This window comes from Lampetra planeri, chromosome 52 (assembly GCF_965212315.1).
Source record: "Lampetra planeri chromosome 52, kcLamPlan1.2.h2, whole genome shotgun sequence".
Lineage (NCBI taxonomy): Eukaryota > Metazoa > Chordata > Hyperoartia > Petromyzontiformes > Petromyzontidae > Lampetra > Lampetra planeri.
The window spans coordinates 3,773,051-3,845,139 of NC_136158.1; the positions used below are offsets into that span (position 1 = coordinate 3,773,051).

At 49.5% G+C, this 72,089-nt stretch overlaps 1 protein-coding gene across 1 annotated transcript; it reads left to right on the plus strand.

Annotated features, from left to right (window-relative positions):
• Positions 1 to 26,360: 26,360 nt before the first annotated feature.
• On the plus strand, positions 26,361 to 60,232 carry LOC144734648 (protein c-Fos-like). The gene is made up of 4 exons (XM_078616923.1): positions 26,361 to 26,655; positions 51,304 to 51,582; positions 58,331 to 58,438; positions 59,392 to 60,232. The coding sequence occupies exons 1-4, from the start codon at positions 26,539 to 26,541 to the stop codon at positions 60,196 to 60,198; spliced, it is 1,311 nt and encodes a 436-aa protein (XP_078473049.1). The 5' UTR covers positions 26,361 to 26,538; the 3' UTR covers positions 60,199 to 60,232.
• The last annotated feature ends 11,857 nt before the right edge of the window (positions 60,233 to 72,089 follow it).

Genomic DNA, 72,089 nt, shown 5'->3' on the forward strand with positions numbered 1-72,089 from the left:
GAGCCCTCCCCAACACAATCCCAACGGACGCCACGCACATCCTTCCCCGTCCGAGCCGTAATAATCATCACTATTATTGCCGTATTAATCATACCCAAGAGAAAAATTCCTCGTCGATGACTTACAGCGCCGTCCGCTGTGGGGGGTGAGGTAGGGTGGGGTGGGGGGGTGGAGGAGGAGGAGCGGGCACGAAGCGGAGGTGGTGCAGGGGACGTGGAGAGGGAGGAGGGGGACACTCATGGACACCACAAATCCTGGGGTTCCGTACGCGGGCAGCGCGTAGACCGGTGGTTCTTAACTTAACCAGGTTAAGAACCACTGCTCTAAAGCTTCACCAGGTTAAGAACCACTGCTTCAGAGCTTAACCAGGTTAAGAACCACTGCTTTAGAGCTTAACCAGATTAAGAACCACTTCTCTAGAGCTTAAACAGGCCAAGAACCACTGCTTTGGGGCCTCCTCTAAACCAGTGGTTCTTCACCTGGGGTGCACGCCCCAGGGTGAGGGAGTTAACATCCTACCATTGCGTCACGGCGTGCGTGTGAGTCTTATGGGAGCGTTAGCATCGTGTTTAGCGGCCCGCACGACGAACAAAGCAACCGGTGTGAGATTCCTGAATTCGAAACCACTCCTGGGCTTCCCCTCTGCCAACTCAACCTTTAGTGATGAGTACGAGGTGTAATGTGTGCGCGTGTCAACATCAGCACTGGGGAGACGAAGTTGCCAACGCTTGCTACTTGCACCACCACCACCACCACGTACACGTGCTCCACACCGGAATTCAGAGGCGCTCACTAAAGAGCACTTGCCCCAACAGCCCGCGTTGTCTACACGGGGAATCTTTGTCTCGTTGTGTGTGTCGGGCGAGCGGCGGTGTAAGTAATGTACATCGCGCCGCGACATTCCTGTCAACGTGCGTTCCATGGCTAGCCCTGTGGCCTGTGCTAAGTTGGCACTGGGTGACTGAACTTCGCCTGGGGCTTCGACGAAGTTTACTCGGCCTGCAACTTTCACATGCTCCTGTGTGTGTCTGTGTGTCTTTGTGTCTGTGTGTGTGTGTCTGTGTGTGTGTGTCTGTGTGTGTATGTGTAGCGGTTAGCGCGCTGCGCTATGAACCTGGTGACCCGGGTTCGATTCCCGCTCACGGCCAACACCAGTGACGATTATCTGAACCGGTCCTGGGCCTCCCCTAGGTCGACTCAGCCTGAAATGAGTACCTGGTGCGGTGTGTAAACATCACCACTGGGGAGACAAAGGCGGTCGGGCGTGGTGCTGGCCACCCACCCCCTCGTGTAACGTTCCGGCCTTCATAGGTGCTCGCTAACAGCACTTGCCCCTACAGTCTGTTAAGGCTATACGGGGATCTTTGTCTTTGTGTCTGTGTGTGTCTGTGTGAGTCTGTGTGTGTGTGTCTGTGTGTGTCTGTGTGAGTCTCTGTGTGTGTGTGTGTCTGTGTGTGTCTGTGTGTGTCTGTGTGTCTGTGTGTCTGTGTGTGTCTGTGTGTCTGTGTGTGTCTGTGTGTGTCTGTGTGTCTGTGTGTGTCTGTGTGTCTGTGTGTGTCTGTGTGTGTCTGTGTGTGTCTGTGTGTGTCTGTGTGTGTCTGTGTGTCTGTGTGTGTCTGTGTGTGTCTGTGTGTCTGTGTGTGTCTGTGTGTCTTTGTGTCTGTGTGTGTCTGTGTGAGTCTGTGTGTGTGTTGTCAACTTGAGTACCCTGGCGACAAGGGTGGCCAGCCAAGGGTGGAACTTTGAGCGCACAACTTGCTAACAGAAATTCCCAACAACGGTCTATAATACTCACTGGTACGATTTACAATAGCGATGATGATGATGGTGATAATGCCCTTGTTTCACTGAGCCTCAAGAGCATTTTCATTTCAGGAGGGCCTTCTCCAGGTTGCCTAAATCAATTCGGCGGAGATTGGATGTTTGGCCTGTGGGAGGAAACTTTAAGGACCCGGACAAAATCCGTTCAAGCGAGCGCGGTGACTCCCAACATTGGCATCTCCCGTCGACACTTCAAACTCGCGGCAATCACTGATGGTCGCCCATCGAGAGTGCCAATGATGCCCCACCCGAGTTGGCTTCCGACCTCTGACAAAGGATTGCTGCGTTCAGCGTAGTTGGGTGCGATATTGACACGAGCAGCTGTCAGCTGTCACTTACGGAGCTGAGGAGCATTCCATGGGCAGAGAGAGTGGAATGGCATTTTTAAAGTGTGACTGTGCGTGCACGTGTGTGTGGCACGTGTGTGTGTGGCACGTGTGTGTGTGTGTGGGTAGCGTTGGCGTGGTGGTCCTTACACCGCGCTACGAACCCGGAGGGTTTCGAGTTCAATTCCCCGGACATGGCTAACACGAGTGTGAAGTGGTGTGTCACAATTAGCTCTCCGTCAGCCTCACACGCGCGTCTGGGCGGTTTGTAAATGTCAACGATGGTGAAACAATAGGCGGCCGTGAGGCTGCACTCCGAGTCTCACGGCACGGGTCCAACTCCTGGCCGGTATACAACTATAGCAGTTGCACAAGTGCCGGATAATCCTCATAGAAAAAGTAGCTACATATGTAGTAGTAGCTACAGGCCCCGCACTTTCAATGGCCCTGCGCTAAATGCTTTCAAGCTATAGATTCTGGTTCAGTGATTTTGCACTTGCTCTAGTACTATAGTACTATACCGCCTTAAACTTTTATGAAAGACTGGGTGTTTAAGGTTAGCGATTTGTCGTATTATCTGGCTGTATAGCTAATGAAAAAATACAATTAATTTACTATGCAAGTTAATAAATTTGTGTTTTAATATTTCCGTGTTTTTTTTATTTAGGGCCCCTTTATAACATATGCTACAGGCCCCACACTCGCTTTATCCGGCACTGAGTTGCACCTGACCTAAACCCCACTATGGTGACCCAGCCACGACAGGAAAGGCTTCCGTGTGCACGACGGCTTTTTATTAGCTGTGCGCCACAATGGATCACGCGTCCATTTCAACGTCCTGATCCAGTGGTGGGAATTCCACATTTTTGTATGATGGGGACCGGGCCCTCTGCAATGGACAACCGCCGGTCATTGGCTCACGCCGACAGCCCACGCGCAACTGTTTTAAACATTTTTTTATTTTTACCAGGTAAGGCCCACTGAGCTGTACAGATCTTTTTCAAATGCGACCTGTCCACAAAGGATAGCTCAACGAATCGGCTGATCACGTGGAAACTTTGTAGCAGACAAATTACTCAAAACGCATATTTCTAAATGTGGGAGTGGAAAAACGGAGGACCCTGGAGAAAAATCCACGCGACCACGGGGAGAGAGAGAGACACGCAAACTCGAAATATACAGCTGGCGTCAGGGTCGGGATCTAACCCACGACCTCTTGTATACCAAGCGAGGTAGTTGACATCTCGCCCGCCCTCCCCCCCGGACACAGTCTGAAAGAACGTGGAATCTCGTCTACCTTTGTTCTCTGTGAATTGATCGTGAGTGTGTCTGCGTGAGTGTGTCTGCGTGTGTGTGTCTGTGTGTGTCTGCGTGCGTGTGTCTGCGTGTGTGTGTGAGAGAGAGACAGAGAGAGAGAAAAGTTAGACTCTCCGGAATTTGACCACGAAGCCATTCGCCAACGATTATGGGACCCATTTATGTGGAGGTACGACTTTCGTTTTGAAGATGCGTGTGGCCATGCGTGTCCGTGTGTTCGTCCGGGTGCGTCTGCGTGTGTGTGTGTGTATGCGCGGTTGCACTGGTATGTGTTGGGCAAATGCCTTTTCTCTTGTGCTCTGTGCGGCTGTGATAATGTCTGCGGAACTTCAAGGGTTTGGTTGTAGGGCCAAGGGGACATTGTTGACCAACTGTACTCGTGTTTGTGTTTGACACAGCCTGGCGATCAGAGCATTTGGCCACAAGCCCTAGCAACCGAGGTTCGCACACACACGTCCTTTGCGCAGTGGTTATTTTCAAGTTCAGCAAAGTCTCAGAGTTCCTCGGGGGGTATGGATCCGTGTACCCCCGCGTAAGCGCGGATTCACGTAAGTCGGGGTTCGCCTCTACGAGTGCAATGACCGAAAATGACCCCAAGCCATGTGCACCCCAAACGGCTATTTAAAATTAAACAACGGCCTCCGATTGGAGGAAACAGGCCTCCACGCTGATTGGTCCGGAGGGCAGACTTTTAAAGGGGATTGGAGAATCAGGGGGTTGAACGGGAAAACAAAAGGATCCGTTAAAGGGGCCGTCCATAAATGACGTCACGCACCTAGAGGGGGGGTGTCAGACATTTGTGACGATGTGTGACGAGGGGGTGGGGGTTTGAGAAATGTGACGTCACATCAGAATGCGCAACATTAAATAAATATAGACAACACGTTCTACTTAATTAAATAGACTTTTTGATAAATGTTTTCTCCTACATCATCAGAGTACAGCGCCACATTAAATACGCACTACAATGACAATAGTTTAAAGCGATTTGAAGCATGTTTTATTTTTTTTGGACGGGGTGGGGGGCAGATCTTTGTGACGTCAAATTTGAGGGGGGGGGGTCTGACTTTTTGTGACGCCGTGTGACGAGGAGAGGGGGGGGTCAAAAATCGTCCAAAAACGCGTGACGTCATTTATGGACGGCCCCAAAGGGAAAGGGCGGGGATTGGCTAGAGATAAAAACAAGGACGAGAAGGTTCGAGAAAGGGGGGCTGAGGGAGATATAAAGGGGGAGTGGAGAGGGTCGGAGACAAGCTGGAAGACAGTCACCAAGCCAAGGGTCCCTGATTGTGTAACCCATAGCAGGGTTCCTTGTGGTGTAAACTAATTAAAGTGGATTTCGATTTGAAGCTTTCGTGACTGCAGGGATTCATCGTCTTGGTTCTTTCGGTAAAGTCACGTAGAAGGGAAATAATAAAATAATAAAAAGTGCCTCTTCTTATAGCCTTGTCGTCGGAGTCATTACACCAATGTAATAAATAAAATGAAAATGAAAAAACTGAAAAAAAAATACGGCATTTTCTTCCTGTGGTTGTTCCACCTGTTGAAGGTTGCTTGTGTTGCGATCGAAACGTCGTGAATTGTTTTATTTTATTTCTAACTACGTGACTTTACCGAAAGAACCAAAGAGTATGCTTATTCCTACTCGCGCTCCGACGTATCTCCGTTCACTCGATCACGTTAAATCAAATTCGCATCCGCCTTTAAAAAACAAAAACGCATTCCCTAATACACTCATCGCTTTATATAAAATTCGCGTCGTGAAAAAACACGCCACCTGATAGCAGGACGGGCTGTACATCATTGCAGCATGCACAAATATACACTCGTGTATACAATATGCAAATTAGGCATTGAACACTGAAAATTCTAGATTTGAAGTTTTCGTGACTGCAAGGATCCATACTTTTTGGGGTTTTTCAGTAAAGTCACGTAGGTGAAACACAAAATAAATTAAAATGAAAACAACTAAATTAAATCACACTTAGCTGTTTTAATTTTAACTTATTTAGTTTTTTACCTACGTGACTTTACCGAAAAAAACTAAAAGTAACACTGAAAATGTTCAGTTTTCTTGAGAAAATCAACCGCCACAATGTCGTCGTCGTCGTTTGTGATATCAACGTTGGTGGCAACATGTGACGAAGTTGTTGGTTTTGTGAGAAACGGAACGATGCAGATTTATTTAAAAAAATCGTGATTCATATTTAGGCGCATTCCATCCCATTCCAAACCCGTGGTGGTTTGAGGTCGGCGGCTGAACTAAAAGTCACACAACGACGATGATATCTCGTGCGGCAAAAGCGCGTTCTGTGTAATAATCAAGGAAGTATTTTTTTATTTCGTTTTCTCCCACAAGGAAGTATTAATAAGTCTGTCGCACGTGTGTACAAATGTATCTGGATCTTGATAGAGGCGGATCACATAACAGTCAAACACGCTACCTGGTTGATTACGTTCTTCCTGAGAATGCTAAATTTGAGAAAGAGATAAAACACAGAACCAGAGACATATAGACAGACATATAAGTAGAGACAGATATCACAGAGATACATAGAAAGAGACACATACATAGGCACACAGAGAAACCACGCCTATGTGTCGAGGCCTTAAATCTAGAGAGGGGGCGAGGGCGGAGAGAGAGGGAGGGGTTAGAGAAATTAGCATGTCAATGAGTGGCACGCTGCAAAAGCTTGGAAAAAATTAGGAGACAGGGAGAGCGACACACTGAATTAAATAACCTAGCAAAATTTCGAAATGTAATGCAACACAGAGAGTCGGTCAACACACAATTAACGCATAGACTGATTGATTACGATTTTCCAAAGATTGTTAAGTTAGAAGTTAAGTGTGAAAGTTTAAAGAGAGACAAGACGCAAACACGAAGAACAGACACAAGCAGAGAGGGAGAGGGACAACAGCCGAGACACACAGAGAGAGCAGAACATAAGAACGACAAAACGAGTAGAGACAGCTCCAAATTAAGCTTGATAGAGGCCATACATATAAGTCACAACGATATACACGTGACAACAACAACAACAAAAATCCCCAGCCCACAGGGGATTATTGTGTCCGTCGTGCAGGGAGGGGCTGGGTGGGGAGGGAGGGCTACTACATATGTAGCTACTTGTGCTACTACGATAATTCGGCACTGGACGTGCTCGATAACAGTGGGTGGTGGCGTGAAATAAAAGGAGAGTGATCTGTTGGTGACTGCACGGCGTTTCACAGCCACCACAGCTCGCGATGCAAATCCAATCTCGCAGAAGAGTAACGGTGTGTGGCATCTGGCAACGTCGTCTAAACGACGCAGCCCCGTTTAAAGCTTTCGTGACTGCAGGGATTCATCTTCTTGGTTCTTTCGGTAAAGTCACGTAGAAGGGAAATAATAAAATAGTACTAATCACATATCTGCATTTCCCATAAATATGCTAAATTCCTCTTGATATGCACATTCTTTTGTCAAGGCGCCCTTCCCCCCTTCCAACCCAGCTTAAATATACGCTCCAAGCGTGGTGGTGTTTCATTCAGACTCTGTCTCCCCGACAGACCTGGTCTTAACCTGAGGACGGCTGCTTGCGTTGTGGCCGAAACGTCGTGAGAATTATTTTATAATATTTTATTTAAATTATTATTTTATTATTTCCCTTCTACGTGACTTTACCGAAAGAACCAAGAAGATGACGCAGCCCCGGTCGCGAAGCCTCTCAATGCGAATCCTTGCTTCAACGATTTGAGAAATCCCAAGCGTGTGATTGGTCGTAGAACCCGGGTTACGCCCGCAAGGAAGGCGACGCCGCGTGGCGGGATGAACGAGTGAGAATGTGCGCCAACCCTCACTCAGCACGTGCCGGCAAAAGCACTTTAGGGGCCGTCCATAAATGACGTCACGCGATTTTGGACGATTTTTGACCTCCCCCCCCCTCCTCGTCACACGGCGTCACAAAAAGTCAGCCCCCCCCCTCTCAAATATGACGTCACAAAGCTCTGCCCCCACCCCCCCAAAAATAAAACATGCTTCAGATCGCTTTAAACTATTGTCATTGTAGTGCGTATTTAATGTGGCGCTGCACTCTGATGTTGTAGGAGAAAACATTTATTACAAAGTATATTTAATTAAGTAGAACGTGTTGTCTATATTTATTCAAACTTGCGCCTTTTGATGTGACGTCACATTTCTCACCCCCCCCCCCCTCTCGTCGCACATCCTCACAAATGTCTGACCCCCCCCCCCCCCCAGGTGTGTGACGTCATTTATGGACGGCCCCTTATAACAAAAGTGCTTTATTCTGCTTTATTCTAAACCACCCTCTTGCCCGATGCGGCACCCCTCCCCCCGCCTCTCGTGGTCAACTCAATGCCTTGTCCACAGCAGTCTGATTCTCTCACATGAAAACGGTTGCTTGTGTTGCGATCGAAACGTCGTGATCTATTATTGTTTCTACCCACGTGACTTTACCGAAAGAACCCAAGAGTATGGATCGATTTGGTGTTTGAACATCAGAAAAGGTAAAACCCTACTCTTATTCTTCATACTTTGATCCTGGCAACAACAAAAATGTCCCGTGATATTCCCAACGCTCTTGCTAACAATGGCAGGAAAGGTGCCCTGGCGCTGGGAAGATGGGACTGTGTGTGTGTGTGTTGGAGGTCTGTGTGTGTGACTGGTTAAGCGTGCACCTAGCCTGGCACAAGAGCCGTGGCGAATGGCGGTTGTTGTTGTTGGGTAAGAGCGTGGTGGCACAAAACGCGCGTTTTCCCTTTCGCCTCCACCGTGGACGGAAGTCGGATTAAATATTTTTTTTTGTTCTGGAGCGGCTTTGGGGCCACTCCAAATACCACCCCGATCGGTCGAACTTCTCTGTGGCTCGCACGGCTTGCGGCGTGAGTCAACCTGGGGGTGGGGGGTTGCATTGCCCACGGCTGAGTCATTCGCCGGAAGAGAAAATCGTTGCCTTCGCTGGGGGGACAGAGGGGGGAGGGAGACGCAGGGGAGTGTGGGTGCAAGGGATGTGTGACACATTTCACAGGCATGCCATGTTGGTCACCGTGCCGTGGTTGGCTGGTGGTGATGGTGGTTGGTGGTGGTTGGTGGTGGTGGCCCTCCTTTCTCTTCATTAACTCATCACATCACAATGTCGACCGGCATCGCGTACAACGATAAAGATCCCCCGTGTAGCCTGTAACAGACTGTTGGGGCAAGGGCTGTTTGCGAGTAGCACCTGTGATGGTAGGCACGGCACACGTGGTGCTGGGTGGCCAGCACCACGCCCGGCCGACCGTATTACAGTCGCAACAAACAAAGATTCAGGCCCGCAATCGCTTGCTCTTGCCACTGGTCTGGTTAGTAAGTGTTCTTTTCTAATTGCTTATGCCTCAAAAGTATAGAAAATGGCTATTATTCCCCACAAACTTTGCTTTTGTGACCAGGACTTTATGTGAAGGAATGACACAAATGCACACATTTTCTAATTGAAAATAGATACATTTCAAAATATCAACGTCCTGGTCACAAAAGCAAAGTTTGTGGGGATTATTAGACATTTTCTATACTCTTGAGGCATAAGCAATTAGAAAATAACACTTACTACACAGGAACAAAAATCGTGTTACATAGTGAATTTTCAGTGGCAGTGTCACTGCCCTCCAGCCTGGTCCAGCAGCTGGGACTGCTGCCCCTATCACTGATCCACTCAGGGGCAGTGCCACAGTTATCATCAATGATCTCTAAATGGCAAGAAACCCCATCATCATCATCATCATAACAACAACGCGGGTAGCAAAGCCACAAGTTTCAAGCAGCGCTGAAAAAAAACCACATGGACAGAAATCACTCGGCCGAGTGAATTTAGTACGAACCATCAGCAGTTCCTGAAGAACTACATTGTGGGCTCCTCTTGTCTTTGATGAACATAAAATAAACTTGAACAAATGGCGGTCACACTTGATGACATTTTACTCGACGGCGACTGACTAGAGGACCACAATGCAGTTCTTCCTCTGCACATTTTTGCGTGCAATTTTCAAACGGTTCCATCCCCACGTATGATCATCCCCAATTTATTTGTAAACAGAATTGTGAATTTTAAAAAATATATACTCGTGCGCAGGGGGGATGGGGGGTTCTTGTTTCCAAAGATCACATAACTCTGAGGATTCTCACCTGGTTTTAATTTTTTTGGCAAAGCTTCTTAGAACGCACAGCGATGGCATTGCGCACGCAAGCGCTTGTGATGCGGGTGACACAAACACACGTGCGGACACAAGCTGAGCCAGACAAGCGCCCACTCGCACAAATATGCTCCTACAGCGATGAATGCACCTTCAAGTAAATTGGCAGACAATGCACGCCTCCTTCGCATAGCTGTTCGTCTACACGTGGAAAAAAAGAACAATCCCGTCCATCGGCCACGCCGCCTTCTGGGAGCGCACAATTTCAGCGACATTTGGTTCGACGCAAGAAAAATCTGGACCGTTTCGACCTCCAGTGGCTCATCAGCAGGCACGCTTTTCTTGAACCAGTGCTGGTAAACATCAGCAAGTTTATAGGCAAGGAACCTCTGTTAGTTGTGGGTCCTAGTTATTGGCCCGAGTTATGGGTCAAACGTATGTATGGATTCATCATCGTCAGCGTCACCCGTGGTCAATCAACTACGCTGGGAGACTGGAGGTGACTCACTATGGCTGTGGCTACTAATCACATGCCTTCTACTCCAGTTTTACCATTGACTCGTAAAGTAAATACGTCCAGTATTCTTCTCATTTATGGCTGTGGCTACAAGAGGTAAACTGGATGTGGCATGCCGAGCGCGGAAACATTATCCGGGTCACCGACCCAAATTAAGCCCCGAGTCTCATTATTCAAATGATTAGCGTCCGACTGCGAATCGTAGCGCAGTGCGCGCGCGTTGTGTCTCTGCCACCACACCCCACCAATAACACCACGAATTCCATGCGGGCACCCACCAACCCACCCACACGCACGTAATGTGCATCCGCGGCGGTGGATGCCAGCCCAGCGTGATTCCACTTGCGTCACTGTGCCCAAGCCGGCCGGAGCTCCCCACTTCTCCAAAATGCCAGCGGCTAAAAATAGCACGGAGCATGGCTCGCTCCAAGCTCGGGGCGTCTGTTCCACCCTCCATGGTAGAGGCGCGCACACTCCGGCCAACACGCGCTATCAGCAGCATTCACAAAGGCCGCAGCCGCGTGATTTCCTGTGGAATTGCACTGATTTATTGATAGCGTTTCTCAATTCGTACGTTTTTTTGGCTCGGTTTGTTATTTTGAAGGCTTATTTTTGAAGGGATGGGTTGGGGGGTGGGGTGTTTTTTTTTCTTGCTTACGACAGCGGTTCTCACACAGTGCGGGGCCTGTAGCATATGGTATACATATGTAGCTACTTGTGCTACTTAGAATAATCCGGTATGAAGGGGCCCTCAATAAAAAAAAAACACTTAAATATTAAAACACATAAAAATTTTACTTGCATTGTAAAGTAATTTTATTTTTCCATCTGCTCTACAGCCAGATGACACGACAAATCGCTAACCTTAAAAACCCAGTCGTTCATCAACGTTGAAGGCGGTATAGTACTATAATAATAGAGCAAGTGCAGAATCACTGGACCGGAATTGATAGCTTGAAAGCATTTAGCGCGGGGCCCTTGAAAGTGCGGCGCCCGTAGCTACTACACGTGTAGCTACTACACGTGTAGTTACTACACGTGCAGCTACTACACTTGCAGCTACTACACGTGTAGCTACTACACGTGTAGCTACTACACGTGTAGCTACTACATATGTAGCTACTACACATGTAGCTACTACACATGTAGCTACTTGTGCAACTTAGGATAATGCGGCACTGTTTCTCACCCCGCGAAAGATTTCCTTTGGCCGCGACACGAATACCGTGCGGGAGAAATTTCAAATGTCCGCGTGGGGAACGTCAGCGCGACGTTGCGGAGACGAAACGGGCTCGTGGGTCACGTTCAAAGACAACAACAACATGCCTCACTACTACAACACATGCACTGATATACAGACCCGTAATAGACTCGCATAGAGATCCCCAGACTTACACTGACTGCCTCCTTATCTTGTTTCCAACGCATCCTGCCATCTCGCCCTCGGTTTGGTGTCGTTGGCAATAAAAAAAAACGTGTAAAACTCCCTTTGCAGTTTGGGATGTCTCTGCGGATACATTCAGTGGCAGAATGTTCGGCAGAATGTGGGAGCCAGGGAACTGGTGTCCCGGTGATTTAACAGAATTCTCGCCGTCGCCTCGTGAGGCTGGTTACAATTACCGACGACACCTCGTACTCGAATAGTAAACGTTGTGAGTGGATCAGTGATAGGGGCAGCAGTGCCAGCTACTGGGCCAGGCTGGAGGGCAGTGACCCTGCCCCTGAGTGGATCAGTGATCGGGGCAGCAGTCCCAGCTGCTGGGCCAGGCTGGAGGGCAGTGACACTGAGTGTATCAGTGATAGGGGCAGCAGTGCCAGCTACTGGACCAGGCTGCAGGGCAGTGGCCCTGCCCCTGAGTGAATCAGTGATCGGGGCAGCAGTCCCAGCTGCTGGACCAGGCTGGAGGGCAGTGACCCTGCCCCTGAGTGGATCAGTGATAGGGGCAGCAGTCCCAGCTACTGGACCAGGCTAGAGGGCAGCGACCCTGCCCCTGAGTGGATCAGTGATAGGGGCAGCAGTTTTGGAGCACATCTGCTGAGGTGTGCCCCTAGGTAGTTCATGCAAAGTGTCGGTAGCAGGGCCGATTCCCGATTTGATGTAAAGAAGAGGATATTCAACTATGTTTCAGAACGATACCATCCATAATAGAGGTATTTGGGTTAGATCACGTAAATAAAAACGTGTCGTTAAACCCGCTACCACCCGACACAGCCAATTTGTTAAGGTGTGTCACGTAAACAGAACATTCCAAAACATTCCGATTGTTTACGTGACAAACCTTACTAATTGGCTGTGTCGGGTGGTGGCGGGTTCAACGACACATTTATATATTTACGCGATCTAACCCAAAAAACCTCTGTTACGGATAATATTTGGTCGCAAAAGCCTACTACCACCAGTACGTGTTAACCCTGAATCTCCCTCGTGGTGACAGCCAACTGATACAGCCAACTGATACAGCGCATCGGAGAGTTGGGGAGAGATGCAGTGATTCGATGAGCACGTGTGCATGCGCCAGGTGAATGATTCAACATCGCCGGCCTGCGAGAGATGTCCACGGAGTGGAGTGGCCTTCGTCCAGCGGTGGACTGGCCGAGGGGCTGATTATGACGCTCATCTAACCTATATAATTCATTTTTTGTCTGTCCGTCCGTCCGTCCGTCCATCCGTCTGCGTACGCTCCCTACCGGGGGATTTAGCTCTCGGACCGTGGGGTTCGGCGAGATTAAATTTTGCAGGTGGGCACGCCCCCGGCCCCGCGGTAAACTTAGGCATTTCCGATTTTTCGTCTCTAAACTTTAAATCGGACCGCTTATCGATTTAGTGCGATTTATCTGTATTTATTTATTTAACGCTTTATTTATTTATTTACTCTTGCCGGCAGGCGCGGACCACGGCGGTTGCCCCTGGCAACGGATAGCAACGCGTTCGCTGCGTGGTGGACGCCATTTTGAATTACAATTAAAAAATATGTGCACGCATTAACACGCGACTCTGAGGTAAATTCATCAAAGTTTCACGTCCTCTTCACTCCCCCCCCACCCCAATGTGTGCAATTACTATTATAGGGTCGGTAGATAATACAAATATAGCGATTAGACAGTATTATTGTAACGCGGGGGGGGGGGGTTAATGGCCCCAGCACCCAGCCTCAGCCAAGTGGGCAATCTAGGCGAGGCCGGAGGCTCTGCACGGTACTAGGCCTCGACACGCAACTCTGTCAGGCGACGAATTTGTGGTATAAACTCGATATACCCAGCGTTGCCCGGGGGAAAAATACATTTAAATCTTCTGAAAACTTTAAAACATAACATTCCAATGAAAATACAACTGTGTAATTAAAATTATAAACCCGACCGCGCCAAGAATCGATTCTTTGAATCGCGAACAGGAATCGACGGTTGTAGATTCATTTAGAATCGCCTTATTTCCGTTTAATATTAGTTGGTTATAGAGTTGATATAAACTGCTACGAATGGGAAATATCCGGCGTTGACCGGGGCTAAAATATAATTAAAAACTCCTGAAAACTTTAAAACATAACATACGAATGCAAATAAAACTCTGTAATTAAAAATAGAAACCTCCTATGCACCAGGAATCGATTCTTTGAAACGCGCAAAGGAATCATCGAAGGTTGTAGATTCCTTTAGGATCGCCCTTAACATGTGGTGAGGGGGGGAGTGGTGAGGGGGAGAGTGGTGAGGGGGAGAGTGGTGAGGGGGAGAGTGGTGAGGGAGAGAGTGGTGAGGGGGAGAGTGGTGGTGGTGTGGGTGAGTGGTGGTGGTGAGTGGTGAGGGTGAGGTTGAGTGGTGAGGGTGAGTGGTGATTGGTGAGGGTGAGTGGGGAGGGTGAGTGGCGGTTGTTAGTGGTGATTAGTGAGGGGTGAGTGGTGAGGGTTAGTGGTGAGCATGAGTGGTGAGGGTGAGTGTTGAGCGTGAGTGGTGAGGGTGAGTGGTGATTGTTGAGGGTGTGATTGGTGAGGATGAGTGGTGAGTAGTGAGGGTGAGTGGTGAGGGTGAGTGGTGAGTGGTGAGGGTGAGTGGCGGTTGTGAGTGGTGATTAGTGAGGGGTGAGTGGTGAGGGTGAGCGTGAGTGGTTAGGGTGAGTGGTGAGGGTGAGCAGTGAGGGTGAGCAGTGAGGGTGAGTGGTGATTGGTGAGGGTGTGATTGGTGAGGATGAGTGGTGAGTGGTCAGGGTGAGTGGTGAGGGTGAGTGGTGAGCGGTGAGGGTGAGTGTTGAGGGTGAGTGGTTAGGGTGAGTAGTGAGGGTGAGTGGTGACCGTGAGTGGTGAGCGTGACTGGTGAGGGAGAGTGGTGAGGGAGAGTGGTGAGGGAGAGTGGTGAGAGAGAGTGGTGAGGGTGAGTAGTGAGTGGTGAGGGTGAGTGGTGATTGGTGAGGGTGAGTGGTGAGGGTGAGTGGGGAGGGTGAGTGGCGGTTGTTAGTGGTGATTAGTGAGGGGTGAGTGGTGAGGATGAGCGTGATTGGTGAGGTTGAGTGGTGAGCAGTGAGGGTGAGTGGTGATTGGTGAGGGTGTGATTGGTGAGGATGAGTGGTGAGGGTGAGTAGTGAGGGTAAGTGGTTGTTGTGAGGGTGAGTGGTTGTTGTGAGGGTGCGTGGTGAGGGTGAGTGGTAAGAGTGAGTGGTGAGGGTGAGTGACGGTTGTGAGAGGTGATTAGTGAGTGGTGAGGGTGAGTGGTGAGGGTTAGTGGTGAGGGTGAGTGGCGGTTGTGAGTGGTGATTAGTGAGGGGTGAGTGGTGAGGGTGAGCGTGAGTGGTGAGGGTGAGTGGTGAGGGTGAGCAGTGAGGGTGAGCAGTGAGGGTGAGTGGTGATTGGTGAGGATGTGATTGGTGAGGATGAGTGGTGAGTGGTCAGGGTGAGTGGTGAGCGGTGAGGGTGAGTGTTGAGGGTGAGTGGTGAGCGCCGAGCGGTGAGGGTGAGTGTTGAGGGTGAGTGGTGAGTAGTGAGAGTGAGTGGTGAGCGTGACTGGTGAGTGGTGAGGGTGAGTGGTGAGGGAGAGTGGTGAGGGAAAGTGGTGAAGGTGAATGGTGAGGGTGAGTGGTGAGGGTGAGTGGTGATTGGTGAGGGTGAGTGGTGAGGGTGAGTGGGGAGGGTGAGTGGCAGTTGTGAGTGGTGATTAGTGAGAGGTGAGTGGTGAGGGTGAGCGTGAGTGGTGAGGGTGAGGTTGAGTGGTGAGCGGTGAGGGTGAGCAGTGAGGGTGAGTGGTGATTGGTGAGGGTGCGATTGGTGAGGATGAGTAGTGAGGGTGAATGGTTGTTGTGAGGGTGAGTGGTGAGGGTGAGTGATGAGGGTGAGTGGTAAGAGTGAGTGGTGAGGGTGAGTGACGGTTGTGAGAGGTGATTAGTGAGTGGTGAGGGTGAGTGGTGAGGGTTAGTGGTGAGCATGAGCGGTGAGGGTGAGTGTTGAGCGTGAGTGGTGAGGGTGAGTGGTGATTGTTGAGGGTGTGATTGGTGATAATGAGTGGTGAGTGATCAGGGTGAGTGGTGAGGGTGAGTGGTGAGGGTGAGTGGTGAGAGGTGAGGGTGAGTGTTGAGGGTGAGTGGTGAGTAGTGAGGGTGAGTGGTGAGCGTGACTGGTGAGTGGTGAGGGAGAGTGGTGAGGGAGAGTGGTGAGGGTGAATGGTGAGGGTGAGTGGTGAGTGGTGAGGGTGAGTGGCAAGTGGTGAGGGTGAGTGGTGATTGGTGAGGGTGTGATTGGTGAGGATTAGTGGTGAGGGTGAGTAGTGAGGGTGAGTGCTGAGCGGTGAGGGTGAGTGGTTGTTGTGAGGGTGAGTGGTGAGTGGTGAGAGTGAGTGGTGAGGGTGAGTTGTGAGGGTGAGTGGTGATTGTTGAGGGTGTGATTGGTGAGGATGAGTGGTGAGTAGTGAGGGTGAGTGGTGACGGTGAGTGGTGAGGGTGAGTGGTGAGGGTGAGTGGCGGTTATGAGTGGTGATTAGTGAGGGGTGAGTGGTGAGGGTGAGCGTGAGTGGTGAGGGTGAGCAGTGTGGGTGAGTGGTGATTGGTGAGGGTGTGATTGGTGAGGATGAGTGGTGAGTGGTCAGGGTGAGTGGTGAGGGTGAGTGGTTGTTGTGAGGGTGAGTGGTGAGGATGAGTGGTTAGGGTGAGTGGCGGTTGTGAGTGGTGATGGGTGAGTGGTGAGCGGTGAGGGGTGAGTGGTGAGGGTGAGTGGTGAGGGTGAGTGGTGAGGGTGAGTGCTGAGTGGTGAGGGTGAGTGGTGAGAGAGTGTTAGTTTTGAGGGTGAGTGGTGAGGTTGAGTGGTGAGGGTTAGTGGAGAGTGGTGAGTGGTGATTGGTCAGTGGTGATTTGTGAGGATGAATGGTGAGTAGTGAGGGTGAAGTTGAGTGGTGAGGGTGAGTGGTGGTTGTGACGGTGAGTGGTGAGGGTGAGTGGTGAGGGTGAGTGGTGAGGCTGAATGGTGAGGGTGAATGGTGAGAGTGAGTGGTGAGTGGTGAGGGAGAGTGGTGAGTGAGAGTGGTGAGGGTTAGTGGTGAGGGTTGTGGTGAGAGTGAGTGGTGAGGGTGAGTGGTGATTGGTGAGTGGTGTGGGTGAGTGGTGAGGGTGAGTGGTGAGGGTGAGTGGTGAGGGAGATTGGTGAGGGAGGTTGGTGAGTGGTGAGTTGTGAGGGTGAATGGTGAATAGTGAGTGGGAGTGGTGAGTGGTGAGGATGAGTGGTAAGGGTGAGTTGTGAGTGGTGAATGGTGAGGGTGAATGATGAGTACAGTCAATATGCACTGCTGTTATCATACCAGGTACCACCACCACAATATGTACTCCTCTCATCATAGCAGATACCACCACAGCAGTATGCACTGCTGTAATCATAGCAGGTTCCACCACAATATGCACTGCTGTCATCATAACAGGTACCAACACAGCAGTATGCACTGCTGTAGTGATAGCAGGTACGACCTCAGTCGGTATACACTGCTGTAGCGATAGTAGATACTGCTATCGAGTTGGTAGATACCGCTATAGTAAATACTAAAACAGTCAGTATATACCGCTACAGTCAGTCAATACTGCTACAGTCAGTATATACTACTATACAGTCAGTACATACTACCACGGTGAGTAGCTACTAGAGTCAGTAGATACTATTATAGAGTGAGTAGATACTGCTATAGATTTTGTAGTTACTACTATAGTCAGTGGATACAACTATAGAGTCAGCAGATACTATACAGTTAGTCGTTACGAGTATATAGTCGGTAGATACTACTGTAGGCCTAGTAAATACTACTATGGTCAGTAGTTATTACAGTCACTAAATACTACTACACAGTCAGTAGCTACTACTGGCTCAGTAGATACTACAGTACAGTCAGTAGATACTACTACAGAGTCAATAGATACCACTTCCTCTGTTGTATGTAAGGTGTTGTTAGTATATATACCTACGAGGGGTAAAGATATTTTTTGAGGGGGGGGGGAGACCGCAATTTTCGGAAACCTTTTGACATCAACTATTTACCTCGCACTTTCTACAACTTTTTTGACTTGTGAAAGCCTCTTATATATTTGTTGGTGGAGAAATGTACAAACAGCCAAACCGGGCTTTGACAATACCTTAGTATCTGTGTATATACATGTAAGGTTTTTAAGAAATATATTTTTCACCCGGGCAAAGCCGGGTACTTCCGCTAGTGATGATATAAATGGCTCATTTGCCGAACGCGTTTCCCTTTCGAAGCGGTCAACGCGTGGGTCGAAGGGGAGAGGTGTCGCAACTGGATTCCCGGAAATTGAACTTTGGGATGAGAAAACAACTCCGCCCTTGCACGGAGTACTCCAAACCAATCACAAAACCACCCCGCTTCCTATTTCCGTCAGCGTGGCCTACGAAGGGCGATGAAATAACGTTTGTGGGTTTGAATAGGTCATGGTGTGGGCGCTGAATTAATCGAAGCATTTGCATCGTCGTCATCATCAGCCACTGCTGTAATGACGGCCTCCCCAAGACGCCACCATCCCTCATTCACACGGCGATGTAATCATCCACCGAACAACCTCACGTGGAGGTGTTTCCATCGCTCCGTCTCCCCTGTGCACGTGCTCTCGGGACGCGTTCCAAACTTTGGCTGCCACTCCGTTACCACTCTTGACCCGTAGGTCATCCTGGGTCCCTTGTGCCCGTGACCCGCCCTGCCCAAGCTCCCCGCTTCACTTTTCTTCACAGTTCGGATGATGCAATTAACCCGACGCGTCTTCTCCCTTCCGTGCGCGACGCCTTTTCTCGCTTCTCCGTTTGAATCTCAAAGCAGACATCTCTCCGGCGGCATCCGATGGTGGGTCGACCTTTGTCAGAAAGCGTCGACGTTGCTTCGGGCGCTCGGTTCGAGGCAGACGGCTGACAACTTCGTGTACCGCCTCGCCCCGTCTTTATGGGCAGACTCCTGCAGCAAATGTCCCACTTCAGTTGGCGGTCGGTCGACGTTGCGAAGCGAAGACTGCGACCCTCGAACGAAGCGGTGCTTAACCTTTACTGCAGCCACTTCTGGAAACAAAAGTCACAACCACCGAGCAGCGAAGGTGAAAAGCTGAAACGAAGTAACGTAGAACGCTGAAACCACGACGATCAATGTGGCTTACGACAAAGGGCCTACGTAGCACGGTGAGACTTATCTCGTGCAGTAATAAAACAAAATAGTGCAGTCACTACACTCTACGGCAGTGGGCCTTAACTTTCACTGCAGCCGTGCACCCCCTTGGTTCTAAATCGTTTTAAAAAATTATAATGTTACTAAATACATAGGGTACCATGAAACAAAGTAGTTTTAACTTACGCGCCCTTGATAAATTTGTGCTTTCGATTATTTATCTTATTTTAAATAATCTGTCCATGTCCCCCACCCCCACCCCCCAGAAAGGGCATCTCGCACATCCCAGGGGGTACAGCGTGCACCCAGGGTTCCACTGCTGGATGATATTTTTTCCACCTGAGAGACGACCGCTTGTGCTGCGATCGAAACGTCGTGATATATTTTATTTCATACCTACGTGACTTGACCTAAAGAACCAAAGAGGATGCATTCCTGCAGTCACGAGAGCTTCAAATCAAGAAAGAAGAAGAACCACCGCTCTAAAGAATGGGGCCACCTCCGTGGTCACTGCCACCCCCACGATCCGCGGATCAAACAAATCACTCGAGGCACGGTGCTGAGTGGCAACCCAAGAGCAGCTGGATGCGAACGCTGTCCCAAGAAGGTCACCCAACGACGCGTTCGGGGCGCAAGGGGTCCATCGTCGCTGACCGCGCGTGACGAGCGAATGGAGCCGCTTCTTTGCTTGACACTTTTCAATTTTCTCGGTTCTTTCGGTAAAGTCACGTAGAATGGAAACAATAAAAATAATAAAATAAAACATAATGAAATAATTCTCACGACGTTTCGGCCACAACGCAAGCAGCCGTCCTCAGGCGAAGAACAGGTCTGTCGGGAAGACAGCGTCGTGAGAATAATTTTATTAAGTTTTATTTTATTATTATTTTTGTTTCCATTCTACGTGACTTTACCGAAAGAACCAAGAAGATGAATCCCTGCAGTCACGAAAGCTTTAAATCAAACATTTTCAATTTCTGTTCTCGTTTTTGTTGTTGTTGATGTTGTTGTTGCTTATTGCTGTGGCCGTGTTTTCTGAACGCACGTGGCTTAGTCGGCAGGACACGCTGTCTCATCGACTTCTCTTTAGTAATCGTCAAGTCTCGCTTTCCATAAGCAGCTGTGACTTGCGTAATGAATTTTCGTTCACGATTGCTGTGTCGCAAACCCCGGTGGTACTTCCTCAGTCACCGTGACCTCTGGTCGAGCGAGACAATTCCCCTCCAGAAGGGCACACCACGCAGCTGTCTTCGTGGCCGGCACACGTGCACACAAGACGTCTATATAAACGGGCCTCCGTTCCGTGTCTCCGCGTATGGGGCCGTCCATAAATGAGGTCACGCGATTTTGGAGGATTTTTGACCCCCCCCCCACCTCGTCACACGGCGTCACAAAAAGTCAGATCCCCCCCCCCCCTCAAATATGACGCCACAAAGCTCTGCCCCCCCCCCCCCCCCCCCAAAATGAAATATGCTTCAAATCGCTTTAAACTATTGTCATTGTAGTGCGTATTTAATGTGGCGCTGCACTCTGATGTTGTGCATTTTGATGTGACGTCACATTTCTCAAACCCCCCCCCCCCCTTCGTCAATCATCGTCACAAACGTCTGACCCCCCCGCCCCCCTAGGTGCGTGACGTCATTTATGGACGGCCCCTATGAATAAAATATTCCTTCGAGTCAAAATAGCCTCGAAACTCTGAACCGTGGCGAATGAGAAATGGTGGGAACACAACATCGGTTTTTGATCATCGTTACCGCGGTGCGATCTCCTTCGGTGATGCGCTTTGAATAACGGCAGTTGTTCCTTTATGAGATTTAAATTGTTTTTAACCAGCTAAGGAGGCAACTTAAGACGCGTTCTACAAATGAAACCAGACGGAGGGCATCATAAAGAACCGGTATTTAATTTGTAGCAAACCGTCCACAGAGATGCAACGTTGGGCTAATAAGTCATATTAAGAAATAAATGTTTTTCAAGTATATATAGTTTGAAGTTTTCGTGACTGCAAGGATCCATATTCTTTGGTTCTTTCGGTAAAGTCACGTAGGTGAAAATGACAGAAAAAATAAAAAAGAACTAAATCACGACGTTTCGGAGGCAACACAAGCTTCCGTCATCAGGTGGAACAACCACAGCAAATTAGTATTTTTTTTTCTGCCCACTACAGTAAAACAATTTTGCTGTGGTTGTCCCACCTGATGACGGAAGCTTGTGTTGCCTCCGAAACGTCGTGATTTAGTTATTTTATATTTTATTTTCACCTACGTGACTTTACCGAAAGAACTAAAGAGTAACTATATATCTTATAATAATAATTTGCTGGCTGAAGCTATCATCCACACACTTCACAGAGGCAATAATCTGTGTCGCCGCTAGTACAGCACACCGGTGTGTTGGAGAGCATTGTAAATGTTGTGGATTTGCTCTCCAACACACCGGTGTGCTATCATAGTGACGAATTGGCACGACATTCTATTTACGTGACAACCCTTACTAGTTAGTCGTGTCGGGTGGTGGCGGGTTTTCGCGACGCATTTATATATTTACGCGATCTAACCCGAGTAAAAACTCTACTACGGACTATTTCATCTTGGCAAGACGTCGTGGCAAGAGGTGGAAAACATCCCCACGTTTTTACCCCACCGCACACGTGACCTGCCCATCCACTCAACTGCGAAGTTCCCATTGGACGCTGCTGGGTGAACGAGGGCTGTGGCAAGAGGGGGAATCAAGAAACTTTGCTCCATTGTTTCAAATGCTGCCAGGAGGATCGATCCACTACGCTAACCATTACACGGCAGCAGCAGCACCGCCCACAGCGTTCGTACGACGCGTTAATCCTCAAATTGTCTTTCTGTCAGTCTAGCTTATGATGGAAACGTTGAGTCAACACCACTGATCGCCCTGGGTGCAAATCCCTGGCTGTCAACCAAGATGAAAGTAGGCTTCTCGTTGTTTTTTTTTATATATTGCGAGCGAGTTTGATCCTCGTCCGAGCTTGATGGCCAGACTTGAGGCCATCAACTCGCTGCACTTGAGCACCTGCGTTGACTGAAACCGAGGATGTGTGAGCCCTGTCATCGAATCTCGATTCCCAGGCCGTGCCGAATTCGTCACATCGCTGGGTTCTAGATTTGAAGCTTTCGTGACTGCAAGGATTCATATTCTTAGGTTTTTTTCGGTAAAGTCACGTAGGTAAAAAATTAAAATTAATAAAAGTAAAATAAAATAAAAAATAAAAATCACGACGTTTCGGAGGCAACACAAGCTTCCGTCTTCAGGTGGAACCGTCACAGCACGACAGCTGTATCAAGTAAATGAGAGATTACAAGAGATACCACTCCGTATATATAATGGTTGAGGGGGGAAGAGCCAGGAACGGCCCACTTTTTATTATTATGGTAAGGTGCGGCTTGAGACTACGGCTAGACTGTATAACAAATGACTGAGCCTTTATTATGGTGAGGTGCGGCTTGAGACTACGGCTAGCCTACATAACAAAATGCTGCAAATGAGACCGAGCCTCTGCCATGTAGATGGTAAAAGCACAAAAGCAGGTCAGGAAGAAACAGCCTCCTGCTATGTTGTTTGGTGGGTAAAACTTATAGCAGGAAACCAGTGTGTGAAAAAAGAAGCTAAAACTGGTAAAACACATCGCTGGGTGACAGCTGCATTGTCCAATTGCCCATCCGCATCACGCATCGATCCCGCTGGACCACGAATACCTTGTTATTATTACACGCTTTCTATTAACTCATTCTGTCTGTTGTTGTTGTTGTTGTCGTTGTTGTTGTATCCTCAAATCTTGTAACTCAATTTTAACCCACTTCCCAATGTGGTATCGACTGCAAACTTGGTATACTTATGTCGTACTGATGACAATACTATATTCCATCATAAAAAATTAAAGAAAAATATGTTTAAACAATATTTTTTTTATATGTTATGTTTCGGCTCGGGTCTAATTGTCCACGGTAAACTGACGTTGGCTGAAATTAGCCACGGTCCCTGACGTTATGGCAAGCTTCGGGGCCACTTCCTGGAGTCGTGGAGTTCTTCCATTATTAGTACGGTGCATTTCATTCATTTCATTCATGTTTAAAAAAAAGTTTTTTTATATTACTGATGTCAAACTGTTCCCAGTTTTCGAAGCCGCGTTCACGAGACGATGTTCAACGTCAAGCCACAAGGTGGCGCGTCTCACGGAAAACACCGCGCGATGTTTTGTCACTGTCGGATCACGTGGCAGGCGGGGATCGTGTGGAACGTGTGTCACGAAGCAAAGCAATTAAATAGGCACACAGTAATTACATTTCCTTCCCATATCTGTCCCCTCCACGTAAAACAAATAAGCGAATGTGTGCGTGTTTTTTTTACACACCCATCATCCACACGACGTGCTGAGGAGTGTGTAATGTCAGCAGGCGTTGGTTCAAGGCATGGCTAAAAAACACCGCACCGGTTTTGACATTCATCGCCTTATATGCAGAGTAGTGGCTGTCTTGAAACAATGCTGGTGAACTGCCAGATGGCATGGGCATGGACCATCTCTGTTAGAGAAATGTGCCCCAGTACAGCTGTCTAATGAGTTACTCGTACGATTGTTATTATTGCAAATCAACTGGTGGATGAAGTCCAACCCAGTGCCGTGTTGGCCATGGGAGTTGTTTGACCATACTTCACCAGGCTGGTCAGTGCGAGTCGGTGAAGTAGTACTGGGGTTGTTGGGAGACAGGACCCCTTGAGATTTGTTTGGCAACTCGTGTTAGCCGTGGCCGGGAATCGAGCTCAGGTGACACCAGGTTCATAGTGCAATGAGCTGTTATCCACTCCACTCCTACAGCTTTAAACCAAACAAATATATAAAACCTGCATATTTATCTGTATACATGTTGCCGCTGAAATAATTACAATCAACTCAAGAACAATACTTCAGTAAATCAGTAAAAGTATATATATCAACTTGTCCCTTTGATCATAACAGCATAGGGCAATGCTCTTATCCGTTAATTTCACTGAGCCAGCGATGAATATTAAAAATAATTTTATAGAAGGAGACAATCTGCCCAAAACTTGGTATTTGATTTAATTTAATTGAAAGCGATCTGCTTTTCTTGTTTGTTAATTAGGTGTGGACCTCTTTACAGCTGTCTCAAGTTAAGGACCTTCCGCCAGCAGAGAGACGAGAAAGTAATTGCATGTGCTGCCCCTTTAACTTTCAGTTGGGCGCCAGCTATCGTAGTTGTGGCGGTCGTGTCGCTACGGTTCTCTGCGGTGAGAACAACGTCTTTTAAACACAACGACGCTACGCCTCTCTTAATAAAATTAACGCTAACCGCTTGTGCGTTCCGAGATTCAGCGGTGAATGTGACACCCCTACCCTGCAACTTGCAGACGTCTTGGAACGGCAAAGGGTGAACAAGGCAATTTGTAGTCCACTTTCAAGGTCTCATCAGCACACGTGCTGATGTGCGCATGAGCATGCAGCTTCGTGCTCATCGTGGGGCCTATTTGTGGATTTGTGTGGAGTGCCTTTGCCTATAATACCAGGCAAACCCAGCGTCATCTGCTGTAACAGGCCTGGCTGTGCTGATGAAACCAGCCCATAGTGTTGGGCATTTGAAATGAATACTGATGGGAAACATTGGTTCAAAAGGCCAATCTCCAAAGGACTGAAATGTCATTTTGTTTTCATGTCGTGACACAGATTCTTACCTCTGTAATAACAAAACATATCCTGTCCCACACTCCACCACAAAAGCACTTAACGACCTTCGTACACTCTTTGCGGGACCTTAAACCGAGAGCGGTTACCTCAATTTAGTTTTAAGTTGCCAGACAGACAGCCGTCTGTTGATTATGTAAAGTGTGATTCGCAGACTGTAGGTTCATTGGTATATTTAAACATTTGAGCCTCGAGGTTGAATAGAGGACAACGTTTTAAAATGGTACGTAACTTTTTTTTTTATTCCGTACAAGCACCGGACAACACGTGGTTTAATCCCTCCCTTCATATATTTTCGCAAATAATGTTTTGTGTAATTTAAACACGTACGCTTTTCGCGACCCATATTATGTTTTGGTTGTTGTTTATTTGCATTTACTACGACGCTCGTTTACCCATGAAAGCCTCGCTGAGTCCCAGGACTCTCTGTCAGGAGGGTCCTGCCAAGTTTATTTTTTCCCGAAGGAGGGAGTTGATGTCCCCTATGTTTCCCAATTGAGTAATTTGCAGGTCATGTTTCGTGCATTGGGATATTGACCCAATACCCACAACCTCCGAACTTCTTTCGCACCGTACGTAGCCAATCGCGCCAATCGGTGGTGCGGGGGAGAAAGACAACACACTAAACACAAGTTCTAAACAGCTGCTTATTCAATTTATATCGAACAAACATTCAGGGTATCCCTCTAACCGTGGACCAGCCAGCTGGCTCAGCGGTAAAACGAGCGACTCGTGGTACGAAAATCCAACCCCCAAAAAAAGCCTCTATTATGGATGATATTGTTCGCGAAAGCCTCCCACGTGTTAAACCGTTCAAATCCTAGTTGGCGGCAGAGGGGAGGGGGTTGACTCAGCCCATCATCCCTCTGGGGTCAATGACATGAGTACCTCCTCTGCGGGGAAGTCAACAATCGGTGGTCCTGTGCAATTAGACTCGCCCCCCGCCCCCCCATCATAGACACGTGCAGAATTTCTCGAGCGGGCAATGAAAAATCACCGTGACACCTCTGACTTTGAACTCCGAATTTGAATGTTTCTTAGCAACAACAACAAACAAGCAAATAAAAAGGAAACAACCAGCCCCGTGATAATGCCCCGCCGTAAAGTGTAGGACGAACTAGGCGAACTCGCCCGCCCCACTCAAAAAGAGGATGAAAAGATCATTGCACCTACCCACCCCCGTGTTGGCCAATAAAGGAGGAACGCCCCACTGACTCCGGAGAGGGTGACTCAGAGATGTGTGTGTGTGTGACAGCAGAAAAGGCGTGTGCGTGTGTGTGTGTGACAGCATAGGAGGAGGGAGTTGAGGCGGGGCGTGCTGTAAGCTCGCTAACAAGTCTCGCTGCTCATTCATTGAGACACCCATCGCGCTCCGGGAGTTCATTCATTTATTTTGAACCTGCCAGAAAGGGAAAAAGGTAGAGAGGGTGAGTGGGTGGGTGGCTGGCTGGGGGAGTGGTGGGTGGGGGGTAGTGGCGCGTGTGTGCTGTGCGTGGTGCCACTCGCGGCCAACAGCAACCGGTCCTGGGACTCGCCGAGATTAACGCGGCCTCCGAATGAGTAATCTGGTGCGGTGTGTGGTAGACACCGCCGCTGGGGAGACAAAGGCGGTTGGGCGTGGTTGCTTCCGTGCGGGCCGTCATAGGTGCTACTCGCGAACAGCACTTGCCCCAGCGGTCTGGTACAGGCTACACGGGGGATCTTTGTCTTTGTGTATCAGTTCAGTTGTGCCGGGCACTGTCAGTAAGTGACTCATCCGCGTTACTGTGGTGGTCGCCAGTTCGAGTCCTTCGCATTCTTCTTGTAGGTTTTCTTTGGGTCAGTCTCGTCTCGGCTCAATTAGCGGTGAGTAATCAAAAGTGGCGGGCGGAGGGCGGGGGGTGGGGAGTGCGTTCCGTGGACCTTTTGAATTTCACTCGAAAGTTAGCCGGGGTCGGAGGAGAGAGACACACACACACACAAATATACCGAAACGAGAAACCCACCAATAGGTCGATTTCGTGAACACCAAGCTGCCATCGTTCGCGGCACGAGAAATGCTTCGGGATTTTGACGTGGAGACCAAGTCCCAATGCAGCACGTCCTCCGCCGAGTCTCGCTTCTCGTCGGCTGAACAGTTCCCTGCTCTCGAGGGATCAGCTCCACATGTCCAGGTACCGTTCTTACCACTGCTCTTACTCTCCGCGCGTGCGTGTGTCTGTCTGTGTGTGTGTGTGTGCGTTGTGCGGGGAGCGGTGGTGTAGCGGTTAGCGCGCTGCGCTATGAACCTGGCGACACGGGTTCGATTCCCGCTCACGGCAAAACACCAGTGACGATTATCTGAACCGGTCCTGGGCCTCCCCTAGGTCGACTCAGCCTCAGATGAGTACCTGGTGTGATGTGTAAACATCGCCACTAGGGAGACAAAGGAGGCCGGGTGCGGTGTTGGCCACCCACTCCCTCGTGTGCCGTGCCGGCCTTTATAGGTGCTCGCTAACAGCACTTGCCCCTACAGTCTGTTAAGGCTATACGGGGGATCTTTGTCTTTGTGCGGGGAGCCGTGGGGGCAGCCGGTCAGCGTGCTACCAAACCGGGCCCCCCTCAGAGTTCGATTCCCGCTCGCGGCCAACACCGGTGACGACAATCGTCTGAACCGGTCCTCTCCTAGGTCGCCTCGGCGCTCAAATGAGCGCCCGGATGCGGTGTGTAAACATCGCCACCGGGGGGAGACAAAGGCGGTCGGGCGTGGTGCCGGCCACCCAACCCCCTCGTGTGGCGTGCCGGCCTTCGTACGTGCTACTCGCTGACAGCACTTGCCTCTACAGTCTGTTGGAGGCTATACGGGGGATCTTTGTCTTTGTGTGCGCTGTGCGTGTTGTGGGGGGCAGCCTCAGAGCTGCGTTGAGCGTTCCCGACACGGCCACCCGCATGGCAGACATCGGTGACGATTAGCGCTGAACCGGTCCTTGGCCTCCCCCTGGGTCGACTCGGCCTCAAATGAGTATACCCTGGCGTAACGTGTAAATATCAGAACAAGGGAGACAAAGACGGACGGGCGTGGTGCTGGCCACATCACCCCCTCGTGCGCCGTGCCAGCCTTCTTAGGCGCTCGCTAACAGCACTTGCCCCAACAGCATGAGAATTTATATAAATGAAACTAATTTCAGTTAGTGATCGTTTAACAGTGGTTGTCTTTCATTTACATGTTGAGAAAAAAAAGCCCCTTTCTGACTCATAAGACTTATTCAGAAGAGGAATTTTTTGTTGGATAATTTCTGAGCGAGTATTCTTGGGTATACGATTATACCGGACTGCCTGGGGAAACTTCACGATGTTTCTGTTGAAGAGTTAACGACAAACAAATCTATACAGGTTGACCACAATCTACTTGCTGTACCCGCTTTTAGGGCCGAACTTTTGACGCTGATGCCGGGTGTCGCTCATTCGTCGATATTTGCACGATTCAACAACTTTGACATCCTTATTTTGTACCACGTGCATAGATATTGCCTCAATGCGTTCTATATACTTTCACAGACCCGAGAAGCCATAGGAAAATAATATATATAGAGACGACCGTGGCCTGAGTGAGTGGCTGGTGCTATAATTCTCATTGTAGAAGGAGCGGGAAGCTAACATGTTGAAGACCATAGTTGAGTCTGTGAGTTAACAACAACAAAAAACCTGAAACCATTTTTTTACGCATTCGCAGCAGTGGTTAGCACACTGCGCTATGAATCCAGAGACCCGAGTTGGATTCCCAGCCACAAGTAACATCAGTGGCGAGCGCTAGTCCCTACCCTCATATTTCACAAGCCCGCATTGACCAGAGTGGTGAGGTATGGTCACAACACCCCCTTGACCCACGTGGTGTGTGGAGGCCTTCACCAAGGTGTGAAAGTGACAAAAGCGCTGTAAATTATTATGAATGACCGATAATTCAGGACAAAATGTTTTCAACTTTTGCCTTTTTGAACCTAGATGTGCAACAATTTGATATTTGTAGTTTTTGAAAGGATCTTGAATTCAATGATACAAATTAAATTTTTTTATAAGTTATTTGGTACTTTTTGTAAGAGTTTCAAAGCTGTCGTGCATATCACCTGAGCAATACCTAGTACCAATCGCTGATATAGGGATAGTTATCGCTGCTGTAATATCAGCATCGTCATCATCATCATCATCAGCCATGGTCAATCCACTGCTGGATGAAGGCCTCCCCAATCCGCCAACATTTCCCTCTGCCCGACGTGAATGTAAGAATCCACCTACTTTCGATTTAAAGCTTCTTTCGTGACTGCAGGGATTCATCTTCTTGGTTCTTTCGGTAAAGTCACGTAGAAGGGAAATAATAAAATAATAAAAATGAAACATCATAAAATTTCGATTTAAAGCTTCTTTCGTGACTGCAGGGATTCATCTTCTTGGTTCTTTCGGTAAAGTCACGTAGAAGGGAAATAATAAAATAATAAAACATAATAAAATTTCGATTTAAAGCTTTCGTGACTGCAGGGATTCATCTTCTTGGTTCTTTCGGTAAAGTCACGTAGAAGGGAAATAATAAAAATAAAACATAATAAACTTTCGATTTAAAGCTTCTTTCGTGACTGCAGGGATTCATCTTCTTGGTTCTTTCGGTAAAGTCACGTAGAAGGGAAATAATAAAAATAAAACATAATAAACTTTCGATTTAAAGCTTCTTTCGTGACTGCAGGGATTCATCTTCTTGGTTCTTTCGGTAAAGTCACGTAGAAGGGAAATAATAAAAATAAAACATAATAAACTTTCGATTTAAAGCTTCTTTCGTGACTGCAGGGATTCATCTTCTTGGTTCTTTCGGTAAAGTCACGTAGAAGGGAAATAATAAAAATAAAACATAATAAACTTTCGATTTAAAGCTTCTTTCGTGACTGCAGGGATTCATCTTCTTGGTTCTTTCGGTAAAGTCACGTAGAAGGGAAATAATAAAAATAAAACATAATAAACTTTCGATTTAAAGCTTCTTTCGTGACTGCAGGGATTCATCTTCTTGGTTCTTTCGGTAAAGTCACGTAGAAGGGAAATAATAAAAATAAAACATAATAAACTTTCGATTTAAAGCTTCTTTCGTGACTGCAGGGATTCATCTTCTTGGTTCTTTCGGTAAAGTCACGTAGAAGGGAAATAATAAAATAATAAAAATAAAACATAATAAAATTTCGATTTAAAGCTTTCGTGACTGCAGGGATTCATCTTCTTGGTTCTTTCGGTAAAGTCACGTGGAAGGGAAATAATAAAATAATACAAATAAAACAATAAAATAATTTTAGATTTAAAGCTTTCGTGACTGCAGGGATTCATCTTCTTGGTTCTTTCGGTAAAGTCACGTAGAATGGAAATAATAAAATAATAAAAATAAAACATAATAAAATCATTCTCACGACGTTTCGGCCACAACGCAAGCAGCCGTCCTCAGGTGAAGAAACGTCGTGAGAATAATTTTATTATGTTTTATTTTTATTATTTTATTATTTCCATTCTACGTGACTTTACCGAAAGAACCAAGAAGATGAATCCACCTACGCTCTGCGTTCCGTTGCTTGGCTGCCACTCGGTTATTATTTTTGAACCAGTGGCCACCGTCCCCTCTGGCCCAGGAAGCGTCCTGCCCAATCCCAGTTTGTCTCTCGTTAACAATGTGAACTAATGTCTTTAACCCCGTACGTGATGCACAAATGGTAAATTAAAAACCTCACCCATATCTGTCAACTCCTTATCAGTGCCCTACCTTATTACAGACCCAATTCACACCGTATTGGTCACTCTGTGCCCCCTATGAATCTCAACGTTCATCCTACAAAGACCCATCACAAGGGGAGAAACACAAACAAATAGACAACAACACATTTTGTTGCCCCTATTGAAACGGCTGTACGCCGTATGGACGTGAAAACTCAATTTCCCTGCTGTACAACAAGAATACGGGGTAAAGCGTGTGGGTTGACATCTGTGAGTATTCTCCCAGCCTAAGCCTCATTCGCCTTCCAAGATCTCAAACGGGCCCTGGGGTTGAGTGAAGACAGATTAAGGGGTGATTTGGTAAAAGGGGGTTTATTGTATTTAGTGGAATAAAAACTGAATACAGTCCAGTTTTAAAAACATTTCTTGCAGACAGCAATGATTGACTGAAGCAATATGAATGAAATGAACTCAAGGGTCACGTGAACTTGATGGTGCCAATTGCGGTTTTTCAAACAAACCGATTGACTGTAAGTTTCCCCGTACAAGAATACGGTGGTAACCCGTCTGGGTTGACACGGTTTGCCCACCACGAGTGCGCGACCGTGTGTCGCTCAGAACAGAGCGCGCAACAAACAACGACGCAATGCCCCGATCCACAAATACGAAGGGGACATCGCAGCCACGACACAACTCCGCTTACTCCAGCTGACGCGGTCATCTGGCTGGGCTAGACCACCTGGATGTGAAATTGCAGTCGCTGCTCTGCATCTACATCAGCAGCCGTGCGAAATCCCGTGTCATTCTATCTTTGCGTACCCCCCTCCCATGCATCACCGCACTAGTTCCAGTGTGCCTCGGTAAGAACGTTTTAAATCCGCGATTACTAAAACCCCCCCGCTGACATCCGGTTCAGCAGCGGCGTCGTTCACAAACACACACAATTGAACGAAAGCAAAAAAGTGCGATATCGTGATCTGCGTTGTAATGTATTCACGCGGCGTCTGATAATGCGCCTTGAATATAGTCCAACTCCGGTTTGACCGTGGTCTCGTTATCCGCGGGTCGACGGATTACGGATCTCTCTTCCAGTTAACCGGCTGCTGCTGCTGCTGAAATCCAGTTATGCGGTGTTCATGGCCCGGATAACTCAAAGTTAATTTCAAAGTTCAAAGTTTATTTATTAGGTATAGCCATGTGAGCCATTCGGCTCTTGAATCGGGTGCAACCGCAACAAACAAAACAACATGAACAAGAAAACATCTTAAAGTGACTATGTGCAAACAGAAAATCCAAGAAAAGACAGCAAAATATTGCAAGACAGCTAAATATTGCAACTGGCGCTTACCGAGTGAGAACGCCAGTTTACCCGGGTTCATCCGGGAGGAGGGCCCGTGTTGAGTCACGCAGCGTGGAGCGATCGCTCTCTGCTCTCCATCCTCTCGCACAAAGACAAAGATGCCCCGCGTAGCTTTGACAGACTGTTGGGGCAAGTGCTGTTAGCGAACACCCATCGATGCAGCCTCTCTGCGTGTTGCTAATTTTACCTACCTCGCATGATGATGATGATGATGCTGTTGACCTTGGTGTTCGTAACTAACATTTTTAATTCGCCGTTGGGAATTTAATTTCGGGAGCCAATGAGCCGTCGCTCAACGCTCTTTGAATGTTTCGATTTGGCTTTTTTCCAACATCACAATGTAAATTTACAAACAATCTTAATACGTCATTATCCTATCCGATCAAAGCTTCCCAGAATCGAACGGTCACACGTTTCACATCGACGCAGGAGCCACTCTTTATATTGCGATTATGATTTTGCTATTTCTCGTTTCCCTTGTCTGTAATTGTTTATTGTGAGCTCATTTTACCGTGACTTGTTGCGTGTGTCGGGGAAGTAGTATTGTTGTTTTTTTTGTTGATGAAACCCGCTTTAAGAGATTATTGGCTCACATGGTAATTCAAAATAAACTACAGATCATACGCAGTACTTTGTTCTTAACATTCTCCCGAACGGAGCTTCGTGATTATTTTGTCAGCTGTACAATATCGATGTGTGACCCATTTGTTACCGAAAGGGTCCTTGCCTAATAAACATTAGGCAGTTCACACCAGCATTGGCCAAACTTGACTGCTGACTCGACACGAAATGTTTGAAACCAGTCCCGAGCGTTCTTACATGGCGCTCAAGAGATGAATGGCTCACAACACGCGCTGTAAACCAACATTCGTATTGTCTAGAACCAACGCTGTTGATGAGATGTACTCCTATGAGGTCTGTGCGGCTAATGAGTGGTGTAAAACATATATTTTGTTTTCAGTGGAGACGCAAATAAAGGGGATGAGTGATTATTTATTTTGTTATTCCACATCCTTGGCTCATTGAGAGGCGAGCCATGTTGTAACACGCGCACGGCATTTCAAAGACAGTGTCTCATGCGTAATCGCAATTAAAGTGTCAGAACGCTTTACAGTCATCATCATAGTCTGTGGAGAGAGAAAAAAAAATCAGCAGAGGAGGTTGTTGAACGAAGGAGACACTGGCGTCCACTGTGGGTGGATAACAATTAGAATAATAATTTAGGACAATTTATAGTCACAGTATTTTTATAGCGTGAGGCTATCAGAAAGGTGCCTTGTTTCACAGGTGCAGTAGTTTCAGAGGTGGGAGTCGGGGGTGATTATTCTGCTGTGTGTTTCATCCCAGTTGAAAAACTTGCAGGTGATTGCTTTTTTTCTTCTAGATTTGAAGTTTTCGTGACTGCAAAGGTCCATACTCTTTGGTTTTTTCGGTAAAGTCACGTAGGTAAAAAATAAAATAAAAATGAATTAAATCACGACGTTTCGGAGGCAACACAAGCTTCCGTCTTCAGGTGGCACCGTCACAGCAAAATTACTGTATCAAGTGGAGAAACTCTTAAGAGACACGAGACTATATACAGGTTAGGGGGGGGGGTTTCTTCCAAGGTCATCAAATTATGACCGTGATCTGTCCGGCACACAACTGGGCTACGGTATTCGAAAGAGGTCAGGGATATTTTTTTTTACGTGCGTAAACTGAACTTCTTTCGCACCGTACGTAGCCAACCGCGCTAATCGAATGTGCGGCGGAAGGACAATAAATTAAAACACAACAACAACAAGAAGCAGCTTCTTGGTTCTTTCGGTAAAGTCACGTAGAAGGTAAATAATAAAATACAAAAAATAAAACATAATAAAATAATTCTCACGACGTTTCGGCCACAACGCAAGCAGCCGTCTTCAGGTGGAGAACAGGTCTGTCGAGAAGGCAGAGTCTGTCGAGAAGACAGAGTCTGAATGTTCAGACTCTGCCTTCTCGACAGACCTGTTCTCCACCTGAAGACGGCTGCTTGCGTTGTGGCCGAAACGTCGTGAGGATTATTCTATTATGTTTTATTTTTATTATTTTATTATTTCCCTTCTACGTGACTTTACCGAAAGAACCAAGAAGATGAATCCCTGCAGTCACGAAAGCTTTAAATCGAAACAAGAAGCAGTTCTAAACAAATGAGCTTTCAGCCTAGATGTACAAGTGTGTACTGATGTGGAATTTCCACTGCTGGCTTGGAGCCTCAAACGGATGCACCCACAACCCCCGGCTCATTTGTGCGTAGTGACACTTCATTTGACTATCGAGTCAAAAGGCAAAGTAAATACATGCTCAAATGATACCGGAGTAGAAAATCCACATTCCTATGGTGAGGGTGAGTTGGTCCATAGTACAGCCATTGTTTGACTTCCCCACAGAGTGGTTATGCATTTTATAGATCGCGGTGGGATGATGGGCTGACTGTGGAATTATACTTTGAAACTTGCAAAAAAAGTTCCCATGATGTAGCTGCTCACGCCGAATAAGAGATGCTCTGATAGTGGCATTGTCGTTGTGCTGTTCGCCTTGTGGCGTTCTCTGGTCTGACACTGGTGAGACGAGGCCCTAAAGAAGGCTGTGTCTCTGGTATAGGCCAATCAGTTTCAAAGACAATGCATCAAATATTATCAGAGCATGCTTGTTTGCATGCCACCACATGTACGTGTGGTTAATGCAGACTCGATTCCTTTCAGAAGCTTTCTATTTCGTATTTAAACATCTAAACACCTGCTGTTTCATTGCCAGAAAGGGTAAAACCTATCCTTAATTTTCATACTTTGATTCTATTAAAAAGCTCCCATGATATGACTTTCGAGTACTTATCGTCAATGGATGCACTCATTTCGAAGACAGCATCACAATCTGAACGAGTTAACATAAAATTAATGGATGAATTTCCACGACTGCCCAATAATGTTTATCCATAATTACCAAATTATGCGAAGCGGATATTTAAAACTCCGTGACATCATTGACGAATGCAGCTGTCTTGTGTGCCAGCGTCGGTACCCATATGATGATCTTAACAATTTAAATGTAAGCTGCCAAAGTGAATTGCAGCATGCAGAGAGCGAGAGAGAGAGAGACTGTGTTTATCCTGTATACAGTACTCACATCGTCTGGGTGTCTTCTTAAAAAAGACAGTGATTCTCTGTGGACCCTAACGTGGTATGAAAGAAAAAGGTCAATGGATGGCAAGGCGTACAATTGTGTGGGTTTCATAACTTGTGTGCTTAATCTTCGCGGACGAAGCTTCTCGCCGACTTACCGAGCGACACGGATCAAAGTCAGTTTGTCCACGATCAGGGTGCCTAAGCATGAGAGAATACATTCGGCCCACTTTAAAACTCGATTGGGTCTCATCAGCAAGAGAAGTCATCTTTGTTCAACCATCGCCCGATGCTATGCCCAGAACAATTGTGACAATCATCGTCGGAAGCCGTGGTCAATCCCCCCGTCTGCTCGCTGATTAATACAATTAAAAGGAAAAGTGTTCCCAATGGAGAGGAACGACGCTTCCGAGAGCTGGGAAGGGGAATAATACTGGCAGACCTCGCCCAACGCGAGGTTACGTTCATGTAAAATGCCGCGTTGGGCAGAACCGCGTTCGACAGATAATAGACCTACGAGGTATATATCGGTTTACGTTCCTGGTTCCGAAATTATCACCCCCCCCCCACGCCGACTCCTCCCCCTTCTTGTTAAACAAATTTTATAAGATTTGTGTCCTTGTTGTTATTGTACTATTGGATGCTGGGTGGCTCTCCATGTCTTGTGTGTATGTGTGTGTGCGTGTGTGTGTACGTGTGCGTGTGTGTCTGTGTGTGTCTGTCTGTGTGTGTGTGCTGTATGCATCGTGGGGAGCGGTAGTGTAGCGGTTAGCGCGCTGCGCTATGAACCTGGCGACCCGGATTCGATTCCCACTGACAACCAACACCAGTGACGATTATCTGAACAGGTCCTGGGCCTCCCCTAGGTCGACTTAGCCTCAAATGAGTACCTGGTGCGGTGTGTAAACATCGCCACTGGGGAGACAAAGGCGGTCGGGCGTGGTGCTGGCCACCCACCCCCTCGTGTACCGTTCCGGCCTTCATAGGTGCTCGCTAACAGCGCTTGCCCCTACAGCGCTAACCGCAACACCACCGCTCCCCCACCTTCCCACACACAATCATACGCACACAAAAACATACACATACAAAAACACTCACGCAAAAACATACACACGTAAAAACATACACACACAAACATAAACATGCACACTTAAAAACATGCACACTTAAAAACATACACAAAATACACACACAAAAACATACAAACATACAAACGCAAAAACACACAAACATACACACACACAAAATACACACACAAAAACATACACACATACACACGCACAAACATACACGCGCAAAAACATATGCACACAGAAAACATACACACAAAACCATACGCGCACACAAAACCATACGCGCACACAAAAGCACACCTGATGAAGACTGTAAATCGTTTTCCGCCGTCAATGTGCTCGGCACCGTGCACGGCACCACTCTTCGACGCCGAGATGAGCGTCTGAAGCAGCGTGCGATCCGCGTGCGCCCGAAACACCGCTGCCACCCCCCTCGTGTTCCAGACAACAGACCTCGTAATCAGTGCCGGACTGTCCTCGCAGCAAAAGTAGCTGCATGTGCAGTAGCTGCATGTGTAGTAGCTACATTAGTAGCTACATTGTGTAGTAGCTACATGTGTAGTAGCTGCACGTGGAGTAGCTGCATGTGTAGTAGCTTCATGTGTAGTAGCTGCATGTGTAGTAGCTGCATGTGTAGTAGCTTCATGTGTAGTAGCTGCACGTGGAGTAGCTGCACGTGTAGTAGCTTCATGTGTAGTAGCTGCATGTGTAGTAGCTGCATGTGTAGTAGCTTCATGTGTAGTAGCTGCACGTGGAGTAGCTGCACGTGTAGTAGCTGCACGTGTAGTAGCTGCACGTGTAGTAGCTGCATGTGTAGTAGCTGCATGTGTAGTAGCTGCATGTGTAGTAGCTGCACGTGTAGTAGCTGCACGTGGAGTAGCTGCACGTGTAGTAGCTGCACGTGTAGTAGCTACATGTGTAGTAGCTGCATGTGTAGTAGCTACATGTGTAGTAGCTACTACATGTGTAGTAGCTACTACATGTGTAGTAGCTACTACATGTGTAGTAGCTACATTTGTAGGAGCTACATTTGTAGGAGCTACGGGCCCAGCACTTTCAAGGGCCCCGCGCTAAATTCTTTCAATCGATCAATTCCGGTTCAGTGATTCTGCACTTGCTCTATTACTGTAGTACTATACCGCCCACAACTTTTATGAACGACTCCAAATTTACAGCAGGCGTCAGGGTCGGGATCATTTGAGGCTGAGTCTACCTCGGGGGCGGTCCAGGACCGGTTCAGATAATTGTCACTGGCGTTGGCCGTGAGCGGAAATCCAATTCGGGTGGTCGGGTTCGTAGCGCAAGCGCGCTAACCACTGCGCCACCACTCTCCACTGTCACACAAAGACAAACGATCCCCGTATAGCCTTAACAGACTGTTGGGGCAAGTGTTGTTAGCGAGCACCTACGAAGGTCGGAACGGTACACGAGGTGGTGGGTGGCCAGCACCACGCCCGACCGCCTTCGTCTCCCCAGTGGCGATGTTTACAAGTCGACCTTGGGGAGGCCCAGGACCGGTTCAGATAATCGTCACTGGCGTTGGCCGTGAGCGGGAATCCAATTCGGGTGGTCGGGTTCGTAGCGCAAGCGCGCTAACCACTGCGCCACCGCTCCCCACACAGAGACGGCGACTTTTTTAGGGGGCCATAACGAATTGACTTGGCTCCCTTCCCAGGGAATAGCAACGTAGACTTCGTCTTGGCCCCGTGCTCGCGTCTCCCTTGTACGTTGCGTAAAAGGGAGGCAACCCAAGGCGTCTGTGTAAGGTCACGTTGAATGCAAGCGTAGAGAGAAAAAAAACTTCATACGTCTGCGTAGGGGGCTATCTCCAACGCGTGCTCGGGTCGTGCCGCGCGTCGTTGTCCGACGTTTCGTTCCGCGCGCCACGGTGGCTATGAGATGTTAAATTGCCTCGCCTGGTGTACAGGAGGGTCGTGGGTTCGATCGCGACCCTGACGCCTGCTGTATTCGGATTTTGCGTGTCTCCCTCCCCCCATGGCCGCGTGGATTCTTCTCCGGGTTTTCCCTTCACATTTAGAATCAGCATCACGCGTTTAGAGTATTTGGCTGCTATAAATGTCCACGTGATGATGATGATGAGCCACTTCGTTGGGCTATCACTCGTGGCTACGTCGCTTCGAGAAAAAATAGCTATGTCGCTCAGTGGGCCTTACCTGGTAAAATAAAAAAATATAAATAGTTTACTTTTAAAAGTTTAGTCTTCTCCAGCAACCGAATGGAGGCGGCTCACTCTGTCGTGATCGGCGGGAAACCGCGAGATGCTCGCTTCAGTTCCTGAAGTAGCTCCCGGCGCGTGGTGCGAAACGTCGGACACAGTGCCGAGACAACATTCTCGTTCACATGCGCTTGCTATACGAGCTTATTCGCAAGCGGCGTTTCACTCGGCCGTCGAGCAAAGACGGTCACCGCATCGCTTTCACGTGCGCTTCTGCGGCCGTCTGGAACGCTCTTCCTTCCGATATTAGAAAGCCACCGGGAGCTACACACTTTCAAATCCAAATTGAAAACTCATTCATGTAGAACTGCTTTTCGTGTTTAGTTTGTTGTCCTTCACCCCCCCGCCCCTCCGTACTTCCGATTACCAGGGTTTGGCTACGTATGTTGCGAAAGACGTCCAACATACATACATAGCACACTCCCTGGCAGCGTAGGAGGTTATTCATACTCACGAACTGCATCAGCATCGAGCGTGGGGGACACTCGACAGAGATTACAATAAATACGTAAGCGGGTGAGGCATCCGTTTAGCGACCACGGTCCCACGCGCGCATTCGAGACATCGAGCGACTAATGAGCTCTGCTGGAGCGATGGGTTCACAGCGACGTTCGTGCCTTTGGCTTTGACTTCACTGGGAATCGTATGCGGGGAGAATTGCAGCCACGCCAAGGTGGGAGTCCTCCCTAATAGATGCGTCGTTAAACCCGCCACCACCCGACACAGCCAACGAGTAAGGGTTGTCACGTAAACAGAACGTGGCCAAATTTCGATTTAAAGCTTTCGTGACTGCAGGGATTCATCTTCTTGGTTCTTTCGGTAAAGTCACGTAGAATGGAAATAATAAAATAATAAAAATATAACATAATACAATATTTTTTAATATGTTTTGATTATGTTTTATTTTTATTATTTTATTATTTCCATTCTACGTGACTTTACCGAAAGAACCAAGAAGAAGAACGTGGCCAATTCGTCACTAGTACAGCAACACCGGTTGTGTGTTGGAGCGCCAAGCCACAACATTTACAATCTGAGCACGACGTTTCGCCAGTAATTACAACCGGCTTCATCAGGCGACAAGGCGACAGCCTCCAAGGGCGATTTGGTTTCCGGCAGTGTCTGCTTTGATTACGGATGCGCGTTGAGTCATCATTTGCGTCGAATCAGAATGAGGACCTTTATGTAGGCTGCAGGAGGAATCCGATGATTTTTACAAAATGTCCAGTGTGGGCGGGTCAAGCTCGTGGTTAAGCTGCATCGTCCGAATACCACGCCACTGGCTACTCAGCATGAACAGATGTCCAGGGGATCTTTATCTGTGTGCGAGTCTGTGTCTCTGTGTATCGATGTGTCTGTGCTAGGCGCTACTCGCTAACAACAGCACTTGCCCCGGCAGTCCGTTGAAGGCTACCTCGGTGATCTTTGTCTCTATCCGTGTGTGAGTCTGGGTCTGTGCGTGTCTCTGTCTCTGTGTATCGATGTGTCTGTGCTAGGCGCTACTCGCTAACAACAGCACTTGCCCCGGCAGTCCGTTGAAGGCTACCTCGGTGATCTTTGTCTATATCCGTGTGTGAGTCTGGGTCTGTGCGTGTCTCTGTCTCTGTGTATCGATGTGTCTGTGCTCGGCGCTACTCGCTAACAACGGCACTTGCCCCGGCAGTCCGTTGAAGGCTACCTCGGTGATCTTTGTCTCTATCCGTGTGTGAGTCTGTGTCTGTGCGTGTCTCTGTCTCTGTGTATCGATGTGGCTGTGCTAGGCGCTACTCGCTAACCAACAGCACTTGCCCCGGCAGTCCGTTGCTGGCTACCTCGGTGATCTTTGTCTCTATCTGTGTGTGAGTCTGTGTCTATGCGTGTCTCTGTCTCTGTGTATCGATGTGTCTGTACTCGGCGCTACTCGCTAACAACGGCACTTGCCTCGGCAGTCCGTTGAAGGCTACCTCGGTGATCTTTGTCTCTATCCGTGTGTGAGTCTGTGTCTGTGCGTGTCTCTGTCTCTGTGTATCGATGTGGCTGTGCTAGGCGCTACTCGCTAACCAACAGCACTTGCCCCGGCAGTCCGTTGAAGGCTACCTCGGTGATCTTTGTCTCTATCTGTGTGTGAGTCTGTGTCTATGCGTGTCTCTGTCTCTGTGTATCGATGTGTCTGTACTCGGCGCTACTCGCTAACAACGGCACTTGCCTCGGCAGTCCGTTGAAGGCTACCTCGGTGATCTTTGTCTCTATCCGTGTGTGAGTCTGTGTCTGTGCGTGTCTCTGTCTCTGTGTATCGATGTGGCTGTGCTAGGCGCTACTCGCTAACCAACAGCACTTGCCCCGGCAGTCCGTTGAAGGCTACCTCGGTGATCTTTGTCTCTATCTGTGTGTGAGTCTGTGTCTATGCGTGTCTCTGTCAACGTGTTTCGATGTGTCTGTGCTAGGCGCTACTCGCTAACAACAGCACTTGCCCCGGCAGTCCGTTGAAGGCTACCTCAGGTGATCTTTGTCTCTATCTGTGTGAAATATAACACTGTGTAACCAAAACATTTTTTGTTACTGGATAATGAGTGTTATTTTCTAATTGCGTATGCCTCAAAAGTACAGAAAATGGCTATTATTCCCAACAAATCTAAATTTGAAGTTTTCGTGACTGCTGGGATCCATATTCTTTGGTTCTTTCGGTAAAGTCACGTAGGTATAAAATAAAATACATAAAATCACGACTTTTTCTTTGCCCACTTCAGAAATTGTTTCTTGCTGTGGTTGTCCCACCTGATGACGGACGCTTGTGTTGCGCCCGAAACGTCGTGATTTAATTTATTCTATTTTACACCTACGTGACTTTACCGAAAGAACTAAGGAGTATGATTCCCAACAAACTTTGCCTTTATGACCAGGACAGTGATATTTTGAAATGTACTTATTTTCAATGAGAACACGTGGTGTGGCATTTGTCTCTTTCGTTCACATGAAGTCCTGGTCACGGAAGCACAGTTTGTGGGGAAAAATAGCCATTTGCTATACTTTTGAGGCATACGCAATTATAAAATAACACTTAGTACACAGGGACAAGAATCGTGTTACATAGCGTAATAGCTGTTCGTTAATTGCCGTTTGCCAAGCTCCGCATTGCACTGACGAACCTGATTTCACTTGAGCGCTTCGTTCAAATGAACGACCGGTCAAGTCGAAGGTGATGTCCTGCTCAAGTGAGCATTGAGGCGGTGCCCGCGCACCGTTTACAGCCCTGAGACAAGTGCTGGAAATTCCACATTCCCACGACGGGGGTTGCCCCTATCCACAGGGCAAACGCGGCTGACTGCCGCACAAAGTGGTGCTCGTTTTTTATCCAACCCCGGAGGGATGATGATAGGTTGATGATGATAGGTTGATGATGATGAATGATAAGTTGATGATGATGATGAATGATAAGTTTATGATGATGATGATGAATGATACGTTGATGATGATAGGTTGATGATGATGAATGATAAGTTGATGATAGGTTGATGATGATCAATGATAAGTTTATGATGATAGGTTGATGAGGATGATGATTGATAAGTTGATGATGATAGGTTGATGAGGATGATGATTGATAAATTGATGATGATAAGTTGATGATGATAGGTTGATGATGATAGTTCGAGTCAACCCAAAACCAGGATCTGGACTCCGCAAGCCTTCCATACGCAATCCGCTCGCTCTACCGCTGTGCCACTTGGCCAGATCTGCACTATAATTATATTAATTATATTTTACTCTTTGGTCCTTTCGGTAAAGTCACGTAGGTATAAAATAAAACAAAAATAAATCACGACGTTTGTGTTGCGCCCGAAACGTCGTAATTTATGAATTCCTGCAGTCACGAAAGCTTCAAATCAAGATTAAGTATCTTATATTCATGATAATTATATTGATTATATTAATATAATACTATTTAAAAATTATAATATAATTACATTATATTATTTTAATATAATATATAATATAATTAATTACATTACACTAATGTGCATTATATTATAATTAAATTAAATGCATTACTTATATTTATTTTCACGAATCATATTATTTCATTGTATTCAATCGACCCAGCTACCAACTGCGTGTGTTGTTAATTGCTGCGTGCGTTCACTGCTGCGTGTTCACCGCTGCTCATTGAAAGGTTTCGTCATCAGCGCAATCGGCATTGCCGAGTTCAGTTTGAACACGCAGTAAGGGCTTTCGCGACCAATATTATACGAAATAAAGGAGGGGGGGGGGGTTTGGGTTAGATCGCGTAAAGTATAAAAGTGCCGTCAACCTGACACCACCGCCCGACATAGGCAATCAGTGTGGGTTGGCACGTGAACAAAACTTGCCGATTAGTTCCTACTTCAGCACAGCGGTTGTTGTTGGAGAGCGAATCCACAACCAGCTTCATCAGGCGATTTGCCAGAATTAAGTAGTAGAAAGAGAAAAAGACTCCAAAGCACTGTGATCTCCTTCTTGTTCTAGATTTGAAGCTTTCGTGACTGCAAGGATTCATACTCTTAGGTTTTTTCGGTAAAGTCACGTAGGTACAAATAAATAATATAAATAAATAATAATAAATAATAATAATAATAGAATAAATAATAGAAATAAAATAATAAATCACGACGTTTCGGAGGCAACACAAGCTTCCGTCTTCAGGTGGCATCTCTTGAGGAAGGCCAGCGTATCGAGAAGCTGTGACTTCTTGTCTCGTTGTCTGTTAAAAACTCTAACAGATAGGTGAAATTCCTCCCCGTATATCACGTTTTTCCCGCACACCTAGACACACGGTCGGCATCTCTCAGCCACATCTTCTACGCGTCGGTGACTTGCGGACACTCACGAGCGAGCTGGCCCCTTTGTTGGAACACGATAACTGCTCCTCGTGACTGCAGGGCTTCATCTTCTTGATTCTTTCGGTAAAGTCACGTAGAATGGAAATAATAAAATGATAACAATGAAACCTATTATATTACTTTATTATGTTTTATTTTTATTATTTTATTATTTCCATTCTACGTGACTTTACCGAAAGAACCAAGAAGACGATAACTGCTTTGCCAAAACATTGGGATCGGAAGGCCCCAAGTGAATGGATGTTAAGAAGCTATTCGGTGATTTTTGTTGTTGTTGTTGTACTCTGCTATTGAACTTCGGGCATGAAATAGTTCGTGTCCTTGCGGTGGATTCGCCGAGAATTGTCATCGTCCTACACCTGCCAGGTGGCCAGCACGCAGTAGGGCAGAAACAGAGCATTATTATCATTATCAGTATTATCCTTATTAGTATTATCATAATTAGTATCATTTCAAGTATCATTGTTATCATTATTCTAATTCTTATTATTACTATAATTTTTATTTTCATTTTCATTATTATCATCAGTATTATCATCATGATTTTCATTATTATTTTCATTGTTATCATTATTATTTTCATTATCAGTATTATCGTCATTGTTATCATTGTTATCGCCATCATTATGTGGCGATGCCACTGTGGTGTAGTGGTCGGTGCACCGCACTTGGCAATGCAGTGGTCGCCGGTTCGATTCCATCTCGTGGCGCGGCAATTTAAACGATGCCGCAGGTTTCTTAACCCCCCCTCCCCCACTGCCTCTACCCTCCCGGCAGCGCAGAATGGGTTCCTCTGGGTTAGTCGACAGGCGTGTCGTGGGTTAAAATTTAAGTCTATCGAGCTCCCTGTGGTGGAGGTCGATTCCGTCAACATTGGCGTGAGCTGCAACAGCGGCGTATCCACAAACACGCAACAATCTTGATTTGAAGCTTTCGTGACTGCAGGAATCCATACTCTTTGGTTCTTTCGGTAAAGTCACGTAGGTATAAAATAAAATAAATCACGACGCTTGTGTTGCGCCTGGAACGTCGTGATTTATTTTATATTTTATTTAATACCTACGTGACTTTACCGAAAGAACCAAAGAGTACGCAAGCGCTGAAAAAAGAGTAAAAGTATTTCTGCGATCAGAAAGAGTAAATAGCAAAAAGTCAATGTTCGTCACCTCAACAGCCATCATACGTGGGTTGCAACCCCCACATGCGATGGTCCCAACAGGGCTCTAGTCACTCCACTGCTACCCGGCGGCCTCCCCCTTCGGGGGGTGGATCAGGACCGGACATCCACGAAGGAGGAGAGGCTTCACACCTCTATCGGATTCCTCCGGCACGAATGAGAGATTCTGATGCTGGTTCAGACGTCGTTCTCCACCGATGCCGGCTGCGGGCCCGAATTCAAACTCGGGGGGCTTCGTAGCGCAGTGCCCTGAACCATGGCCAGCCACCCAGTGCCGGTTTATCCTTGTAGCAAAAGTAGCTACTTATGTAATAGCTACTACATATGTAGCTGGGTCGATTGAATAACACATTCCTGCGGAGGGAGCTGGTAGGAACGTTGGGTTGCTCAGTCAATGGCCAGGGTCAACGGCGGCGTGGTGTATTCCGCAAATATGGCCGACTGTGAGGGCGGGCACGAGCCGGCGTGAGTAGGTTAAACGTTGAGTTTTATAAGGGCACCACGGGGTGACCAGCCCCTCCCCACCCAGCCCCTCCCACCCAGCCCCACCCAGCCCCTACCCACCCTCCCCTCTCCACCCTCCCCGCCTAGCCCCTTTCCACCCTCCCCTCTCCACCCTCCCTTCTCCACCCAGCCCCACCCCTCACATTTTTGGATTCACGACGGACGGACGGACGGACACAATAATTCCCTGTGGGCTGGTGGAACCAGGTGGTTCCTACCAGTATAATGTGAACGTAGTTGTGGCCTCCGGTGGCTGGAGGGCTCACGTGAACCCATTGCGTTCAAAATTTAACAGGGTGCTTCAAAAAATGTTAACGCATATATGGGACTATCGTTCTTAAATGGGAAAAGAACGGATAATAACTCCCCTAACGTGATAACACATCTAATGTTAATAGCTTCAATAAGTCAAAGAGTCTCCCACTTGTTCGCCATGGGGGCAGCACATGTATTGTGTTGTTGTTGCAAAATCTCAGAAACGTAAAAAAAATTTTGAACCACCCTCTATATACTCTCCAAACTCCATCAATCAGTACACACGTGATTAGAGATGAAGGTGGCCTAAGATTAAGATTTCAAAGGGCAGAGGTGCAGCCCTGCAATTTCTTGCTCACGCTACTGCTAGCGGAAGTCCCTCCTACAGAGAACCCCTCTCGAGAGTACTTTGGTCTACTCCTCCACGCTGGAAGCGGTGGTCATACCCTCGCTTCGTGCCCCACCATGCGTACGTATGATGCGCCCGATCAACTGTACAATGTTGAACTTCTTCTTGGTTCTTTCGGTAAAGTCCTGTTCTCCACCTGAGGACGGCTGCTTGCGTTGTGGCCGAAACGTCGTGAGAATGATTTTATTATGTTCTATTTGTATTATTTTATTATTTCCATTCTACGTGACTTTACCGAAAGAACCAAGAAGATGAATCCCTGCAGTCACGAAAGCTTTAAATCGAAATGTTGAACTTCTTTCGCGCCGTACGTAGCCAACCGCGCTAATTTGAGGTGCGGGAACCCATGCTGTGTGGACAGGTGGGAGGGCGAAGGGGGGGGGGAAGAAATGTAATAAACCTGCACCATCAACTACCAACGCTCTTGATTGCAAGTTGAATATTCTGGACATCTTTAAAAAAAAAAAAACGAAAAGAGCTTCAGAGCTCATTGGATTCCTCCGGTCTAAATTAAGCTTCTGTATCCCGATAGGTATGGTCTGTGTAAAATGTGGCAATCGTACGCAGAACGCCGTGCGGGTCTCCGTGGGGTACAAATGTAACAGCGTAGAAGTTACGACACAGCAGGACGATGAATTTTGCCCGAGTTGCCTTCCGTCTCGCGGTTACCCGTGACCGCCTGTCCGCGCGCGTAAGCGTCTGCCCATCCAGGCACAGTAATTAGGTTTTTACCCTTCATCTGGTCCAACACCATGTGAGACTAGGCTCTAAGAAAAGCTGTCTCGGGTGTGGACCAATCAACTTGAAGGACAGTGCATATCATTATCAGAGTTAAATTCCTCTTGATATGCAAATTCCTTTGTCAAGGCGCTCTTCCCCCTCCAACCCAGCTTAAATATACGCTGCCAAGCCTGGTGGTGTTCATTCAGACGCTGTCTTTCCGACAGACCTGTTCTTCACCTGAGGATGGCTGCTTGCTTTGTGGCCGAAACGTCGTGAGAATAATTTAATTGTTTTATTTTTATTATTTGATTATTTCCCTTCTACGTGACTTTACCGAAAGAACCAAGAAGATGAATCCCTGCAGTCACGAAAGCTTTAAATCGAAAATTATCAGAGTTGTTTCTTTTTTGTTTGCATTTTGACTGCTTGTGTTGTGGTTATTGCAAACATGATCCCTTGTATAAAGGTGTCAGTTTTGTACCAGTTGAAAGGGTAAAAACCAGAGGTGTGGACTCGAGTCATGTGACTTGGACTCGAGTCAGACTCGAGTCATGAATTTGATGACTTGCGACTCGACTTGGACTTGCATAACAATGACTTTGTCCCACCTATGAGATGTGGACTCGAGTCATGTGACTTGGACTCGAGTCAGACTCGAGTCATGAATTTGATGACTTGCGACTCGACTTGGACTTGCATAACAATGACTTTGTCCCACCTCTGGTAAAAACACATTACTCTATTTTGCCACTGGTAAAGGAGATGTCTCATAGCATCCAGGCACAGTCGAGACTAAGCTCGGAGCGAGCTTTCAGAGATCCGAAGAGAATCGGGTGCATTCCCTGTGGTTTGGTCATCGGCTGTGAGGAAGTTGCATCCTGTCGTACCGACGCGCTGCCAAGCTCACTGCACCAGACAAACTGAGGGCTTTGTACCCACGGGGCGCCTGACATTGATCAGGGCACCTGCCTGGACAAGCCTCGCTGACATGGCCTGACAGCCAACATTAACCGATGTTATTCCCTCGCAAGCAAGCATCGGGCAAGGCTTGTCACGTGACTTTCGACCAACTCGCGTCGACGTGATACAGGGCGATGTTGTTCGACGTTTTATTGATTCGTTGAATGAATGGAAAAGCTGATACAAACTGGCATTGCTAGTTTTTTACTGAAGAATTCACCTTAACCTGCGTCTATAAGTGACGTCTTGCTTCGTGTGAACATTGCGGGATTGATGCTCATCTCCTGTTAACAGCCCTGAGCCAGTGGTAGAAATGCCTAAGTCCGATGGCGGGGGATGAGTCAGTCCATAGAACAATCACTGTTGACTTCCCCACAATGTGGTACTGGTTTTGTCGACCCAGGAAGGAAGATGGGCGCCACTGTGGTGCGATGTTAATTACCTCACCGAGTATACAGGAGGTCGTGGGTTCGAGGTTATTGGGTTCGATCCCGACCCTGACACCTGTTGTATATTTGGAGTTTGCGTGTCTCCCTCCCTGTGACCGCGTGGATTTTTCTCCAGGGCCCAGCGGTTTTTCCCTCCACATTTAGAATGAACGTCGCACTGTTGAGCTATCATTTCATGTGGCCAGGTCGCTTCTGAAAAAGAGCGAGACACCTCAGTGTGCCTTACCATGATGAGATAAAAAAACACATTCATGCAGAGGGAGCTGGTAGGAACGTTGGGTTGCTCGGTCAATTGCCAGGGTCAACGGCGGCGTGTTATATTCCGCAGATATGCCGACTGTGAGGGCGGGCACAAGCCGGCGTGAGTAGGTTAAACGTTGAGTTTTATAAGGACACCACGGGGTGACCAGCCCCTCCCCACCCAGCCCCACCCCTCCCACCCCCCACCCAGCCCCACCCTCCCCACCCAGCCCCTCCCCACCCTCCCCACCCAGCCCCTCCCCACCCTCTCCACTCAGTCCCACCCTCCCCACCCAGCCCCTCCCCACCCTCCCCTCCCCACCCAGCCCCTCCCTCCCACCCAGCCCCTCCCTGCATGACGGACGGACACAATAATCCCCTGTGGGCTGGTGTAACTAGGAGGTTCCTACCAGTAAAAGTTTTAATCTTGACTTAAAGCTTTCGTGACTGCAGGAATTCATATGTATGGGTCTTTCGGTAAAGTCACGTAGAAAGGTTAAAAGAACATATCTACTTTAGGTTCAAAGAACCTATCTACGTGACTTTACCGAAAGACCCGAGAATAAAAAAGATTTTCGTTTTTAATGGGTTGAGTCGACCCCAAACAGGCGTTGAACTCACGACCTTTCTGATCGCGAGTCTCTTGCTCTACCGCTGAGCCGATTGCAACGTAAAACTCACGCGATAAGTTTTTTTTCCCGTTTTTCTAAACGTTTTCACGATCGTATCGTTACTCGCTTGAATTCTCTACAAAGTTGTATTTCCTGACAACACGTTTATGAAGTAACAACCTCAGTATTTGCAGTACCGTATAAGTTACGAGTAAATTAATATCAAATGTTTACTCAGTGTTTGCCAAATGGCGTTTTGGCACATTTGACAAGACAGTGCGGTGATTACATGATGTAATATTTTTTAGAAGCAAGACCCTCTTTGACTTAATGAGAATTCCGTGTGATTGACAGTGTGGGCATTGATACGTTAATTTACTTTGTCGGTTAGGCCACGGTGTGATGCGGCCAAAGTTATGTCACAGCACCCGGGCGCAGCCAAACAAAGTTTAATTGTTACTTGTGTAGTGAGTTCAAGGAGACGTAGACGACGTAGTCGGAGACACATTTATTTACACACCGGGGGAATAACACAGCTCTTGAAGGGGTAGCGGCCCCTTCACCAGTCTAACAGGGAGACACCCTTAGCGCTAGCCCGGCTAGTCTGCTCCCGTGGTCCTCCACTTGAGAGTTAGGGGAGGCTAGCTGATCCAGCCCTGGTCAAGCTCGGATCTCGGCACCCTTAGCCAACCAGGCCGACTCTTACAAGAGCATCGGCTCTGGGCTCTCAGGGCCGCGCCACTGGCTTGCCCTGGTCGGTCCTTAGAAGGACAACGAGCCAGGGGAGTCCCAGGGCCTATTCTGCTGGTCTTCGCTCTTCGCTGGTTAAGCTCCGATACTCGACCCCGAGCCCCCCGGCTCCCCGCCTTATATAGCAGCTCCCCCGCGAGGGGTGGGGCTGTGGGGGACCACAGCGCCACCACAGCCCCCCAGGGCTAACCGTTGCGGACGTTGATGTAGGCACCCTTACGCGTGCGGGCGCAACCACCCCTTGTGTGTTTGTTTGCACACCCGTAACACCTCTACACTTGTACAGAATCAGAATCAGACTATTTTTGTTTCCGCCCCCCGCAAGCAAAGCCCGGCTAAGCCGAGAAGCTAATTTCTCAGTGGCGTCTCTCGGCAGGCAGGCAACGTCAAAGTATTCCGCAGTTACGGATTTTATTTTTTTAAACAGACAAACTTAATGGTCTTTCGGTAAAGTCACGTAGATAGGTTACAAAAAACTTTACAAAAAACTACGACGTTTCGATCACAACACAAGCGTTCGTCATCAGGTGGAGAAAAACAGAGGGGTTAGCCTCTCAAGGCAAACTGTTTATAAACAGTTTATAAACAGAAAGACCCAAATAATACGAATTCCTGCAGTCACGAAAGCTTTAAGTCGAGAGCAATTATGTTGTAAAATTACATGATTTAGCGTGACAACCAAATATGTAACGCCTTGCAACTTGAAATCAGCCAGGGTCGGTAGATAGATTCAAGTCTGCTTTGAAACCCATCTTTTTAAAGTGGCTTTAGTTTTGGGGTCCTATGATGGAATGCGCATTATACATTTGAATGATTATTCTATGAGAGTCTGTTTACATGAGGACAGAGATGGCAGAATGGAGATGCCAAGAGATGAAGCTAGGGTGGTTCCAAACACTTTGGGGCAGCTTCGTGAAATACTTTTGATCCAAATTGTGCGTGAAATATGGGAATGATCAATAGACGAGTGTTTTAACGCACCGATAACACTGGTCAACATACTTTTTCTGGCATAAGGTATTCCAACGGTTTTAAGGTAATTTTGGGGTGCTGATTCCAAATCTGGCATCAGTTTTTGTCTATCATATCAGGCTTTTGAGATATCAAATATTGCATTTTCAATAAAAACTGCAGAAGAAAAATATTAAATAAATGTGGATATCTACATAAAATGATATTATAAACACACTATCCTAAAAATACAGCACCATATTTTAACACTAAAGCAGTCACTGACTCGCAACAACTTGCAATCATAAGTGACAGATTTAATTTCGGATAAAATCAATGAAAATGGGGTATGCCGATAGCATAAAAATGAGATGTGATAGAGCAAATCTGAGATCAGATTTGGAATCAGCACCCTGAAATTAGTCTAAAACAGCTGCAAAAGTCCAGGCCAGAAAATTGCTTTTGTTGTTGACCAGTGATATTCTTGTTTCAGCTCAACAACAGGTTGAAGAATAATTCTTGCCATCAAATGTACCAGTGAGCTGCTGCGTTTTGCTGCAAACTGCGCCAAACATCTTCAGAACATACAAATCAGGACAGGAAGTCGGGACGACACTGACATGACACTGACTTCCCGGCTTCTGTCTTGAAGGTGGCACTGCTAAAATTAATACCTCTTTCTGACAAGTCTTGAGTGCTGTAGAGGAAGGTCCTGGCCGTAGGAATGTGGAATTTCCACCGCCTGTTCGGGACCACCCAAACACACCGAGAACGCATTGACTCATACTTTCGCAACGGCCCACGACTGAGCCACATCAGTCGCGGATCGAAACCGCGCAACGGTTCCGGTTTGCGAATTCAGTTGCACGCAACCCGCTTGCGCAACCGGTTGCTCAGGCGTGGCGTAACGCCGAGGTGAGCACGGTTGGCTACGTACGGTGCGAAACGGCCCAGGCCATCGGAATGTGGAATTACCACTGCTTGTTTGAGACCACCCAACGCATCGAGAACGCATTGACTCCTGCCTTTGCAATGGTCCACGACTGAGCCATGGCTCCTCCCACCTTCAACCAGTATATACATACAAGGACTGTTTTCTTGGAATTTATCTTTACTTGATACAGCTATCGTGCTATGACGGTTCCACCTGAAGACGGAAGCTTGTGTTGCCTCCGAAACGTCGTGATTTTTTATTTTATTTTTATTCTACTTTTATTAATTTTAGTTGTCATTTTTTACCTACGTGACTTTACCGAAAAAACCCAAGAATATGAATCCTTGCAGTCACGAAAGCTTCAAATCTAGAATCGATGTTTCCAAGTTGCGACCCGCTTGCGCAACCGGTTTCTCCGGCGAGGCGTAACGCCGACCCCTCCGTTTCTCCCTCTTTGTCTCTCTCTCGCCGTGCAGGACTTCGTGTCGGAGATGCTCGCCGTCGGCGGCTGCCCTCGCGACCGCCTCCCGTGGCCTCACCAGGAGGCCAGAGTCGATTACCTGCCTCGTGGGGGCTACCACGGCCTGCACGCGATGCCCCCATCATGTCCTGCCCACCGGCCACGCTGCCCCTCCGCGGCTGCGCCCTGCCACCTCGCGCCCCCCTCCTACGCGCTGCCCGCTGGGATGTCGTCCGTCGCTCAGTCGAGAGCCGGGGTCATACGCATGGTGGGGCGAAGAGTCAAGGACGAAATGGTGAGTGGGTGAGTGTGCGCGTACGTGTGTGTGTGTGTCTTGTCAGTAACACACACGGTGGTGTCGTGGGGGGCATATGTATATATACTATATTACGAATGTACTGAACTTCTTTAGATCTGATTTTTTGTGTTTCGTTTGTTGTCCTTCCTCCGCAACCGCCGACTAGCACGCTTGGCGACATACGGTGTGAAAGAAGTTCAACACACAAACTTTGTGTTTAGTTTGTTGTCCATCCCCCCCCGCACCTCCGATTGGCACCGTTCCATACGTACGGCGCAAAAGAAGTTCCACATACATACGTACAGCCTTGACGTGTTAAACAAAGACGATCGGTGTCCTATCCACTCGGCTACAACTCCTCCACACCAGAGCAGCTGCGTTTTTCCTAATTAATATCTGACGTGTGGTCTGAACTAGGACTGAACGATTAATCGATTTCAAATCGAAATCGCAATTTGAAACAATGCGATTAGCAAGTCGCAAAGGCTGCGATTTTGAGCGATTTTATTACTTAACAATTGTTCTATGTTTGATTGCTGTATTTCAGTAAAAAAAAATAATACATGTTGGACCCATATCTAACAGAGAGGGCCCTTGCCGATAAACACCTGGCAGTTCACCGGTATCAGTTTAAGGGAGGCTGGCTCTGCTGATGAGTGTCGAAACTGGTCCAGAGTTCGATTGTGTATGAAGACAACGCTGCTGAAAAGTTCACTCCTCGAAAACCGCGTCGTGGCCAATGCGGCGTGTAATAAGTATAACCCGTAAAAACAAAGTTTTTCACTATAAATCCTTTATATGCGTGGCGGCTAGAGTCCTCTCGTCCTCTGGCTTGAGATGGCTGCCACCTATGGGTCAGATGATTGTCTGGCAGCATTAAACAATTGGTAATTAAATATTTAATTTTTCTTCCCTAAACAGTGTAAAATTTTGGAAAAAAATGTTTTCACGAAAATGTATTGTCACGCACAACGAGTCTGTGTGCAAAATGTCAGCTCGATTGGATAACGGGAAGTGGGTTAAAAAACGAGCGAAAGATTTGCACGGTCCTAAGCAAGCAAGCGAACTTAATATAAAGGATTTAAAAAATAGATTTTTTTAAATATAAAAAATAATACTGAATCCCTTGAAGCGGCATTAACATTCTTATTAGGCGTGTAACTCTTCGTCGATTAAAATTGGTTATCTTAACGGGTCAGTTATCTGGTTGAACAAGACGCACATTATTAATTCGTGTGTTTTCTTGAGCACTGTTACTGTGACAGGGGCCACAATTCCACAGGGCAACTGTTCTATTACATTTTCGCACACGAGGTACTCAATTTATTAACCACAGATTCCTGATGGGCTGAGTCATCGCCTTGCGAGGATTTGAACTCGCAACGCTCATAACTGTGGGCATCCGCGTTCTGACCACAATGCCACTCGCCAGGATTTTTTATGAAAGTACTGGATTCTCGTATTAGTACTGTCATAGGAATCCTTAATAACCGCAGGTGTTTTTAGTTACTGAAGCATCTTTCCGAGAACAACCACGCAGCAGGCGGTTAAACAAGAGGCAATAAATTGTAGTAGTAGCAATAATAATAAGAAATCTAAATGAATGGGTGTGGACAAAAAAGCCTCGCCCAATTTAAGGAATTTCTGGAAGAGCAGCAAGCCACGCTGGGGGCGAAGGGGTGGGGGTTGATGAGGTAGGCCAAGGCTTCCCTGGGGGGGGGGGGGCGGTTTTATTGAGGGGGGCTAGATTTGGCAACCGTTGATGGCTTGGAGGACCCAGAGAAAAATCCACAGGGGTCAGGGTAGGGATCCAAGCCACGACCTCCTCCATGAATGCACGTGTGTATTTTGAACTTCTTTCGCACCGTAAGCAGCCAACCGTGCTAACACCAGATGAGGCAGTTAACATCTCGCCACCTCGCCGCTCCAGAAGAGCTTCATAGCTCATCGGATTACTCCGGACTTAAATAAAGATTCAGATTTTGTCTTGATTTTAAGCTTTCGTGACTGCAGGAATCCATACTCTTTGGTTCTTTCGGTAATGTCACGTAGGTAGAAAAATAATAGATCACGACGTTTCGATCGCAGCACAAGCAATCGTCATCAGGTGGGACAACCACAGCAAGAAAAACTGCTCATCAAATTCCTCCGGCCTTAAATAAAGATTCAGATTCTTTATTGATTTGAAGCTTTCGTGACTGCAGGAATCCACACTCTTTGTTTCTTTCGGTAAAGTCACGTAGGTAGAAAAAGAATAGATCACGACGTTTCGATCGCAACACAAGCAATCGTCTTCAGCAGTTTTTTTCTCGCTGTGGTTGTCCCACCTGATGACGATCGCTTGCGTTGCGATCGAAACGTCGTGATCTAATTATTTTTCTACCTACGTGACTTTACCGACAGAACCAAAGAGTATTCAGAGTCTTATTTTATTTTATTTTACTTTTATTAATTTTAATTTTTTACCTACGTGACTTTACCGAAAACACCTAAGAATATGAACCCTTGCAGTCACGAAAGCTTCAAATCTAAAATTCAGAGTTTGATTCAATTTCCGCCACGCCCTCTTTGTTAGCCTGCCCAGTCCAGCTGCCCTCCCCTCCTCCTTCACCGACCCAGCCTCTGGATCCTGGTGCGATTCAACCGCTTTGCACGCTCCTCAATGGCTCCCCAAACTGCCCCGTGAGCGAGCCCTCTCTCGGCGAGCCGTCTCTGTGACTCACCTCCGTGTTGATTTACCACTTCCTCTCAAGCCTCAGACTATCTAGACCGGCGACCGGCTAAGCACATGCGCGTGTGTGTGTGTGCAGGTTTTGGTTACTGAGTACCTTTGAAGCGTAACTAAACCTTCGCCCCCCCCTCCACCGTCCACTCTCCTCCCCTGAAGATCAACTTACAAGATAGCATGACCACTTCCCTGTCGGTCCATGTTCATTGATTTCTATTTTGTATTGACGTGAAAATAAAAGTCTCACCGCTCTCTTTTGTAATCGTGATAATTTACTTACTTATCCAAGAAAGCCACAGTGGACTCTTTCGTTTTTTTGTTTCAGTAGGGTCCTGCCTGCATTGGGGTTTTATTTGAAGACGTTTTCGGCCAATTAGTGAGTGTTTTATTATATTATTGAAATTATGAATAATAATTTAAATTATTATTTCTTATTTAAATTTTTACTTTAATTATTTTTTCTACGGGACTTCACCGAAAGAAACAAGAACATGAATTCCTGCGGTCACGAAAGTTTCAAGTCAAAATGTTTTATTATACGTGTGGGAGAAAAAACCCGGAGCACTGCCGAGAAAAACCGGAGAGGGGCAACGCTCTATCCCCCCCTTCCCTACGCAGATGTAAAGAGATGGCGATCGGTACACCGTACCATGCCGCCTTCTCCTGGCGAGACGTGGGGGTATGGCGACCTCCCAGAAAGTCGACGGGCAAAGGGGGAGTTTCACAACAGTTCGCGCGGTGATCCAGCAACCCTCGCTGCCTCCGCAGTGCTGGATTACGGGCAGCCACTTGCGTAGCCACCGCGGGCGTTCGTGCCGGCAAGCGACGGTGGCTATGCTGGACGTCTGTGGCACGGCCCATGAATGGTATCGACATCTGTTCTCGGCCTCCACGAGTTTCAACTCGGGATGAAATCATTACCCCGAAGTGTCTGTCCGTCAGCATAGCGCTCGGAAGACAAAGGGGAAGCCGAGCATGGTGTGCCCATTGCGCTTTCTAATTGACTGTCGTGCCAGCCGTAATATTTGCTCGTTTGCGGCACTTTTCACAGCTAATTGCAAAGGGTAACCGGGACGAAAAGAAAATAATCATCACAATGGCTACGTTTAGCGGTGGTGGACGAGTGCAAATTTAAAAAAAATTACTTGCGACATTTACAATTAACACTGCCGGATAACGGAAGGCAGTGTTAATGACAAATGAGGGCCGATGCACAACATTAATATCATTATAGTGTATGTTTCTGTTATAAAGCAGTACTAATGACGAATGTGACAAATACGGCGAGTTTTTTTATTTTGGTTTTTACGTGTAAATGAGATATATTTATGGCAGCAGGGTGGCTTCGATGTCAGTGTTGAGCAAGTGCCACTGAAATTCTGTGTTCGAATATTGGCGGCTCCCAATAGCTTAACCAAATTAAACACAAGGGTAGCAGATTGATTGCCTTCGCCTGGTCACCGATGACTGTTATTACAAATTGAGTTTGGGTTTTTCCACTTATTGGTGGCGAAAATTCCAGTTCTGTTCATTCTATGAAAAATATACAAATATTGGTGTGACTTTCCACACGTTGAACATTTAGAATCAACATTTTCTCTGTAGCTAGCTGGGGCTGCTGGCAAAGTTGCCCCCTGAGTGTTGTGGAGAGAGGGACTCTCACTTGTATATATAGCACCGCAGTGGCGAGATGTTAAATCTCTCGCCTGGTGTGCAGGAGGTTGTGGGTTTGATCCTGACCCTGGCAATGCCTGCTGTATATTTGGAGTTTGCGTGTCTCTCTTCCCATGGTCGCGTGGATTTTTCTCCCGTAGAAGGGAACTAATAAAATGATGCAAATGAAACAATACAATTCTCACGACGTTTCGATTGCAACACAAGCAATCATCATCAGGTGTGAAAAACCACAGCAGCATCAGGTGTGAAAACCACAGCAATAACTTTTTTCAAATATTATTGCTGTGGTTTTCACACCTGATAACGATTGCTTGTGTTGCAATCGAAACATCATGAGAATTTTATTGTTTTATTGTTATTATTTTATTATTTCCCTTCTACGTGACTTTACCGAAAGAACCACGAATATGAATCCCTGCAGTCACGAAAGCTTTAAATCGAAATAAAACAGACTTCCTGTTTAACACGTGGGCTGTCGCGACCAACATCGTCCATAATACAGGTTCTCTGGGTTTGGTCGCGTAAATTTACGCGATTCTAACCCAAAAAAACAGACTTCCCGTGTGTACATGACGCGCTCGCAACACGCAGTTCGCAATGCGCCCAGGAAATTACACCACGAGCTGCAAAGATGACATTTAAGAACATGTGACAGCATTTGCAGGAATTTGACATGGTGCGTTTGGATCGAGCCGTAACCAACATTTCAAACTTCTAATATATAGAATGTATAAAAATGACTCTTAAGTAAATACCCAATTTTCATGTTAGCGTCTCAATGTGCCATCATCTGAGTGAGTAAATTACTGTAATTATCACTGTTTCCTTGTGCTCTGGATTACATGTTTTCCTAGATTTTTAAACTGAAGTTGACGGTGTGTGTTTATCACCTAAAGAACACGCGGGTTGGAGTCTTGTTAGTTTACCACGTAGGCTTTCGCGACCAGTATCATTCATAATAAAGGCTTCTTTCGATGTAAAGCTTTCATGACTGCAAGGATTCATCTTCTTGGTTCTTTCGGTAAAGTCACGTAGAAGGGAAATAATAAAATAATGAAAATAAAACATAATAAAATACAATTCTCACGACGTTTCGGCCACAACGCAAGCGGAGGAGGATGGTTTTATTTTTATTATTTTATTATTTCCCTTCTACGTGACTTTACCGAAAGAACCAAGAAGATTAAAGGCTTCATTATGGAGTCTGGTTGTTCTTCAGTGCCATCCTCCGGAAAATGCTTCTCCATAGCAATACACTTCCACTTTCCGACCTAGCAGATAGAACACAACCGGCGGTGCATAGATAATCTTCCACGAGACATCTCTCCCAATTTAAAAACCGTGTGCATGATTCAATAACTCCTGCAAAATGTCTCACCAAAGCCACACGTTATTCTCCAGAGTACCAAAAAGAACCACGTTTGGTTATTTTATTTTTCTCCAAATGACTCCAAACTTTGGGATGCATCCTCCTTACCGGCGCGTCCTATAAAACTGTGGAAATCCGCCAAGCGTAATGCACGGAGTGTACAGTGCAGTAAATGCGTTGGATATTTTGTCTGGGCACGTGCCATCTTACCGCATGTAACACAATAGAGGTGTCTGTGAGTCAGAGGGCAGTGTCTTTATGCCGACCTCAGCGATACGCTGCTGACACGACAGTAACACTGGCGATTTGCACGGGAAACTTGAAGTCGCTTTCCCCCCCCCCCCCCTCCTTCGACGTCGCTTTCGAGTATGCAGGCTGCGCAACTGCAACCAGGGCCGGATTTAACGAAGGGGCTCTCGGGACCTCGGATTTTGAGGGGGTTCTCAAAAATATATGGAGTTGCGCGTTACAATAGTTCGGGCCGCAATACTGCGGGCGCTGTGATACGCCCCATAGGTAATTGGATGTTTCGCAGAATTTATACGTGTACACCTTTAGGACGACCTCTATTGACTCCCCCCGCAATGTGGTATCCATTTTATCGACCACGGAGGGATGATGGGCTGAGGCAACCGCCAACCGGGATTTGAACTCGCTGCCTTTGCGATTCGCGAGTCGCTCTCTTGCAGGCCAGATGCCGAGTCACCGCGTGTGCCGCACGGGGACAGCTGCCACTCGATGGGGGTGGGGGTGGGCAAGGTAGTGAGTGCCCTTTCAAACATTTTTTCAGATGAGATGCGATTGAATGCGCTTGGAGAGATGCCCCGGTGAGGCGCGGGGCGTCTCTATCGAAAACAAATCGTCACCATCGTTGAGCGAAGGGGTGCGAGTGAGCGTCGATAGATTAATTCATTCGCTCACCACCCCCCCTCCCGCCCCCCTCTGTGTGTGTGTGTCGGTGTTCGTGGCAGCTGAGCCCGGAGGAGATGGACAGACGGCGGCAGAGGAGGGAGCGCAACAAGGTGGCGGCCGCACGATGCCGGAACCGGCGGCGCGAACTCACCGACAGGCTACAGGCGGTAAGCCCACGGGTAGCCTGCACGCGCCGTTAGGGGCCGTCCATAAATGACGTCACGCACCTAGGGGGGGGTGGGTTAGACATTTGTGACGATGTGTGACGATGGGGGGGGGGGGGTTGAGAAATGTGACGTCACATCAAAATGCGCAACTTTAAATAAATCTAGACAACACGTTCTACTTAATTAAACAGACTTTGTAATAAATGTTTTCTCCTACAACATCAGAGTGCAGCGCCACATTAAATACGCACTACAATGACAATAGTTTAAAGCGATTTGAAGCATGTTTTATATTTTTTTTGGGGGGGCAGAGCTTAGTGACGTCATATTTGAGGGGGGGGTCTGACTTTTCGTGACGCCGTGTGACGACGGGGGGGGGGGGTCAAAAATCGTCCAAAATCGCGTGACGTCATTTATGGACGGCCCCTCAGTGCAAGCGCTGTTCGCGAGCGCCTACGGAGTGCCCGGCACAGCTCGTGAGGGTGCGCGGTGTAACCGGCACCGCGCCCAGTTCGCGCCGACGTTCGCGCGCCGATTCGACGCAGGGGGAAGGCCCACGAAGGGGTGCAGATATTCTCCGCTGAGGTTGGCCGTGAGCGGGAATCGAACTCGGGATTTCGCTAATAACCACGCGGCCGCTCTCAATCGCCCGTGCGCGCGCACACGCACGCGCAGCAACGGCTTTCATTTGGCACGGAGAGGCGGTGGGGTCGGGGTGAGCGGTCAAGGCAGGTCACGGGAAAGATCTAATTGCTGAAAAAAACCGGGGATGACACGCCAATAACGCCACGTGCATGCACGGACGCACACACGAACGTGATTGCGGCATTTCCACCAAAGGCTTAGCAGGGAGGGCAGCCGACGTGCGATGAGACGCCGGGCCGACATTCTGGCACCTCCGGGAGACACCGGGCGTATCGTTCTGAAAACCCAAAAAGTCTTTACATTTGCAGGAGACGGACAAACTGGAGGACGAGAGGTCGGAGCTGCAGATAAAGATCGCGGAGCTGAGGAAGGAGAAGGAGCGACTGCAGTTCGTGCTCGACGCTCACGAGCACACGTGCAAGGTGTCGCCCGAGCGACCGCCGTCCCAGGCGAAACCCCACGACGCCGGACGGGGGCCCGGTCACATCAACCTCAGGAGCGGCAGCGGCGACGGCAGCGACGACAACGACGACGGCGGCAGGGAACGCGTTGCCGGAATCTCCGTCGCTGACGTCCACCACCACCACCAGCTCGGCATCGGAGGCGACAGTTTCGACGGAAAAAGTAAAGTGGCAGGCGAAGTGGCGCAGTGTTCGCGCGCTCCGCCGAGAGCGCTCGTTCGGCCCGCGCCGGGCTTGCGGACTCAAGCGGGCGGGTACGGCACCGGCAGCACCAGCAGCAGCAGCTTACGAGCTCACGCGGGACAAAAGGCCGCACGCGGCCGCCCGCGGCCGGTGCCCATGATCGCAATCTCGACGGGAGACGCGGCCGAGTCGGAGGAGCCGCTGAACACGCCCCTTGTGAGCACCACGCCGTCGCTCCTGGCGGGCGTCGGCACCGGGCCGCCGGCCAGCGTGTTCACCTACCCGGCCGCGGGCGCGGGCGCCCCGGGGGGGTTCCCGGCCACGCGCCCGTACTCCGCGGGGGCCTCGGCGGACGGGGGCTGCGCGTCGGGAGAGGGCGCCACGTGCGCCACCGCCCACCGCCGCAGCAGCAGCGGCGGCGAGCAGTCGTCCTCCGAGTCGCTCAGCTCTCCCACGCTGCTCGCGCTTTAGGCACGACCTCACCACCTCCCGCTTGTGCTCTGCTGTCAGGACGGCTGGGGTTCGGCGGGGAGGGGATGGGGGAGTTGGAGGGGGGGGAGGCGCGGGCGGAAAAGGAGCAGTCTGCCCCTCGCACGAAAGAAGGGCCACCGACGACGAGTGAGTTTTTTTGTCGCCGATGGATTAGGAGGCTCCGAAAGGCGAGATCCGCCAGGGGCCTCCAGCCTCGGGCCTCCGGGAACCTCTGGGCAGCACTGCTTGGGCTGGCTGGGCCTGTGGCTCAGCTGTGCCGGGTGGCCTCCGCGTTTGGCTGTGATCGTCTGCGTGCAAGCGTTTGACCCGCGGCGTTTTTTGGTGGATGTTGCGGACGCCCTTCGTGGCGCACTGCACAAATAACAAGGAAAGTTCCCCAGCATGTGCCCTTCGTACTGGCAGCAGCAAAAATAATAAAGCCGCGGTGGTTTGGCCACGTCACACACGACATCACGGACCGGCAAACGCCAACAGTGGGGGGCACGTTTCCTGAAGCCACCCGCCTCTGTCCCACCCAGCGTTATTGATGGGTGCACCACGGTTAGTCCATCTGCAAGTTGCGTGCGGCGGTGGTGGGGTAAAGTGTGGCAACTCTCACATCTGCGAAGACGTCTGGCCGGCGTGGACGAGTAGGCCAAACACCCTGTTACGAGCGGCCCTCTCAGCAGCGACATCTGGTGCAGGCAATTATTCCGGCGGTGGTGTGAGCCAGAAATTGCAGGGCCGCGCCTTTATATTTTATAGCCATAAATAATATAAATACTGCGCGTATCCGTTGCCGACTAAAGTTCATTGCATCGCTGTAAACTGCTGACAGCAGAGTAACATCGCCTGCGAAAATGTTGTCAGTGAACCACCGCGGATATTAAAGTCATCGTCGGTCACCCTCGTAAAGAGATCAGCGAGGTTGTGATTGGCTAGACGGGAAGCGCCATATACCATCTTCCAATTCAGCCTGATTATCGTCAGCCGTGACCTACCCACTGCTGGATGATTGCCTGTCACAACGCGTCGCTATCTCGCGTGGCTTTGCGATGCAACTGTGGGGGTCGCTAGCCCCCGAGATCCCTCCCTCGATAATACTAACGGCCGGACTAACATCATCAATCGCCCCCCCGCTGCTAAGCGAACCGCCGCTAGGCTCCTCACCCAGGGTGTGGGAGCCGTCACCCGAGGATTCCCCTCCACCGCGGGTCCGCGTAGCAGGCATGGATAACCACGCACGCGCACACCCACACACAGCTCTGCACGGCACTCACCCAACCCTGACCACTCACGTTAGGATCGCGCACCTGTGTTACACACGTCGTGAACGTGCGCGCACACACGCATACAGCTCCACACGCGATACCCACTCCTGCGCCGCTCTGCGCCGCGCTGGCCGCCCACGTCACGATCGCGCACCTTGGGCACGCCGATTACGCACGCCGAGAGCTTACGCAAGTAACGAGCGCACGCAAGCGGGGCACACGCCGACACGACGACTCGTCCCCTCCCCCACTCGCGCGTGCACGTCAACACAAATATCGTACAAGGACGATTCTCCTCTCACACGTCTGCGTAGTCACGCCAACACACCAAAAGTGCTCTCCCCGGGCGTTAACGCACACACCTCCGTACCCGCACAATCGTACAGAGACCACGGCCTTTATGCGTACAACGACCACACACTCGCGAATGCAGTGCACGCTAATACCACGTTCCAAAAACACCCAACAACACGGTTTTGTTACTACGCTCGAGATTTTATTAGCCCTTGCTAACCAACCGAACCACCCGTGTGTGTGTGCGGGACAGCAAGGCGCTTCTAACCCACACTCTGGTGCCGTGTAGCCCTATTCTATGCTGCGCTCTCTGCTAAACCGCTTTCCTACTCGTCCTTACCCCGAACTAACCCTCTCCTACGGATCCTACCCTCCGCTCTGAGGTGTTGTAAGGCGCGCAACACGATACCGTCTGTAGTCCTTGGTGACCTTGCGGCGCTCAGATCGTCCTGCAGACAATCTAGCGGCTCGCCCGATGACTCCTTCGTCGCTGACCCCGTGTCCAAACTCCAGAAGAAGAGAGTTCCCTACTGCCCCTGCGTTTTCTTTTAAACTATTCACATCAAAGGCTAGGAGCCCCCGTCCCGACCGCCTTGGTCTCTCGACCAATCCTGAGCCTAGGATTTCCCGCTCTTTTGCGATCCCGCCGGCCTTTGAACTTTCGACCAATCAGTCGTCCCGGGTCCTGATCCCAGCTATCTGCCTTGCTGACCCGTGTTTGTGTTTGTATGCGTTTCTAACTGCGGGGCTCTCTGAGCTCGCCGTGGTCGTGCGATCTCAAATCCGCCCACGGCGCCGCAGTGTTACTTGGCCTGGGAAGGGTCCTGTCCAATTCCCTGGCCCTGAGAAACCGTGGGGTAACCCCCCTAGGGGGCCCTCGGGTGAAAACTCAGGGTAGGTGACCCGACCACGAGGCCCTACGTGGGTGCGGGTGCGTGTTTATGTGGGGGGGGGTGATGGGGGGCAGTGCGGCGGTGGAAGCCGGGCGGTTCCCTGGCTCGGCCGAGCGGCCCCGTCGCTGTGGCACCACATAGCCCCCCGGGGTGCCAGTCCCCGTCCCGGGTTGACTGGAGCACCTCGCCTGGGTTGCCCCCACGAGGTATCGCCGCGGGGTCCGCGGGATTCGCCCGGCCCTTGTGGCTGGCCTCGGGGGTGGCGGCTCCGTCTCCTGGGGCTCCGGCGGTGGTCTCCTCCTCCATTCCAACGGCTCCCCTCGGTCTCTGGCACCTGCGGGCTGGGGAACAAACTCAGAGGCGGTGGGGTTTAAGGGTCGCCGTCCTCGTCGCCCCCGGCCCCGCCCGGGGCCCCTCGGAGCCCGGGGCTCCGTGGGGCCCATATACTGCGCGAGGCCCCCGGGCACGGGGGGTGGGGGGACCCCGGGGTTTCGGGGTACTTGGACGGCGGGGCTCCCCCCCTCGGGGGCTGCTCGCCACGGCTTCAGTCGGCGGATGTTGACCACCATCTCCCGGCCCCTCTCTCCTCCCTGAATCAGCACCGTCCATGGTGAGATCTGCCGTCTCACAATCCAGGGTCCTCGCCAGTAGGTGGTCAGCTTCCCCACCTGTCCGGCACCGACGCGGGGAGTGTACAGCCACACCTCGGAGCCCGCAGTGTAGAAGGGAGGCTCCATACGGGGTCGGGCGCCCTGCTCTTGCCGCTGGTGCGCGGCCTCTCCGTGCGGGTAGGCTCGGCCCCTGGCCCCTCGCAGGGTCTCCAGCAAGTGCTCCACGGGGTGGCTCCCTTCCTCCCGTTGCGGCGGAGGGACACCGAACAGCAGATCTGCGGGCAGGCGAGACTCGCGACCAAACATCATTAGGAATGGGGTCTGTCCTGTAGATGTGTGAACGGCGGTGGTGTAGGCGAACAGGGCATAGGGGAGGTGTTCGTCCCAGTCCTGTTGATTCGCGGCCGCCATGCGTTTAAGCTTCCCGGCCAGAGTCTGGTTCATCCTCTCTACCATCCCGTTCGCCTGGGGGTGATATGCCGTGGTTCGGTCCTTCTGGATCCCGAACTCTCGGCACAGCGCCTGGAATAGTTCGGCCTCGAATTCACTACCCTGGTCGGTAATGACTCGTTCGGGGATCCCGCACTTAAGTACGTAGTTTTCCACGAAGGCCCGGGCCACTACGAGAGCTGTTTTATCCGGGATAGCCACCGCCACGGGGTAGCGGGTGAAGTACTCCACCGCTACAAGAATATATCGGTTGCCCCGGTGGGATCGTGGAAAGGGCCCCTGCAGGTCGATTCCGACCAACTGATTCGTCCGACTGACTCGGAACGGCCTCAGGGGTACCTGGTACCTCGCCGGCTTTTGCCCACACTGCTGACAGGCCCGGCAGCCCTGCACCCAGGCGGCCACATCTTGCGCTAATTTAGGCCAGAGATACTGGCGACGCAGAGTCTCCCGGGTGCGCCGTTCCCCATCATGGCCCCCGAGCGGGTGGTCGTGTACCAGTCGTAGTAGTTGGGGTCGCACATGGGCGGGAACGCAGATGCACCCCGGCTGCCCAGCGTCGGCCAGTTCCCTCACCACCCCGTTTTCTACACACAACCGGGCATACAAACCGCTCCAGGGCCCTGGTAGTGCATCCTTCCTCTCTCGCAGTGCCGCCTCCACTGCCGCCAGATCCGGATCCCGCTGCTGGGTTTGTCGCAGCTGCTCGTCGTCCAAGCCCGGGAAGGCGCAGCCGACATCCTCTTGGAACCGCCCGGTTGGGGTGGGATGATCCGTCTGTCCCCGGGCTCCTTCTGCAGGGGTTCCTGCGGCGCACACTGCACTCTCTCTCGGGGGGGGGAGTTTAGTTTCCGCGCGCTCCTTGGGTTCTGCTGCCTGGCGGCAGCGTCCCCCCGTGAAGCACGGGCAGGCGTCTCCCTCCCTCGTCTCAGCGCGCACCGCGGGCCGTCTTGACAAGGCGTCCGCGTTCGCGTGTGTTCGCCCCGCTCGGTACTCGATCTGCAGGTTGTACTCCTGCAGCTGCGCCAGCCATCGAGCCATCTGCCCCCGCGGTTCCTTGAATGTAAGGAGGAACTGCAGTGCATAATGATCGGTGCGCACACGACATTTCCTGCCGTACAAGTACGGTCGGAACTGTTTACACGCGAAAATTACCGCATACAGTTCCTGACGGGTTACACAATAGTTCAGTTCGGCCCCGCTCAGGGTCCGACTGGCGTATGCGATGACCCGCTCCGTCCCACCCTGCACTTGCGACAGCACCGCGCCCAGCCCACTGCTGCAGGCGTCAGTGTCCAAAATAAAATCGGTGGTGAAATCTGGGAAAGCCAAGGTGGGGGTGTGGGTGAGGTGGTCTTTGAGTGTGGTGAAAGCCGTCTGGCAGGCCTCCGACCACTGATAGGGGTTCTTAGGGGAGGTGAGTTGGGTGAGGGGGCGTGCAATCTCACTGAATCCCTTTACAAATCGACGGTAATAAGTGGCGAGTCCCAAGAATGACCTGATCTCCGTCAGGTTCCTCGGCCGCGGCCAATCCACTACGGCACGCACCTTCTCGGGATCGGTGCTCACCCCTGCCTCGCTGACTCGGTGTCCGAGGTACCCCACCTCGCGTTGCGCAATGTAACACTTACGTGGCTTGAGCTTGAGATGGGCTGCTCGCAGTCGCTGGAATACTTCCCGCAGCCTGGACCAGTGTTCGGACAGCGACCTACTGAACACTATTACGTCGTCCAGGTAAATCAGGCACTGTTCCCACTGCAAGCCCCGCATCACCAACTCCATCAACCGCTGGAACGTCGCGGGCGCGTTAGTGAGTCCGAACGGCAACACTCGAAACTCAAACAGGCCCATCGGGGTGGTGAATGCTGTTTTTGGCCGATCCTCCTCCGTCATCTCCACCTGCCAGTAACCGGACGCCAGATCGAGGGTGGAAAAATACCGCGCTCCTGCGAGACTGTCGAAGGTGTCGTCGATGCGTGGGATGGGAAAAGCGTCGCCGAGGGTGACTGCGTTCAATTTTCGGTAATCAACGCAGAACCGAGTCGATCCGTCCTTTTTCGTTACCAGTACCACCGGGGCAGACCAAGGGCTCGCGGAGGGCTGGATTATGTTATCGCGTAGCATATCCGTGACTGCCTCTTTGATCTGGGTCCGTTCAGGCGCGCCCACTCGGTATGCGGGGAGTTTGATGGGTCGGGCTGCACCTGTGTCAATTTGGTGCTTGACCAGGTCGGTCCGGCCCACGTCCGAATCGTGCTCACTGAACACGTCGGCGTACTCCCGCAATAACCCGCGCAGCTGATCGTCCTCCCCCTTAGGTAAGGCTGCCCAAGGCACATGTAACGCATCCTGCAGGGGAACAATCTCGGCTCGGGGGGTCGGGCCGACCCGCCAGGCCAGATCCTGGCTGTCCTCGGGGCGGCCAGGGTCCTCCGCCCAGAGTGCGAACACCGAGTCGTTCGAGTGGCGAGCGTGCAGGGGGTGTACGGTGGCTACCGGGGTGCGTCGTCGTATCATTGCCGGGGTACTGTGTGGGTTAAACACACGTATAAACAGCCGGCCCCCATCTGCGTTTACCAGTGTGGCTGACCCTACCACCCCGTATCGCGATGCCAACTCCGGGTGAGGAGTCAGCATTACCTCGCCCGATGGTCGGTGGGTTGGGTCGGTGGAGAGGGTTGCCACTGGCACCAGCATCTCGGCGAGAGGCCCGATGGTGACGGCCGACACCAGCGTAGCGGCCACGGGTGTGAAGCGTGGGCGGTTCGGCTCCTGTCCTAGGAACGGAATCCGCTCCCCGCTGCCCTCCACCGTAGCGCATCGTTGCCGGGGCTGTACGTTAAGTCCCAACTTTTCCAGGAGGTCCGTTCCTGCAATGCACTCGTGGCACAACACACTCGAAACGTAGAATTCCTGTGTGCACACCTGGTTTCCTAGACGGACCTCGAGGGAGACCTTCCCCAGCAACCCCATCCCGGCTCCGCTTGCCGTGTGCAGCGCGCGATCCGGGGCCTGCAGGCAGCCCACGTCCACCCCGAGCATGCTGCAGTGCGCGGCGCTCATGAGAGAGGCCACGGCGCCCGTGTCCAACAGGATCCGGGTGCGCTGCCCGTTCACCTGGCCTTCCACCAGCGACGTGGCTCCCGTTATCCCTGCCACCAGCTCCCGCAGCCAATCGCCCGAGGTCCCTGCGCCCTTGGGTGTTGTCGTTGTAACCTGTTTATGGATCACTCGCTCGCCATTATTATTACAGCTGGTTTGGGTCGGGTCCACGTCGATTTCATCCCCCGGTGGTCCCCTCTCTAGGGGGGGCTTAGTGTTTGACCTATGCATCGGCCTCGCACGGGCGAGCTGAGGGCAGTCCCTCATGAGATGCCCTCGACGGTCGCACACATAGCACGTCCTGGGAGGAGTGGCGGCTCTGTGGCGAACTTTCTGCCCACTCCCTCCTCCCCCCGTGCGCTGTTGCTCATACTCTGCTTCTAGTCGGGCTATCCTTCCAGTTAGCCCTCCTACCGCGGAGTCTAGGTCCCCCATTTCGGATCGGATGGTCTCAACGGAGGATTGCACCTGGGTTACCTGGCCGGCTATATCTCCCATGCCGGTCTGTAACCCAGCTACCCAACCCGGGGTTGTCTCGCGGGACACGGGAGGTTCTCTTTCCCGGCCCCTTACCGTCCTCGCGAGCTCCTGTTCCTCCTCCTCGTCTTCCGAGAGCAGGCTCGCAATGGCGCGCTCTCGTCCCAGCCCCCGGAGCTGCGCGCGTTCGCTGTGAATTCTTTCACACTTACGTGCGCGCTCGACAAGGGTGTTAAAGGGAAGACGTGGGCAGCTCATGTCTGGCTGCCACCACGCCGTGCGAGACAGGTACCGCTGGATTTTCTCGGCAGCCAGTTCCTCAATAACCTCAGTTGCGTACCCCGGGCGTGCGATCTTTGTTAACTCGCGCACATCCTCGGCGTAATCACGGAGATCTTCGCCAGGTTGGCGACGGCGCGCCTCTAAGGCCGATTTTGCTTCCTCCTCGTCACGTGTGCCAAAACGCTGATCGAGTCGGCGCATCAGCTCCTCTAGCTGTGTCTGTGCGCTCGCGGGTAACGCTTCTACAAAATCGGCTGCCCGCCCATCAAGATTCATATTAAGTTGACGTACTGCCTGCGCGTCCGTCCATCCATTAATTTCCTTGGCCCCTAAGAGATTGCGGGCGAATGCCTTCCACGAAGGGGCCCCCCGGCCGGTAAATATCAGTCTTATTTTAGCGTGAGGTAACGCGGGGGTCCGTACCGCTTCCGACACCAATTTGTGGGGGTCGCTAGCCCCCGAGATCCCTCCCTCGATAATACTAACGGCCGGACTAACATCATCAATCGCCCCCCCCGCTGCTAAGCGAACCGCCGCTAGGCTCCTCACCCAGGGTGTGGGAGCCGTCACCCGAGGATTCCCCTCCACCGCGGGTCCGCGTAGCAGGCATGGATAACCACGCACGCGCACACCCACACACAGCTCTGCACGGCACTCACCCAACCCTGACCACTCACGTTAGGATCGCGCACCTGTGTTACACACGTCGTGAACGTGCGCGCACACACGCATACAGCTCCACACGCGATACCCACTCCTGCGCCGCTCTGCGCCGCGCTGGCCGCCCACGTCACGATCGCGCACCTTGGGCACGCCGATTACGCACGCCGAGAGCTTACGCAAGTAACGAGCGCACGCAAGCGGGGCACACGCCGACACGACGACTCGTCCCCTCCCCCACTCGCGCGTGCACGTCAACACAAATATCGTACAAGGACGATTCTCCTCTCACACGGCTGCGTAGTCACGCCAACACACCAAAAGTGCTCTCCCCGGGCGTTAACGCACACACCTCCGTACCCGCACAATCGTACAGAGACCACGGCCTTTATGCGTACAACGACCACACACTCGCGAATGCAGTGCACGCTAATACCACGTTCCAAAAACACCCAACAACACGGTTTTGTTACTACGCTCGAGATTTTATTAGCCCTTGCTAACCAACCGAGCCACCCGTGTGTGTGTGCGGGACAGCAAGGCGCTTCTAACCCACACTCTGGTGCCGTGTAGCCCTATTCTATGCTGCGCTCTCTGCTAAACCGCTTTCCTACTCGTCCTTACCCCGAACTAACCCTCTCCTACGGATCCTACCCTCCGCTCTGAGGTGTTGTAAGGCGCGCAACACGATACCGTCTGTAGTCCTTGGTGACCTTGCGGCGCTCAGATCGTCCTGCAGACAATCTAGCGGCTCGCCCGATGACTCCTTCGTCGCTGACCCCGTGTCCAAACTCCAGAAGAAGAGAGTTCCCTACTGCCCCTGCGTTTTCTTTTAAACTATTCACATCAAAGGCTAGGAGCCCCCGTCCCGACCGCCTTGGTCTCTCGACCAATCCTGAGCCTAGGATTTCCCGCTCTTTTGCGATCCCGCCGGCCTTTGAACTTTCGACCAATCAGTCGTCCCGGGTCCTGATCCCAGCTATCTGCCTTGCTGACCCGTGTTTGTGTTTGTATGCGTTTCTAACTGCGGGGCTCTCTGAGCTCGCCGTGGTCGTGCGATCTCAAATCCGCCCACGGCGCCGCAGTGTTACTTGGCCTGGGAAGGGTCCTGTCCAATTCCCTGGCCCTGAGAAACCGTGGGGTAACCCCCCTAGGGGGCCCTCGGGTGAAAACTCAGGGTAGGTGACCCGACCACGAGGCCCTACGTGGGTGCGGGTGCGTGTTTATGTGGGGGGGGTGATGGGGGGCAGTGCGGCGGTGGAAGCCGGGCGGCTCCCTGGCTCGGCCGAGCGGCCCCGTCGCTGTGGCACCACACAACATTGCGTCGCGCTTCTGTACTTGGACCCATGTCGAGCGGAGAGGATAGTTACCTCTAAACATCCGGGAGTTCACCAGCAATGGTTCAAGCAAGGCTGACTGCTGCTGATGAGACACTGAAAGTCAAAACCAACGCAGAGTTTGCTTTGTTGAATGGAGGCTGCTGAAGTTAAGCACACCGAGAAGGCCGTGTGGCTGATGAAATATGTAAAAAAGACTTTTTTTTTTATTTGGAGACACAGAGATGGGAAGGGGGTCGCATTTTTGCCCGTACTTATCTGGCACATGAGCTGATCATCAAATCTCCTTCTCCCGAGGTGAATGCCCTCCATAAGGCAGTTCCGAAACGTCTCTTCAGCACGAGTTACGCGCCCGCTAACAATTTACATTTCATACTCTTTGGTTCCTTCGGTAAAATCACGTGGGTATAAAATAAAATGAATCATGACGTTTCGATCGCAACACAAGCGGTCGTCCTCAGGCGGAAAAAATATCATCCAGCAGTGGATCTGCTCGTTAATTGTCAGCAGTTCCACTGATGGATTAATTTATTTGTTTTTCCGCCTGAGGACGACCGCTTGTGTTGTGATGGAAACGTCGTGATTTATTTTATTTTCCACCCACGTGACTTTACAAAAATAACCAAAGAGTATGGGTTCCTGCAGTCACGAAAGCTTCAAATCAAGATTGAATTTACACTCTTAGGGTTTTTCGGTAAAGTCACGTAGATCAATTTTTTTTAAAATTAAATAATAATAAATGAAAATAAATCAATTAAATCACAATTAAAGATTGAATTTACATTTCGCGGAAAATGTCCAAACTCCGCCGCTTGAAGAGAACACCTGCTTTCCTCGTCGTGGTCATTCCTCGGTGCAACATCCATTGTTGTACTCCACTTGTGCGCGCCCAAAGCCTTCGCCAACCCGCACTGGACCAGCGTGGTGAAATACAGTCGGCAAAACCCCCCTCAACGCCCCCCCGCTACCCGCAACGGCATAGAGATGCCCTCATCCAGCAGTGGATAGACCAAAGGGACTCTGTACACGTTCCATGATATTCTCAACGCGTCGTTCATTTCCCGTATCTCACCGTCAGAGTGCAGTCATTTTGTTCCCTGCTCGCCTCTCATCCTTGACATTACTTGATGCTGACCACGTGACGGAAAGCGTTCGCCCGTTACTTGTGGGCGATTCCCTGACGCCGCAAACAATGCAAAAAAATATTACAATGTTATAATTGTGACGGTAATAATATGTTGTTGCGACGTACTTCAGTGTTTTATGTTACCGCTTAGAGAAATGTTCGTTTTGGCTACTGATTGCCGCAAAAAATTGCTGTGCTCGTTAATTGTCCAAGGCGTCGTTTTGTTTTTAATGTGCGGTCCATTGGTCGGAGCAGAAATGGGTACCAAGCTACGGTCGCAAAGCTTTAGTGGAATGGGATTATTTCTAACCCATAATAAGCGTAAATTGTTTGGTAACCAACGCTCATTTCAAATTGCCGTCACGTTATGCAATGCTCGGGGCCACAAATAAATAGGAACCGGTTGGTGGTGGTGGCTACGCCCGTGGCCTGTCATCCAGCGCTGTGGAGGCAGCCAGGGTTGGTGGATCACCGCACAAACGACGACATGTCGCGAGGCTCCCTTCCCGGTGGGCATCGAGGAGGTGCCAAACCCTGGCTCTGTACGGGGATAGAGTGTTGCCCCCTCGCATGCGTGGGTTGTCTCCGGGTACTCCGGTTTCCTCCCGTGTGCATAATAAACACTCACTGATTGGCTGAAAGCATCTTAATATATAGAGAACTGCAGAGCAGTTTTTGGCGCCGGCTCACTGCCTAGCAGCCTTCCGGCACATGTCTGTGGTTCCTACTCTGCGATTGTGAGATGCAGACAAGTGAAATATCTGCTTTGGGCTCACGGACTATTTTAGCATCGAAGAGAGTTTTGGATGTCTCTGCGTGTCACACATTGTACGCTTCATGGGCAACGTCGGTTACAAAACGCGATGAGGCTGCAGTTTGAAATGCACTTGTGTTCTCGTAATGTTTTCAAATTCGCTTTTGTTGTAGAATGTCATGTCTCTTTTAACTACTTTCTGCTTCTCAATGCAAATCGGGCATCGATCGTCGTGGTTTTAAGCGTTCAACGTGATTTCATTTCAGTTTTCGCCGTCGTTGTTTGGCGGTTGTGACTTTTGTCCCGTTGTTGTTGTTATTTTTATTTTAAATGTCGCTTTCAGTCGAGCTACATTTACACGATATTTTCAATTTACTCAAACCTGTTGCACTATAACCAGATATGGAAAGCAATAAAAGTGCATATGTCTCGTATAGAGCACGTGGTGTTCAGATACATAATAGTGTCTTATAAAAAAAAAAAAAATCTTACCAGATAAAGCCCACTGAGCTATACAGCTTCTTTTAAGTAGCGACCTGGCCACAAATGATATCTCAATGAAGTGGCTTATCACGTGGAAATTTTGTAGCAGCCAAATACTCTAAATGCGTGTTCATTCTAAATGTGGAGGGGA

Bases quoted from the DNA above. Each gene is read 5' to 3' on its own strand.
- LOC144734648 (XM_078616923.1), top strand. From the start codon at position 26,539: ATGCTTCGGGATTTTGACGTGGAGACCAAGTCCCAATGCAGCACGTCC. The intron at 26,656-51,303 runs GTACCGTTCTTA...CTCGCCGTGCAG, and splicing joins GATCAGCTCCACATGTCCAG to GACTTCGTGTCGGAGATGCT. The intron at 58,439-59,391 runs GTAAGCCCACGG...TTACATTTGCAG, and splicing joins TCACCGACAGGCTACAGGCG to GAGACGGACAAACTGGAGGA.